The sequence below is a fragment of the Sapajus apella genome, unplaced genomic scaffold, assembly GCF_009761245.1.
Source record: "Sapajus apella isolate SASKATOON/1434 unplaced genomic scaffold, GSC_monkey_1.0 scaffold172, whole genome shotgun sequence".
NCBI classification, from domain to species: Eukaryota; Metazoa; Chordata; class Mammalia; order Primates; family Cebidae; genus Sapajus; species Sapajus apella.
This window is the reverse complement of record NW_022437112.1, coordinates 693,266-765,354: the sequence shown is the minus strand read 5'-3', so window position 1 is coordinate 765,354 and position 72,089 is coordinate 693,266. Positions and strand designations below refer to the sequence as shown.

The following is a 72,089-nucleotide window of genomic DNA, read 5'->3' as shown; positions in this document are numbered from 1 at the left end:
CACATTTAAATGTAAAGACTTTTATAAAAAAATTATGAGGACTGGACGTCTTATTTGGATACGGTGCAAACTTCTGGTAGCTCCACATCCTCCTAATGTACACACAGGCCCTTAGCTTAAGTTGCTCCATATTGTTTTATTCTGCTTACTGCGTGTGTGTCAGGGCACAGAATTTGCCATTTCGGGCATGTCTGGGCAAGTCACCTGTGTAGCCTTTCTTATCTGAGCAGCTGTGGGCATGTCTTAGGCAACCACCCTGTGCAAGTTCCCGTATCTGTGCCTGTAGGTTGTTCTTTTGTTTGAAGGGATTCAACTGAGGATCCACCCTAACTGCCTACGTGACTGGTTTCTTCCTTCCTACTCTCTCACTTTGGCTAGAGGGAGTCCCATGAAGGGACAGGATGGACGGGGAGCAGGCTGTCATGCCATCCTGGCAATGCAATGGAATAAAATTAAACTTTAGTGGACATTGATATTGCGTCTGGCAAATCTTGGCCAGAAGGAGAAGAATGCCATCTGAATAAATTCATAAAAATAATAAAATTCAACCATCTGAATGGACCCTTTCCTCAGCCAAAGGCGTTCTGAAGTAACCCTGAAAAGCTAGTTTACACAATAATCAGAAGTGGGGGCTACACATGCATCATTAGGTTCTCCTTCTTTTGGAATTCAGGCACAGCTGACCAGCATTCACATTAAAACAGAGACCTCAGGCTGACCAAACAGACTCTTCGTAGCCATAACCAACATGATAGATAGCAGGTCCCGAAAGCAATCAAAGTTGTTTACCCCAAAATATATTTATGTGACATATTTTTGGAATGGTCCTGCAAAGCTGTCTTTTGTGGGAGAAAAGCTGCATCTGTAGAGAATCTCCTTCACTTTCCAGGCCTTTTCTCAGATTCACAAGATAATTAATTAAGAGTCTGGCACCTTTTAAAATCTGATTTACAAGGTTTTCTCTCTGAAGCTTTCTACCTGGAGGCTTCATCTGCATAACAGGAATTTTGGTCTCCACAACCCCATTTCTTAACCCACACACTCCTTTCTAGGGAGTCCAGATCTTTAGATAATAATTCCTTCAACCAACTGCCAATCAGAAAGTCTTTGACTCTACCTACAAACCTGGAAGCTCCCTACTTTGAGTTGTCCTGTCTTTCTGGGTCAAACCAATAGCCATAGGGAGCTCCAGTGGGGGACAGAATGGGCCTGGAGGTATTAGCTATGCAAACTTGTAGCTATACAAGCCAAGCTACATAGACTTGTAGCTATTAGCTATACAAAAAGTCAGTAAATCAACACTTTATTTTTATTTAATTAATTAATTTATTTATTTATTTATTTTGGAGTCAAGGGATTACTCTGTCACCCAGGCTGGAGTGCAGTGGCACCATCTTGGCTCATTGTAACCTCTACCCCCCGGGCTCAAGTGATCCTCCCACTTCAGCCTCCTGAGTAGCTGGGACCACAGGCAAATGCCACCATACCTGGCTAGTAAGTTTATATGAACTTAAAGCATTTGGACTTATGTATTTATTTTATGAGTACTCATTTATGTTCATTTGGTTGCATGTTAGTCACACACACACATATATATGTGTATATGTATATATATATTCATTTAAACATGTATACACACTGCACAAAGAAACATTTCATAGCTTTTACCTCAGAATTCTAGCCATGAGACAGTGTCACAAACTCACTATCTTATAAAAGACAGCTGGATTTAATTATATTTCTAAGTTTCTGACAAAATTGGGACCTTTTTACATGGGTAAACTTTGTTTGCCGTGATAGATAATCTAATAAAGGCTGTGACTAAACATTTTGGGTAAAGCATTTTGTATGGCAGTTGAATTTTTAAAAACCTTATTCTCCCCCTTTCTTTAGTTTAAAATAAGTTTTTAATATTTACATTTTAGCTGAAACTAGCTGAACTGTATAAGAAAATAAAATTTTCAAACGAACTTGAATTAGTTGCATCATAAACAGTGAGTTTTATTTTAATACTAGTAGCTTACTTACAGTAGATTTAAAGCAGACAGAAAAGAGAAAAATAGATAGAGAGCTGTAGAACAGGGGTCTCCAAACTGTGGGCCACAGACCAGTCTCTGACCTGTTAGGAACTGCGCTGCAGCACAGGAGGTGAGCAGCAGGCAGGAGAGCAAAGCTTCATCTGTACTGACAGCCACTCTCCATTGCTCACATGACTGTCGAGTGATTGCAGCAGCGCGAGAGTCTCAGAGGAGCATGACCCATACTGTGACCTGTGTATGTGAAGGATCTGGGTTGCCTGCTCCTCATAAGAATCTAATGCCTCGTGATCTGTCACTGTCTCCCCTCACTCCCAGATGGGACCATCTAGTTACAGAAAAACAAGCCGAGCTCCCACTGATTCTACACAATGGTGAATTAATTGTAGAATTATTTCATTCTATATTACAGCGTAGAAATAAAGTGCACAATCAATGTCATGCACTTGAATTATCCCAAAACAATCCCCTCTCCCAGTCTGTGGAAAAATTGTGTTCCATGAAACCAGTCCCTCTGGTCAAACACGTTGAGGATGGCGGTATTAGAAGACTATATTTAACTCTATAGTTGCAGGTTAATCACTTGAGGTCAGAAATTTTTTTGGTTTTTTGCTCTAATTTGTCATCAATTTTAAAATATGCAAAAAAGAACAAGCCATAATTTTAATTACCTGGAGTCTCAGAACTCCTGACCTGTTTTTGTAGTTTTTTATGTTTTTAAACATGTAAGCCCAGGCCCCATGAAAACAGACAGACAAATGCAAATGAACTGGTTTTTAGACTTGATAAAAGTCCAACAACAATTACCCCTCTCCAACAGGATACCTGCCCCAGTGAAATACAAAAATAATGTGGCTTATTCTGAGGAAAAGCCCAAATGGAGGAAAAGGGAATTCCTGGTTGTGTATGCTAGGGCAACTTAGTCTGCCTTTGAGCCTATTGACATCCACAGACACCAGACTTCCTCAAAACAATGAAGGGTTGCAGGCATCTGATACGACAAAGGGAGAAAGGGAGAATCCCCAAGACAAAGCCATTCTTGGCAGCTGCTGATGTCCTTGGAATCCAAGCTGTGGGGTGCTTGAGCCTTGGTGCTGCCACTGCCAATTGCTCCATGTGGTGGGAGCCAGGCAAGCTAGGCCTCCCAAGGCTCACAGACCCATGTGGGGTGCCAGAAATTGCAACTGAATCTAGGCTCCACTGCTCACTGCTGGAAAGCAAAACCTCAGAGACAAGAGTTAGTGGAAGGAAAAGGTTCATCTGTTCTAGCACCAGAAAGACAAGAGTAACTGACAACTGAATTTGGGTCACAGGAACAGTCAGAGAACAGGAGGGTAGTAAGCAGTGAGACATGCCCAGGTTTGCATGTAAGTGAGAGGTAGGAACTCTGATGGCACCAGCAGCTCAAACAGACCCCTAGTTGCTAGTAGACAAAATGAGCCAAACATTTGTAAAAATAATTTCTGGACAAACTTTGTTCATCCTACATTTTAGGGTTTAAATTTGAAAAACTAAAAATGCAAAGTGCTGAGTTTCCTCACGCGGGGCACCACTGTTGGGGTCACCACCTGCAGTGGTCTGTCCTGCAGACCGTGACTCAGTGATGGATGAATAAATTCACTCAGACACAGATGTTCAGCGTATCAGCAGGTTGGGGTGTCCAGGCCACTCACAGACACTCCTGAGAGAGATCGCAGCCACAGCCATGGCACACTGGCCTCAGTGGCCTTTATTCAGCACACATTAAATGACAAAGGCTTTGAGTCAACACCACTGGAATGTAGAGATTAAAGGACAGGTTCCAAGGCCTAAAGCAAACACCATTTATTAGTGGGCAATATCCCTGCTCAACACCCGCCCCCTTAGGAAAACCAACCAGAATGATCAAAGGTTAGTTTATAGGACCACATGAGTAAACTCGCCACATTCCTTTGTTTTGACTCTAATTTATTTAACTAAGGGGACAAGGCTGCCTTCAGCCAAGAGCGATAGGAAAAGCCCTCAGGCCTTCCAAAAGAGTTTGTGTATATTCTCTATAGCCAAATTCCTCCCACCAGTTTGACTGAATCCCCACGTTTTCCCCTTTTTTGTTTTTAACATCAGGTCCTGTTGACTGAAGAGATAGAGCAGCAACATGTCTGTCAGGTGAGGCGATCACTGCTTTTATTCTGGTTTTGCATCCTGGAATTAACAAATAACAAAACAAATATGAGTACAATTAGCAACGTTCTTTTCCAGTCAAAGAGTGACTCCCAGGAATGGGGCTCCAACCTGGAGAGAGGATCTTGCACACCCTTCCATACGGCTGTTTGTTGGGTGTGTAGATCTACAGCGTGAAGGGATTCTAAAATTTTAGTTTTAAGTTGCTTTACATCTGCTGTTAAATTGTCATGAAAGGATCCCCAGAGATGTTGTTTCACCTCATCCCAACTGTGTGTGGATTGATTTCACGGTAAAGAAGTGACACAGATATGTTTCCGTTCCCAGCAGCAGATTAATTGCTGCCAGAATGCCCGTGTATCTTGTCACTCCCCCACATACTCTAAAGCAGCCTTGAGGGCTTGCAGATGTGCAAGAAGTTTTTGATCTATGCCTTGCTATAAGAGAAGTTAATTAGACACATTTTTGGCCAGATTATCCAGAAAGGCAGCTGTTTGTACAACAGATGCCACAGCAACGCCGTCAGTTTTCAGGATGACCATGGCTGAGATTAAAAAGACCATAAGTCTAACTGTGAATCTTTTGTGTCTGACTCGGGACAGGGCACGTTCTAAGGTGGCAAGGGCAGAGGAACCTTGCCAATTACGTGTCAAATTGACTGGTAGGAATGCCTCAGATTGTCTCCTTAATACCATGACACTAGTGACTTTTAAATGAGCTACGTTGTGTTTAGTGATACGTGAGGTAAACCAAGCCTGTCCCTGCGCCTGGGTCACAGACATGGAGTTTGGGGGCATAATGGAAATGCTAGTTCTCATAAGGAAAACATATGGATGAGCAGTGAAAATCAGGCACTGATCGGTGTGATTATGAATAAAGGTGACAGTATAGTTGTTATTGGATTTATGATATGTCCCGTGCCAGGACTTAAGGGAGGTGCTAAGATGTCCCAGGCACCATAAGGTGCCTTGGGATGGCATGGACTTTACTCGTGTCTGGTATATCCCATCCACCCATCAGCCCAAATTATAGGGGAATGAGATGCACCTATGAAACCGTGAGTGATGCTGTGATGGATGAAGACATTAGTAAGGCTGCTCTGCAATCAGCCATGGGGGCTCCAGTTTAGGCTACAGGCTTGTTTCCTCTGACAGACCTCCAAGCTAAAGTGGAATCCATTACCTCCCTGGCTTAGTTCTTTAGCACAGGAAGGAATGTTTGGAAAAGAAACATTGATTGCATTGCCCAGTTTGAGGCTACCTGCAGCTAAGAATGTTAAGACATTTCCTTTGCCGTGATGTAGCCATACTTGTTTTGGGGCAGGTACACAGTAAGAGTTAGAACCTTTATAACTTGGAACACTGTGGGAAGATAGTGGAATGATATATAGTGTTATCTGGCACCTTAGTCCAATGTGTGCCATTATTGAGGGACCCCACTGGGAGTAAATCCATCCCTCCTAGCCAAGCAGTCACGTTATTATAGGCTGGGGAGGGGTGTCTGCTCAGGTGACAGGGTGAAAGAAAGGTGGGGCTGAGATATGAGCCCAATAGAGTATAGCAGGTACAGGTTGCAGACAAAGCGACAGCATAAAAAGGATTAATACCCTACATCAGTTGCAGTGTACACCAGAAGGCACAGCAAGAAACAAATTATTTGGAGTAAATGGTGTCTGTGTCCCGAGTAGGATTTGTTCAGCCTCCTGAGTTGTCCTTTTCAGCATACCCCACGTGACATCCAGGGCTTGTGTCATCCATAGAAGCTGCATTGTCCGGGGTTGTGGGTCCTGCAGAGTTATCTCCTGCCTCTCTGGTATTGGGTTGGGTCCTAGCCACGCCATGGTATGGTTTCATGCATCATGCTAGAATCCAAAGAGGACCTGCATGATGGGGTGTGGACACAAGCGTAACCTCTTCTCCATGTTAATAATTCACTTGGACCACACCATTCATTACTGTTCACATCTTTCCATAAAACTGCAGGTTTTATGTCTTCAGAGGTTTCAGCAAAGTGATTTTCTACAGCTGATTGAAATTTGTCATCTAAATTTATAAAATTAAGGGTAAATAAGGCTTGTGCCAATAATGTTGCCGGGTCTTTTCCCGTACTCCCTCTTTTTTGTTTTCTGATCATATTTTTAAGGGTGGAGTGGGCCTGACCTTGGGAGTTATATGCGATGCCTGTGGAATGTTGGATGTTCCATGTGTGACAAAATTATTGAAATCGTGAGCTGGCATAAGCTGGCCCATTATCAGTTTTACTTTTTGTGGGCCGTTCTATAAATGCAAAAGTTAAAAGAAGATGTTTAATGACATACTGAGTTGACTTTCCAGGCAGAGCATGTACACTAATTAGATGGGTGTTGGTATCAATGGCTACATGTACATATCTAAGTTTTCCAAATTCAGGGAGGTGTGTAACATCTATTTGCCATAACCGATTAGGTTCTAGTCTTCTAGGGTTAACACCTGTGGAAGGAGGGGATGTGCCTGTGAGCTGGCAATCTGGACATTGCAGAATAATTTGTTTAGCTAGTCTCTGGGTAAGTTGAAATTGTTTAGCTAAATTTCTCCAATTTTTGGTGGAAAAATTGATGTGATTGGGTGGCTTGGTCAAGCAGTGATGTCATCATGTGTAGGTCTGCTTATTCACTGCCAGAGGCTAATGGACCAGGCGTGAGCTGTGGACTCGAATATGTGTGATAAAGATAGGATGTGTGTGTTGATCCAGCAACTGCTGCAGTCAAAGAAAAAGAGCACACAGGGTGGGCTCGAGATTGGATTTAATTAAAGCTGTTTCAAGATTTTGTAGTAAATAAACTGAGCAAGCCTAGTCACTTACAATATTTATGGGCTGAGTGGAAAATGTTTCTAAAGCCAGGATTAGTGCTCTAATTTCAACCCTCTGAGTAATAGTAAATCCAGGCTGAGTGAGTGAATTATATGGTCTCCACCAGACTGCTGCTTTTCCATGCTAACCAGAACCATCAGTAAACAGTGTTAAAGCATTAGCTATGGGGAAGTAAACTATTTTTGTAGGTAAGGTCATCGGAGAACAATATAAGAACTGAAGGAGCTTGTCAGCAGGAGGTACATGCTCTATTTGTCCCGTGTCATCGCGAGAAAACTATTTGCAGATTGACATATAAGGGCAATACTGCTTCGAATTGCTTTTTACTTAAAGGTCACCACTTGCTGAGTTTCCTCCCATGGGGCGCCACTGTTGGGGGTACCACCTGTGGGGGTCTGTCCTGCAGACCCTGACTCAATGATGGATGAATAAATTCACTCAGACACAGATGTTCAGCGTATGAGCAGGTTAGGGTGTCCGGGCCACTCACAGAGCACGGTCATAACCTAGCAACTGATTGCATCGTTTGCAGCCTGAATAATTACTTTACTAATTAATTGAATATAGGGGGACAGAGTTTTAGTCCCAGTATGTGAGCAAAAAATCCATCCTAGAAAACCCTAGTAGCCCGGGGGACATCCTAGTAGCCCGGGGGACATCTGTCCTATTAACCCTGTAGGGGAGTGTTTGGTGGGAAAGATCTCTGCGATCTAGCTGCCTGTGAGAAATGGCTTGCTCTATTTCCTCAATATCTCTTTTTGCTGCAGGGATTAAACATCTGGGAGAATCCATGGCTGGATTGCCCTTTAAGACAGAAAACCGGTTTTGTAGTTTATCAGTAGGAATTCTCAAAGTGGGGCATAGACAATAAATGTCTCCCAATAATTTTTGATAATTATTTAAGGTGTGTAAGTTGCTAGTATTTAATTTAAACTTTTGTGGTCTCACTGACTAGGAAGTTAGTATGTGCCCAAGATATTTCCAAGGAGAAGACATCTGTACTTTTTGAGATGTTATGAGTAAACCTCTTAACTGTGTACTCTTTATGACAGAGTTCTACAAATTTAAAAGTACTGGCTTCGCTGGGGTTGCCAGTAAAATATCATCCATAAAATGAATAATCTTGGATTCGGGAAATTCTTTTCTACTAGGGAGCAAAACTTGATCTACATAATGCTGACAGGTAGTAGAATTCTTTTCTACTAGGGAGCAAAACTTGATCTACATAATGCTGACAGGTAGTAGGACTGTTCAGCATTCCTTGAGGCAAGCACTTTCCAATGAAATCAACAAGCTGGTTTTCATTATTAATAGCTGGTAATATAAATGCAAATTTTTCTCCGCCCCGTTCTGCTAGAGGAATAGTATAAAAAGTCTTTTAAATCAATAACAATTATAGGCCAATCTTGAGGAATTGCCATGGGGCAGGGGAGTCTCTGCTGAAGAGGTCCTATAGGCTGCAAATTAGCCTCAACTAGTTCCTGGGCTGTCTGTAATTTCTCTCCTTTTAAAAGTTACTGTTTTACTTAAATAGAATTTTGAAAAAGCTACATCAGGAGTAGGGTTGGAATAACAACAATGGCCATTATTAAAAGAAGGTCTTACAAATTCTTAAATTTTACTTAAATCTTAGCAGAGAACTATATAATCTAGTCAATTGCTTGGGTTGCCCGCGGAGCTACAAGGCAGTGGCTCAGGTTTTGGACAGTGGCCACTTTTTGCTTGTGTTGCTCCCTTTTTGCTCGTGCTGCCGACTGGGCAGACCTTCGTGTGCACACCTCCTGCCCCTCCCTAGCAGGCTAGCTCTGGTGCACTGGGCCTGGCTGCCTGTCGCCTTTCCTTCTGCTCACTGCTCACTTAGCGATGCAGTTTCGGCCTCTAATGCTTTTTCTTATCTTTTTATGTACCTGATTGCCTTGTTGATCTTGTATGACTGGGCAGGCTAAGAGCTCCCCTTCTAATGCCTCTTGCCTAACTATTGGAGGAGGAGGCTCATGCAAAACCTTCATTTCCTCTTTGTTATTTTGGCCTGGTGATAGCAGGGCTGAGGGAAAAGGAGGCAATAAGGCAGGTGGCGTTCCCGCCTCTTTCCCCTTTTTAGGCTCTTCTGTGTATAATGGGAATAAAACTGTCCTTACAAAGCCCATAGTGTTAAAGATGATGTTGGGACCCATTGCCCTGAGCATAATGCTGTTTAAGATTTCTCCTTACTTGTTCCCAGAGTTTTACATCTAGTGTTTCTTCTTCTGGGAACCATGGATTAAATGAAGCAGCAATTTGCATTAAGTTTTTTAATTCAGCCACCCCAAGTGAATCCCAACATCTCCTCCTTCTCTATTATGAATATCAGGCTCTGTTGTGTGCCGGCCATGGATGCATTCAGCCATGAGTCTGTCCTTGACCTTATTCCGTTTGAAGATTTTTTAGTAGATACACTGAGAAAGCCAGGCGACTTACTGTGTTTACTGGCTGAACGGAAAATGGCTTTTAAGGCTAGTATCACGACTTTAATCTCAGCTCTCTGACTGCCAGTAAACTTAGATCAGGTGATTGAATTATGTGATCTGTACTAGACTGCCACTTTTCCTTGTTTACCTGATCTATCAGTAAACAGTGTTAAAGCATTAGGTATGGAGGAGTATACTATGGCTTCAAATTGCTCTTTTCTTAAGGGAATTTTGATGATATCAGGATTGTAACCTAGCAACTGACTGTATAATTCATTAAGATGGGAAGCCAAAATTGATAACATGAGGGGACGATCCAAGATGGCCGTTTAGGAACAGCTCAGGATTGCAGCTCCCAGTGAAAGCGCAGAGGGTGAGTGGACTCCGCGTTTTTATTGCCCACAGACTAGGAAATTCCCGGGCAGAGGAGCTCCACGGTCGCCAGCGCGGCTGTTTCGGCCGGGGCCGCTGCTTTGCCCCGCGCGGCTGCTTTGTCGGCGCCCCGGAGCCGTGGTTCTCCGTACAAAATACACCGGTCCGGGGGCCCTTTTGGCTGGGGATTGGAGCCACGGGAAGTCGCCCATATGCTGGTTCAAAAAGGGGACTGAGCAGAGAACCAGGACAGTAGATTCCAGGGCAAAAAAATCACCATGAATCTCAGTGCCGCTGTTTAAGCCAGCGCAGTGAGTGGCCGCAGGGGAAAACAAACAGACCCCGGCGCCTCTTCAACAGGCGACCGGAACACCAACTTAAAAAAGGCCCTGAGGCAGGGAGCCAGGCGATCAGGCTCGGCTGGCCCCACCCCCATAAAAGAACAGCAACCAGAAACTCTGGATTGAGACTTTCACAGCGAGCGCAGCTGAACCCGGGACAGTCCAGCTCTGTGGGGGAGGGGCGGCAGCCCGCCGTTGCCAAGGCAACCCGCCATTGCCGAGGCAGCCCGCCGTTGCCAAGGCAACCCGCCATTGCCGAGGCAGCCCGCCGTTGCCAAGGCAACCCGCCATTGCTGAGGCAGCCCGCCGTTGCCGAGGCAACCCGCCACAGCAGAGACTCCGCCCCAACAGAGGCGGGCCACCATCGCCAAAGCAGCTCTAACTACACCCATATAAACAGGACTGCAGGGAAGTTCACTCGTCGGGGCGCAGCCCACAGCAGCTCAGCAAAGCTGCTACAGGCCGACAGTGACTAGGCTGCCTCCTTGCTGGGCTGGGCAGGTCTGAAGGAAAAACAAACAAAAAGAAGGCGGCAGCATAACAGAAACTCATAAATAAAGCCCTAAATCCCTGGGACAGAGCACCTGGGAACAAAAAGCAGTTTATGAGTTCTGCTGCAACAGACCTAAACGTACCTGCCCAGCAGCTCTGAATGAACAACAACAGAGCTCGCAGCTCACCATTTGAGCTCCTATAAAGAAGAGACCGTCTCCTCAAGCAGCTCCCTGACCCCTATATATCCAAAGAGCCACATCATAAAGGAGAGAGCAGATTGACACTAGGCGGGTATCCTTCTGGGACAAAGATAGCAGAAGAAGAAAACTGGTAACAACCCTTACTGTTCAGCAGCTGCTGCAGGTGAACCCCAGGCAAGCAGGGCCTGGAGTGGACCTCAGCAGACCTACAGCAGAGGGGCCAGACTGTCAGAAGGAAAACCAAGAAACAGAAATAATAAAGCAAGTTGAGAAGAGTGTCATGATATAATCACATTTGAAATATCTAAGTGACAGAAACCAAATACCATATGTTCTCGCTTATTAATGGCAGCTAAATGATGAGAACTTAAGAACACAAAGATGGAAACAACAGACATTACTGTCTATTTAAGGGAGGGGGTGGGAGGACGGAGAGGAGCAGCAAAGATCACTATTGAGTACTGGACTGGGCTTAATTCCTGGGTGATAATCGTATAACAAGCCTCTGTGACATGAATTTACCTATGTAAAAACCTTCATATGTACCTGCCAAACCAAATATAAAATTTAAAAAAACAAAGAAAAATTACAGGTGGTTTTAAGATTGACAAGCTTAGAAGAAGACAGAAACAAGAACTGTAATGAATGTGACAATCAGTACAATAAAATCAGAGGAAGGAAGGAAGGAAGGGAAGGAGGGAGGGAGGGAAGGGAGGGAGGGAGGCGAGAGAGAAGGAGGGAAGGAAGAAAGGAAGGAAGGACTGCTGGATGGAGGGACCGGCAGACAGACGGACGGGAGGGAGGGAGGGAGGGACGGAGGGCGGGCAGGCGGGCAAGCAAGTGACCAAAAGAGTTGTGGCAATTTGCATTCCAAGTGTCTGTCATACAATCCAAATAAAGGTTTTTGAGGTAGGTTAAAAAAAAAAAAAAAAAAAGCAGAATAATGTCCGCTCAGAGACCCAATCTGAAAGCCAGCAACTACAAAGTCGACAGGTGGATAAATTCATAAAGATGGGAAGAAACCAGCGCAAAAAGGATGAAAACACCCGAAACCAGAACACCTCTCCTCCTGCAAGGGATCACAACTCCTCACCAGCCAGGGAACAAGGTTGGATGGAGAACGAGTGTGATGAATTGACAGAAATTGATAACATGAAATTTTAAGAGGAAACCTGAAAGCATCTCTGGAAGCAGGGACTCAAAGAATATACTTTAACCATGTGCCTAAAGTCACAGGCAGAACAGCTTAAATCTTGCAATTGGTTTTCAGGCTGAGCAAATTTATGGACTTTAAACTGCCAAACAGCTCTGAAAACAGTGACTTACTACCTAAGCAAAGGCTACTTCTAATCAGTCTTTCACGCATATGTTTACATACAAATTTTCTTCACTTTCTGAGAAGAGCACAACATTTTTACTTCTTAATTCAACAAATACTATTTAATTTGATTTAAAATTCTCCTTTAAAGAGTAATGTGTGGTTTTACATGCCTAGCTGTTAGTTGTTTTTTAACTAATTCCTGGGCCTTCTGTAATTTCTCTCCTTTTAGAGGTTACTGTTTCCCTTAAGTTGGATTTGGATAGAGTTACGTGGTTATATTAGAGATAACAAGAGTAGCTATTATCATAATTTAAATTTTACTTAAATCTCAGCAGAGAATTATAATCTAGGACATTGTAAACAAGGAATACATGAAGTTTCACTGTGGGACACCTGCGGAGCCAGAGGCAGTGGTGCGGTCCTGAGATGGCAGCCATGCTGCGCCCCCGCCAGCTGCTGCTCTTCACCTGCACCTCATTCTCTGTGCCTCGCTCCCTCCTCCTGCCCTCGGTCAGCTGCGGGCTGCACCTTGCTGCGCATGCCTCCTGCCCTCCCGGGCAGGCTAACGCTGGTGTGCGGGGCCTGGCTCCCGCTCACTGCACAGGCCAAGTTCTTGGGAGCATTTGCTGGCTCCAGGTTTGTGAGCTATTTTACTACTGCCTGCTCCTCTGCTGTCCAGTCTTTCCTCTTGCTCACTGTTCGCTTCCCCCACCCAAGCAGTAGCTGCTGGCTTGGGCAGAGCTTTCCTCCTGAAGCCTCTAATTCCTTTTTTCTGATCCTTTTATAAACATACACCTGATTGCCTTGCCGATCATTAATTAGCCTGAGCAGGCTAAGAGTTCCTTCTGTAATGCTGCTTGCTTAAGACAAGGACCTATAGCTGTCGCATGTCCTTTGTCCTTTTTCCTGTTCATTGGTTGCTTGGTGCATGATACTGTGTAAGATTTCTCCCCAGTTGTTCCCAGAGCTTTACATCTAGTGTGCTGTCTGCCGGAAACCATGGGCTTTGGGAAGCAACAATCTGTATTAATTCTTTCAATTAGGCCTGATACTCTTTCTATTGCACTGATAACTGCTGTCCCATGATGAATCCCTACGCTGAAACAATGCCTCCTTGAACTTGGCAATCCCCAGTGGGGGATTACTTGACTTACTGACTACTTGACCTGATTGCACGGTCTCTGCAGCTTCTGCTTTGCGGGGTCCACCGCTTTCCTTCCTTGCAGTGATGATCATGTTGGTTCACTCCACATTTGGGCACCTGCTGTGATGATGACTCGGTCGGGTCTCCTCACACCAGGGCACCTGCTGTGGCATTGTGTCGATGTTCCTGTTCGGGTGCCAGCTGTGACGAGCATCACGTCGGGATCACCACCTGAGATGTTGATCACCACCTGTGGAGGTCTGTCCTGTAGACCCTGACTCAGCGATGGATGAATAAGTGCACTCACACACACAGTACAGTGATTTGAGTGGGCTAGGGATGCTTGTCAGCTGCTTTCAGAGGGCGATTGCAGCTAATCAACCCTACTTCCTGTCCTTCCTCACATTTATTCTGTATAGATTTAATATCAGAGGTTCTAAGTCAACATACTTGTGGATAATTAATATGGCTAAAGAATGGTTTTATGAATGATAAAAGGTCTTGGTTCCGGGGCCCACAATAAATACCATTAACGGGTAATTCCCATTTGACCTCCCCGCAAGAGGGCTATCCAGCACAAAGTTTACATGAGTAAACAAATTAGAGTAGAGACAAAGGAATGTGGGGTAAACAGACTTAACAGGGGAAGCTTTTATTACCCTAATCTTCACTCTATGACTTAATGCTCTAATGTTAAGAACTGGCTGCCTTCAGCCCATCTCATTAAAACCGTTGAGCCTTCCAAAAGATTTCAGACTATAATCTAAAATTTCCCTAATATTTCCCTTAATACTTTGCCAGCCACCCCAAGTGAATCCCAACATTATATGGCTTTCTCAGCATCTAGTTCTATTTTTATCTTTTCTGAACTCTCTACTTTCTCTCCACAAGTATTTGTTCCAATGAATACATCTCAATCAATCTGCCTGTCTCAACCTCCCACGTGTTGGGATTACAGGCATGAGCCACTGTGCCAGGTTGCACCATTCTTCTTCTTCTTCTTTTTTTTTTTTTTTGAAATGAAGTCTCCCTCTGTCACCCAGGCTGCAGTGCAGTGGTGCGATCTCGGCTCATTGCAACCTCCACCTCCCGAGTTCAAGTGATTCTCCTGTCTCAGTCTCATGAATAGTTGGGATTATAGTCATGTGCCACCACACCTAGCTAATTTTTGTATTTTTAGTAGAGAAGGGGTTTTGCCCTGTTGGCCAGGCTTGTCTCGAACTCCCGAGCACCAGCCATCTGCCTGCCTCAACCTCCCAAAGTGTTGGGATTACAGGCGTGAACCACCACTCCTGGCTACAACATCATTCTTAATTTCAATGTCTAGTCTAGACATTTGAAACAATTGAACATATTGGATTGTACCAAAACAATATCTTGTTAAAGAGAATGACCCTCTCCACCCAACCTGAAATAGATGGAGGCAGTGCTGACTTTAACCTAAATCTTAAATGAAATGTGCTTCACTCAATTTTCTTGTAGAGAGGCTGACTGCTTTATTAGAAAACGGGAGAAATTGACCTTTTTCTATGATTCTCCTCTGATCACCCTGGATAGAATTCCTTTCACTTTCTAACCTGTGTCTATTTCAGCCCAGGATACATTCAGCTTGTTGTCTATAACACTTTATTTCACTTTTTAGTAGCCACGACTGACACTGATCCTCTCTGCTGAGAGAGGAGCTATTCTGACTCCATTCCTTGTGACTACAAAATCTACCCTGGAAGTCAGATGCTCAGCTGGCATTTTGTAAATATTCCATGAACAAATGAACTCTGGCTTTGGGATAAAAGAGTCAGTTGCCCATCATTTGACAGATCCCTGGATATTTTTTCATAAAAATCACCCTAGCAGGTTGCTTATTGCAAAATGACATGTGTCGTATCTTCTCCAGATCTGCATATTGTTAAGCAAAATTTGTATTAACGAGAAACAAACAAAAAAAAGTGTCTGTTAGTTTGTTTTGCTTTGCTTCAGCAAGAATTATCTCCTGCATCAGAAATTCAGGGAGCACTTTTGCTCTCATACATTTTATTGGCATTTTTCCCAGAGACAGACATTACTAGGACACTTAATCATCTGTGAGTTACTTAAATGCTCCCTTCAGCTCCTGGAAGAGTGAGAGGTTCTGATTCTACATCACTGAGATGGTTTATGGAGCCCTCTTCATCCCATAACGCCAAAGAGTAACAGTCAGAACGTTTTATTAGGGGGCAGCTGAAATTGTCCAGGGAATGTGGCTAGGGAGTGTTGTTACCTTTACATCAAAGGCTATGCAAAGATAACACACCAGTCTGGATTTCACCCATGATATAAGTGAACTCCAAGGGTTTCAGTAAATTAGCCATGTCGATGATAAGCATTGCATTTGTTACAATCTCACTCTGTTTCCTGGTCAGATGCTACACTTCAAAAGAAATGCAAAGTTTGATAAAACAGACATGATATCAATTTAATTAGGGGAGCTTTATTTTGAGTGGGTCACCATATCCAGCATGACAATAAAGTCTTCCATGTATTTCTTGTCCTACTGGAGGACTATATTAAGATTCATCTATGTCTTTCAGAGATAGCAGGCAAGTGCTGTTTCTGAACAGTTTGGGTCAAGTCAGACACATGCCCTCTCCCCCCACAACTATTCAACGGACACCAGAACATTGCAAATCATGGCCTTTAAGAGGACTGCCTTTGACTTACACAACTCAAGAAACACTACCTGGTTTGGTCAAAGGTTTGTTCCTTTTCACAGTGCATTTTAGTGTTTTACTTTCCTGCCCTTAAGACAGTTTTGTGCCATGGCATTATTGCATTAAACAAGCATGACTACTTAGGTAGCGTGAACCGTAGTTTAGAATTGAGCTAAATGCGGCTATGTTACTGTTTCTCTTTTTTTTTCTTTAAGAGATGGGGTCTTGCTGTGTTGCTGTGTTGCCCAGGCTGGACTACAGTGGCTATTTACACACATGATTCCACTACTGATCAGCATGGAAGTTTTGACCTGCCGCATCTGTGACTTAGCCTGTGTTCACCTGGCCTTAGGCAGCCTGGTGGTCTTCTGCTCCTGGGAGGTCACCATGTTGGTGCTGAATTTAGTGTGGACACTCGATCAGCATAGCGCACCATAGCCCAGAACTTCTGGCCCCAAGCCACCCCCCGCCTCAGTCTCCTGAGTAGCTGGTACCACAGGCATGCTACTTGCTGTTTTTGTCAACATAAAAGGGAATCAGAAAAGGCAGAACATATCAAGATCAGTAAATCTAGGCTGAGCATGATGGCTCACACTTATAATCCCAGCACTTTGTGAGGTCAGCGCAGGAGGATTCCTTGAGGACAGGAGTTCAAGACCAACCTGGGCAACATAGAGAGACCTCATCTCTACAAAAAAAATAATAGAAAATTTAAAAATTACCCAGGCGCAGTGGTGCATGCCTATAGTTCCAGCTATTCCAGAAGCTAAGACTAGAGGATCTTTTGAGCTTAGGAGGCTGAGGCTACAACGAGCTACTACCATACCACTGCACTCCAGCTTGGGTGACAGAATGAGACCCTGTCTCTAAAAGAAAAAGAAAAAAAAAAAAAAGATTAGTAAATTCTTTAGAAACCAAGATTTTGCCATGAGCAGGTGCACGAAGGTGGAAAACATTTCTGGGAATTATAAGTAGGAATTCTGAAAGAAGTTCTCAAAGTGAACACTCATTCCATGGAGAAACAGAATGAATCAAGAGAGTCCTGGAAGCTGGGGTAAGAGGAATCCGTAGAAAGCAGAGAAACTAATTCACCAATGAGACTGCACACCGACTGTCATGAGCTGCCATGGGAATCTGTATTCCAGACACTTTTATTCTTTGTATTTTATTGTTGGGGTTGAAAATGCACCTGGGCACAGTGACTCATGCTTATAACCCCAGCACTTTGAGAGGCCAAGATGGGAGGATTGCTTGAGCCCAGGTGTTTGGGACTAGCCTGGGAAACATGGTGAGATTACATAAAAATACAAACATTATCTATGGACTGGTGGGTGCCTGTAGTCCCAGCTATTTGGGAGTCTGAGGCAGGAGGGTCGCTTGAGCCTGGAAAGTCAAGGCTGCAGTGAGTTGTGATCACCACCATTATACTCCAGCCTGGGTAACAGAGAGTGACCGAGTCTCAAAAAAAAATATCTGGTTCCTAGAGTTTATGAAATCATACAATAGCATGTTTAATAGAGTGTTCCATCTCAAAAAAATGATGTTTTGTTAAGAGAGAGTTACACATGCCCTCTGATACTCTCAAATTTTATTTAAAATGCTGGGAGTGTTGTTTAATATAATAGCCATCCATTTGGGGCAGGATGTTGATGAACAGTACACCTACGATTTTCCAAATTATTCCCCACACTTTGTCTTGTTGAATTTTTTTTGAGATGCTATTTCTTTCTTGTCACCCAGGCTGGAGTGCAATGGTGCAATCTTGGCTCACTGCAACCTCCGCCTCCCGGGTTTAAGCAATTCTTCTGCCTCAGCTTCCTGAGTAGCTGAGATTATAGACACGTACAACCATGCCTGGCTAATCTTTGTATTTTTAGTAGAGATGGGGTTTCACCACGTTGTTCAAGCTATTCTCAAACTTCTGACCTCAGATAATCAGCCCTTCTCGGCCCAGCAAAGTGCTGGGATTACAGGTGTGAGTCACTGTGCCAGTCTTGTTAAATATTAAGGTATAATGACAGGGAAGACCTTCCATCCCCCACTCCCCCGCCACCTTTAATTGAGAGCACAGATGTCCCTGAACCACTGCTATAGACCATGAGGTCACTGTAATGCAAGGGACATGATTACTCTGGCTCAAAAGAGCCAGTCTGAATCCTGGTGTGATGAATGGGTTTGGTGCTTGTCACAGGTAAGAACATTCAGCATCAGCAAGACAGGCTGTAGGTGTTTTGCTGAATGTAATGTTTTGTTGTTGGTGTGCTGCTGTTTTTTGCTTTTCTCTTCCTGGATGTGTAGTAAGAGTTGCAAATGCAGGTGCAGGTTGCCTCATTTGTACATTATCAACGTGCATCATCTGGGTGAGCCGAGCAGGGACCAGCCCTTCTGTGGCAGAGGGAGGTGGGACGGAGAGAGGCTAACGCTTTTGTATGATTTGAGGCAGCTGCCAGAAGAGGCAAAGTCTTTGCCGAACGGCCTGTCTATGAACAGCTTGTCTGTTCTCTTCTAAGGTATTAGAGAGACACTATGACTAATAGGTAAGTTGGGAAAGGCTTGTTCCTATACATTTTTTCAGTCTTATTTTTTAACCTCTTGTTGAAATGGGCAGAGTTGAAAGATCCTTTGACCTTGTATTCTGAAACTTAATGGAGTAGCTAAGGCATTGATCTTGATTCCAAACCAATTTTAGTGTGGGTAAGTTTCTCTTTCTGTCACGCTCATACCTTCTCTTCTTTCTTCCCTCACTCCCTCTCTACTTTTTCTTTCTTAACCAAGAACGTGTGTGTGTGTGTGTGTGTAGCCTGTGGCCAAAGTAGCCACACTTTGGAGGAATTAGTTTGTATTTTGTTCTTAGTGTTATTTTAAGGTACAACTATGGGTAGTTTTGCAGACTGAAGATGGGCTTTTCTTTCATTGTAACGCATTTTGCTGTCATATCCGTTAGTCCTAACCCCTTGCCACTGCCAATTAAATGCCATCATTAGTCATTCAGTGGTTTTGAACTTGGATTAATGCAGTCAAAAAAGAGGCAGCTCAATTTGAGTAACTACCTCTTTTATTATTCAGGACGCAGAGGCTTTCTGAGTTTCAACTTTGGACTTGGCAGGACATTGAGACAATTCCCCAGTGCCAGCATGTTTCAGGGCAGGTTTTGCCACTGAGACAATTCATGCAAGAGCCCCAGGACTTGGGGTAGCAGGACTTTTTTTTTTGTTTGCTTGGTTTGTTGTTTTGTTTTGAAACAAAGTCTCACTCTGTTGCCCAGGCTGGAGTGCAGTGGCATAATCTCAGCTCACTGCAACCTCTGCCTCCCAGGCTCAAGCAATACTCCTGGCTCAGCCTCCCAAGTAGCTGGGATTACAGGCATAAGCCACCACGGCCAGCCACAAGGAGTTCTTTTAAAAATGGACCAAAAGACGGGAGGAGCACTTGAGGTAGGGAGTTCGAGACCAGCCTGGCCAACATGGTGAAACCCTGTATCTACTAAAAATACAAAAATTAGCCAGGCGTGGTGGTGCATGCTTGTAATCTCAGCTATTCAGGAGGCTGAGGCATGAGAATCGCCTGAACCCAGGAGGAGGAGGTTGCAGTGAGCCGAGATCGCACCACTGCACTCCAGCCTGGGTGCCAGGGCAAGACTCCCTGTCAAAAAAAAAAATGGGTCAAAAGAATGAACTCATTGAGAGTTCAGGACTCATGCAGTAGTGGCCTCGGAAAATCAGTTTTAAAACGTTGGAATTAGAGATATGGCTCCCAAGTCTAGTGGGAATTTTATGCTGGGAACTAATTTAATCAACACATGAATGACACATTTTTTTTTTTTTTTTTGTCTTTTTAATCCTACGTCTTTTGCCAAAGACAACAGGAAGGTCCTCGGAGCTGCACAATGAGGGTCATGTAGGTAAAGTCATACACTATATTGTGAGCACATTGAATCTACTGTATAATTTTGTGTATTTGTGAATTCAGCCTTACAGATAGTGGTATTTGATATCATCTGTCTTTTTTTCTTTTTTCTTTTTATTTTCTTGTAACCTACTATAAGTCAACATGCTGTTTTTACATGGCTGGCTATAAGATGTCTAAGTTCATTCTTTGGACTTAGTAAGTGTGTGATTTTTTAAAAAAAGATAGGAGAGAGTTAGGCAGTTGATATAAATATAAACTGTAAATTTCCAACAGATACCTATGAGTTTATTTTTATTTTTACTTATTTTGGAGACAGAGTTTCACAAGGTTTTGCTCTGTCACCCAGTGTAGACTACAATGCTGCAATCATAGCTCACTGCAACCTCCAACTCCTGGGCTTAAGAGTTCCTCCAGCCTCAGCCTCCAGAGTAGCTGGGACCTCAGGTGCTCACCACCACACCCAGCTAATTTTTTATTTTTATTTTTTTGGAGAGACACGTTCTCATTATGTTGCCCAGGCTGGTGTTGAACTCCTAGGCTCAAGCAGTCCTCCCACCTCAACCTCCCAAAGTGCTGGGATTACCGGTGAGAGCCACCACTGTGCCCGGCCGTGTATATGATTTTAAAGTACTGTAAAAACAGGGGGTGATAAAACAATTCAACTAACTTCTCACAAAAGAAAAGCATTTCTGTGACTTGGGATTTGGCCCACAGTCCTGAGCATGTAGCTTTTGCCTGCAGGATGTTCTCAGTCTTTGAGGAGATGTTTGCATAAAGCAAAAAAAATTGTCGTCTTCTGTGGCTACCATGGTTTCAGAGTGTTTATAATGGACTCTGAGAGCCAGTAGGGATGAACTGCTGTTTGTACTTTTCCTCTCAGAGGAGATATTTGAAGTGGGTTTTGAAACATGTGTAGAGATGAGATAGAGATTGAATCAGGAATCCACAGGTCCAATGTTCATTACCTAATAACTGAGTAGGGATATGCTGAGAAGAGGGTTACATGCTTCCTTAAAAAAATCTGACCTCAGCCGGGACTCGGCAGAATTGTGAAGTGGACTCACGTGGTCCTCAGATTCCATGTTCTTTTCTTTCCTCAGTTCAGGTCTTTCCCCAACTTCCACTTTTCCATTACTTGGTAATTCCTTATTGGGTTTTTTTTTCTGCTTGTTTTTCTTTTTGCTCTCTCTCTTCTGAGACAGGGTCTCGTTCTGTAGCCCAGGCTGGAGTGCAGCGGTGTGATCTCAGCTCACTGCAGCCTTGAATTCCTGAGCTCAAGCGATTCTCCTACCTCAGCCTCCAGAGAAGCTGGGACCACAGGCATGCACCACCACTCCCAGCTCATTTTTACATTTTTTGTAGGGATGGGGTCTCACTATGTTGCCCAGGCTGGTGATGAACTGATTCTCCTGTCTCAGCCTCCCAAAGAGCTGGGATTACAGGTGTGAGCCACTGCAACCTGACTTTTTAAAAATTGTGAGTAACAATAAATTGCATGTATTCATCCTTTTTGTATTATTATTTTTATTTTTATTTTTTCTTTCTTTTATTCTTTTAAATTCATTTTTCTTTTTAATTTTTTTCCTTTTAAACTTTCTTTTTCTTTTTTTATTGTCCCTTGAGTCAGAAAAGCTGACATGTAGACATTGTATAGATTTATGCTCTACAACTTGGCATTTCGAAATATGCCTGGATTTTGGAATGGCTCAATCATGCTAATGCACATTACCTCATCCACTTACCTATTTGTGATGAGAACTTTGAATAGATATTATCAATAATTTTGAATTCTAAAATACATTCTTATTAACTGTAGTCACCACAAGTGCAATACAGTCTTTGAACTTATTTCTCCTGTCAAATTGAAATTTTGTATCCTTCAACCAGCATCTTCTCAATCCCTTCCACACTGGCCAGCCCCTAGCAGGCATCATTCTACCCTTTGTTTCTATGAGAGCAACTTTTTGAGATTCCACATAGAAGTGAGATCATGTGTCATTGGTCTTTCTGTGCCAGGCTTATTTTCCTTAGCATAATGACAGGTTCCCCCATGTTGTCATAAATGACAGAGTTTCATTCTTTTTTTAAGGCTGAATAGTATTCCACAGTGTTATATGTACCACATTTTCTTTATCCATTCATCCAGTGATGGACACTGAGGTTGATTTCACAGGTTGGCCATTGTGAATAGTGCTGTAAGGAACACACGCACCCACACACCCTTAAATTAGAATAAAAATTCTAATTTTAGAATTAAGTTAAGGTTAAGTCCCTTAACCTTACAGGCTCATTTAAGTCGCTCAAATGAGGTTAGGTCCCTAGAAGAGGGAGTTAGCCTCAGTCGTCTTATCATCTCCGTCCTCTGCAATGATTTTGCCTCTGAGTACATGTTTTTGGACTTCCTTCCTGGAAGGGCATCTACTTTAGCCTTTAAAAAAAATTCAATAGTTTTTGGGGAACAGGTGGTGTTTGATTACATGGATAAGTTCTTTAGTGGTGACTTCTGAGATTTTGATGCACCTGTCAACAGGAGCAGTGTACACTGTACACAACGTGTAGTCTTTTATGCCTCACTCCCCTCACACCCTTTCCCCAAGTCCCCAAAGTCCATTGTGTCATTCTTATGCCTTTGCATCCTCATAGCTTAGCTCCCACTTATGAGTGAGAACATACGATATTTGGTTTTCCATTCCTGAGTTACTGCACTTAGAAGAGAAGTCGAGACAGGGTTTAGTCCAGAAAGGGTTTCTCCATGTTGACCAGGCTGGTCTGGAACTCCTGGCCTCAGGTCATCCACACGCCTCAGCCTTCCAAAGTGCTAGAATTACAGGTGTGAGCCACCACACCCGCCTGCAAGTGTCTTTTATATATAGCGACTTCTTTTCCTCTGGGTAGATAGCCAGGAGTGGGATTACTGGATTAAATGGTAGATCTACTTTTAGTTCTTTAAGGAATGTCCATACTGCTTTCTATACTGGTTGTACTAGTTTACATTCCCACTAATAGTATACAAGGGTTCCCTTTTCACTACATCCACATCAACATCTGTTGTTTTACCTTTATTTTATGCAAAGAGAAAAGTCAAGAGAGCACCATGTTGGGCACTTCCGCTGCTATTCAGCAGCAGTGCTTGGTGCTTGGAGAGAGACACTTGAGTTTGGGTAGACGTCTGGGAGATTCACCTGATCTCCAAAGACCCCGGTTATGTCGTGTTAGGCGGTGGATCCTGAATCCACCCAGAGAAGCCTGATACCAATAACATCCCCTCTTGTGTTCCAGGAGCCCCTTGGTCTTCACGTCTTTGGTGTGTGCACTCTTGAACATGTGCCAGGCACACAGGGTGCATGACGACAAGCCTAATATTGTCTTGATTATGGCCGATGACCTGGGTATTGGAGATCTGGGCTGCTACGGCAATAACACCATCAGGTATGGCGGGTTCATGGCAAGTCATACGCTCATCAGTTGTTCAGGGTTGGCAGGCTGACAAATTGTACGACTGCATCTACGTACAAAACCAAATGGATTTGTTGGGATTTTTTTGTTGTTGTTACTTTAAAGTTACTGATAGTTTAAAATTATTTAGATTATTTGTCTTACAATTACATTTTCAATAATTTTAATTTGAATCTTCTTCAGTTTTTAAACTTAAGAAGTAATAATTGTCCATCTTCACAGGGCACACGGTGAAGTTTGGATACATACAATGTATAGTGATCAGATCAGGGTAATCAACATATCCAGTGTCTCTAGCATGAACTAGGATGGTCATAGTAAAAGCATGGCTGTCTGGACCCCAGTCCTGACTCTGCACTTACTAGCTCTAAAGTCTTGGAGAAGTCACTGAACTTCTCTGTGCCTTAGTTTCCTTATTTGTCGAATGCAGAGAAGAGTTTATACCCCTGAGTTTATATACGTAAAGAACTTAGAATAGTACCTAACACACAACTACCCTTGATCTTACAGTCTATTATGAAGCATGATGATTTGTGTATACATGTATATATACAGATATGAACATATAAATGTAATTATAGAAATATATGTGATATATTTCATATATGAATATAAAATCACATGAATATAATTGTACAAAATAAAATCATATAAAATATAAATATCATCATATAAAATATAATGATATAAATGTAATTATATTTATGTATATTTACATTTTTGTATTTATATAGACATTTATATATGTATCTGTGGGTATATAATGAATATATATGAATATATTCTATGATATATAAAATATATATTATACATTTATTGTATTATATATCCATATATTATGAATATATGTTCAATATATAAACATGAATATATTTATAATATATAAATATATAGTATATATTACAAATATATATTAATGTTATTCATATATACATGAATATATACATATATATGTCTGTGAGTATATATTCATTTTATATATAAATATAAATTTATATACCTTTATATGTATTTAAATAAATATATAAATATATTTATATATTCTATACAAATATATGTAAATAAATATTTGTAAATATATTTATATATTTTACACAAATACATATTTATATAAAATGAATATTCATACCTATTCATAATATATAAAAGTATATATTATAAATATATATTCATTATGTATATATATTCATATTCATAATCTATAAATGTTTATACATAAACATATATTCATAAATGTGTATAAATTTAGAAAAATATAAATGTGAATATGTATATTCAGTAGAATTCATCATTCTGTTTCCTAATTTTGGGAGGCAACAGATCCTCTAAGGTGATAAGCTTATATTTTTAACAATGGGCATTCTGAAAGAAGAAAAACAGATATGAAACAAAAACTCAGAGCTTTGTGGTGGATGGAAGCCATCTATATTAGCCGTGCTTAAGCTGAGCTTAGGAGTACGTCATCACAAGGCGTACGTCATACACTTTGAAGATCATTATGTTGTCTGACTAATAGATGCTGAAGGTAGTCATCGCAGTTTTCGACAACAGAGCTAGGAGTCAAAAGTCGTCACCAAAAATTAACCATTGCTTATGGAAAAAGAAGGGAGGAGTCACCCAAAAGCATAGAAACGGTGTCCATAAATAGCAGATACTTATAGAGAGGATGTTGGCGTGGGGTACCGGTGTTTTCTGAAAACATTAGCAATTAGAGAAGTGAGATTATAATGTAAAATCTAAAACCAGGCACATGTGCCCCAGGAATGCAGTTTACAATTTTTTTTTCTTTGCAAAATAAATAATGGTTTAAAAGTCGGTAGGTGATTTCCATATCTGGAAAAAAAAATAGATAAACGCCTTGGTAGAGCTGGAAATTCTTCTTGCACCGCTTACCTGTTCAAGAAGAATTTCTAGCTCTACCAACGCGTTTATCTATTTTTTTCTCTCATGAATAAATAATGATTTATTCATTTATTCTCTCATGAATGAATAAATAATATCTCTCATGAATACATGTAGAATTCATCACATTTTATTTTCATCCAAGAGGTGACTGATTCTTTTTCCAGAAGTCTCTGTAGCCTCCAGAAATCTCCTGTTAAATTATTTTTAAATGGACGAATTATAGTTGCGTGTATTTATGGTGTACATCATGATGTTTTGATTCCTGTATCCATTGTGGAACAGCTAAATCAAGCTAATGGACATGCACAGCCTCACATACTTATTTATATGTAGTGAGAGTGGTTAGAATTATGGCAACTTGAAGAATAGAATACATTGTTGTATCTGCAACAGATCTCTTAAATGTATTCCTCTATGTGGGGAATAGATCAAGTGGAGGATTCATTCACATTTGGCTATACGAACCGTGGTATCCTTTAACCTACCTGTTCTCAACCCTCACCCTCGCCCCTGATGCCCACCATTCTACTGTCTACTTCTGAGTTTGATATTTTTCCACTCCACACATAAGTGAGATCATGCAGTATTTGTCTCTCTGTGCTTGGCCCATTTCATTTAATCTAATACCCTTCCAGTTCATCTGGGTTTTTGAAAATGATGGGATTTCCTTCTTTTGAATATTTAATCATATGACACTTCTGCAGCCTGTGTAGACTGCAGGGGAATGTATCTATCAAACAGCGGGGTGGGTAGACCGCATCCCTAGGTCTGTAAGTAGTTAGGCATAAGTAAGGTCTGTAAGCAATTAGCCTCGATGAATCAGACCCCAATCCCTTAAGCATTTTATTTTGTAAGGCTGCAGTACAGTGAATAGACACCGTATAGCAGCACCCAAGTATACCAAGCCTGCAAGACAACAGCTGCCTGCAATCCCGGTCCCATTTCACCTTGACACGGGCAACAAAGAAAAAGGAGCTCTGTGTGCAGTTACCTGCTCTGGGCACCTGGAAATCACGATGAACAGAGATGTTGTTTATCTTCAGGTCTCTCTCTCTCCTCTCTCTGTCTTGCCATCTCTCTCTCTGTCTCTCTCTGTCTCCCCACCCCCGCCTGCTTGTCTCTCTTTCTATCTCTGTCTCTGATTCTCTCCTTCTGTCTCCCTATCTCTCTTTGTCTATCTCACTCTATCCATTTCTTTCTGTCTCCCTCTCTTTTTCCATCTCTCTCTGTTTGTCTCTCTCTTTCTATCTTCTTCTCTCTCTCCATCTCTCTCTTTCTGTGTCTCTCAGTCTGTCTTACTCTGTCTGTTTCTCTCTTTTCATCCCTCTCTTTCTGTTTGTCTGTCTCTCCTCATCTGTCTGTCTCTTTTTCCATCTCTTTCTGTTTCTCCCTCCCTCCCTCCCTCTCTTTATCTTTCTTTCCATTTCTTTCTGTCTCTGTCCGTCTCTTTCTCAATCTCTGTCTCTTTCCATCTCTCTCTTTGTTTCTGTCTCTTCCTCTCTCTCTTTCTGTTTGTCCCTCTCTGTCTTCCTCTGTCTCCCTCTTTCTCTGTCTCTCTTTAATCTCATTCTGTCTATCTCTCTGCCTCCCTTTCTGTCTTTCTCTCACCCTCTCCCTCTTTCTGTCTCTCTCTCCTCTCTCTCTTTCCATCTCTCTCTGTTTCTCTCTGTGTCTTACTGTCTGTCTCTTTCTGCCTCTTTTCATCTGTCTCTTTCTGTCTGTCTCTCTCTCTTTCATCCTTTTTTTCTGTCCATGTCTCTCTCTGCCTCACTTTCTGTCCCTGTCCCTGTCTCTGTTTGTCTCTCCTCTCTTTCCACCTCTGACTTTCTGTGTGTCCCTCTGTCTTTCTCTTGCTCTTCTCTGCTTTCCCGCCTCTTCTCTACCTTTTCCTTCTCTCCAATACACCTTCTCTCTCCCCCTTCAGGACACCTCACATCGACCGCCTTGCCAGGGAAGGAGCGCAGCTGACTCAGCACCTTTCGGCTGCCTCCCTCTGCAGCCCAAGCCGGTCCGCGTTTCTGACGGGAAGGTACCCCATCCGATCAGGTGCGCAAACTGGAGGCTCTGCTGGACTCTGCCCTCATGTTAGGATGTGAGGAAATAAAAATGTGCCTTGACTACCTTAACAAGTAAAAAAGAACTGGGCACGATGGCTCACACCTGTAATCCCAGAACTTCAGGAGGCCAAGGCAGGAGGATCGCTTGAGCCCAGGAGTTTAAGACCAGCCTGGGCAACAGAGCAACACCCCATCTCCACAAATCTTTTTTGTAATTAACTGAGCATAGTCACATATGCCTGTGGTCCTGGCTACTTGGGAGGCTGAAGTGGGAGGATCACTTGAGTCTAGGAGTTTGAGGCTGCAGTGAGCCATGATCACACCATTGCACTCTAGCCTCGTTGACAGAGTATGTCTTAGAAAGAAAAAAAAAGGTACAAAGGAAAGGAAAAAAGCACACATGAGCATAGATGCACTGACATACACAACTACCACCATCCACATCAAAATCACTGAGCTTCAAATAGATGCGATGCCACCCTGTGTGACTGAGTTGTCTTCTGACTCAATGACAGCCTTTTATCTGAATTCCAAGTCTCTGGGCATATGTTTGTGTTTCCCAGGTCAACAAAGAGACGCTCTCTTGGAATGAAGTAGTTACCACAACATGTGTTTACACATGCAGTCCCTCACCACAAAATATCTTTTTTCCTTTCTTTCAAACCACAAAGTCATAATCCAGGAAATAGCTATCAGATTTTGGACAACTTTTATCATAGCAGTTTACCCATGGAGAGAGTAGGATTATTGTCTTGCTCAATTTATATCAATTTCATTTCATTTATTTATTATTATTATTATTTGAGACAAAGTCTCGTTCTGTTCAGGCTGGAGTGCAGTGATGCCATCTTGGCTCACCGCAACCTCCACCTCCCAGGTTCAAGCAATTCTCCTGCCTCAGTCTCCCAAGTAGCTGGGATTACAGGCATGCGCCACCAAGCCTGGCTAATTTTGTAGTTTTAGTAGAGACAGGGTTTCACCATATTGGCCAGTCTGATCTCGAACTCCTGAGTTCAGGTGATCCACCCGCCTTGGCGTCCCACAGTGCTGGGATTACAGGTGTGAGTCACCACTTCCACCCATATGGTTCTATTTTTAAAGGTGAGGGAAGTGGGCTGGGGGCACAGTGGTTCCCACCTGTAATCCCAGCATTTTGGGAAGCCGAGGAGGGAAGATAACTTCAGGTCAGGAGTTCGAGACCAGCTTGGCCAACATGGTGAAACCCCGTACCTAATAAAAATGCAAAATTAGCCAGGCATGGTGGCTCACACCTGTAATCCCAGCTATTTGGGAGGCTGAGGCAGGAGAATCATTTGAACCTGGGAGGTGGAGGTTACAGTGAGCCAAGGTTGTGCCACTGCACTCCAGCCTGGGCAGCAATGTGAGACTCATCTCAACAACAACAAAAAAAAAAAAAAGAGAGAGAGAGAGAGAAGGAAAAAAAGTGAAGGAAGCGGTCTTGGCTTGTGGGCACAGATGCCGCACTTTAATGTCAGATTATATGGATTCCAGATAGTGGTTCTTGGAGGCAGAATAAAGTCTCATGTATCAACCTTACTGCCAGACTGCTGTCACTGACTTTGGGAAAGAAGAAAGAAAAGGTCTTTTCTGTCACGTGCCTGTAATCCTAGCTACTCGGGAGGTTGAGGCAGGAGAATTGCCTGAACCCGGGAGGCGAAGGTTGCAATAAGCCGAGATAGCACCACTGCACTTCAGCCTGGAGAGAGAGCAAGACTCTGTCTCAAAAAAAAAAAAAAAAAAAAGAAAGGTCTTTTCTTAGTTCATTTGGGCCGCTATAACAAAAACGCCATAGACAGGGTGGCTTATCAGCAACAGACGTTTATTGCTTAGTTCTGGCGGCTGAGAGTCCGAGATCAAGGCGTGGCAGATTCAGTGTCTGCTGAGGACCTGCTTCCCGCTTCATAGACGGCACCTTCTCTCGGTGTCCTCTCGTGGTGAAAGGGGTGAGGGAGCTCTCTGGGGTCCCTTTTATAAGGGCACTGATTCCATTCTTGAGGCTCCACGCTCCTGACTTCATCCCCTCCTAAAAGCCCTACCTCCTAAAGCCATTACCTGGCAGATAAGGCTTTCAACGTGCAAATTTCGAAGTGACAAAAATATTCCCTCCATAGCAACACCAACTCATTGTGCTTTTTTCCACACTACCTCTAGGTATGGTTTCTAGTGGTAATAATACACGTGTCGTCAAAAATCTTGCAGTCCCTGCAGGCCTCCCTCTAAATGAGACAACATTTGCAGCCTTGCTAAAGAAGCAAGGATACAGCACGGGGCTTATAGGTAAGACACAAGAATCGGTGTGAGTCATTGATCATAAGGTAATAATGTCCTTTGTTCTACCCTTGATTTATGACTTTCTTGGAAACACTATTTCACAATGTCTACGTCCTGGCACAGTGGCCCTGCCTATAATCCCAGCACTTTGGGAGGCCAAGGTGGGAGGATCGCTGGAGGCCAGGAGTTTCAGACCAGCCTGGGCAACATAGAAAGTTTCCATCTCTAAAAATGTAAAATTAGCTGGGCACAGTGGCACGCATCTATGGTCCCAGGCACTTGGGAGACTAAGGTGGGAGGATTGCTTGTGCCAGGAGTTCTTTTTTTTTTTTCTTTTAAGACAGAATCTCGTGTTTCTGTGTGTACGATCTCAGCTCACTGCAGCCTCCACCTCCCGGGTTCAAGGGATTCCCGTTCCTCAGCCTCCTGAGTAGCTGGGACTACAGGCATGTGACACCACAACTGACTAAATTTGGTATTTTTGGTAGAGATGGGGTTTCATCATGTTGGCCAGGCTGGTCTCAAACTCCTGGCCTCCAGTGATCTGCCCACCTTGGCCTCCCAGTGCTGGGATTATGGGAGTTAACCAGCACACTCAGTCTGATTCTTCATACAGCCCAGTGATAGGAGATGTTTTAAAATGAATGTATTACAAGAATATAAAATTTGTCTGGCTCTGCATGCCTGCATAGTCTCTCACCATGTATCCCATCACCTGCCTCTTCGTTTCGTTAAAACTGGAACACATAGATTTTTTTCTCACTGCCAAAGATGATAAGAGTCCTCAGCCACCCAGCAGTTGGAGCTTCAACTACTACTCCTGTTTGGGAAGCCTGGATTTCAGCTGGCATGAGAATAAGATGCTATTTTAAATCCCTTCAATTTTCGTGACACATCTGCTGTTGATAAGAGAAGGCGGTCTCCCTGGGCTGCAGTGGGAGCATTGCCTCTCCTCTACCTACCCCGCAGGGACTGAGTTTGGTGAAAGCACAGGCATTCTTGATGGGGTCCTTATCACATACAGGAAGCAGTTAATATTCCTAGTAGATATACATTATCGCAGCCTCGGAGGGTTTGCTGAGCATCCACATGCTAGCAGGACTCACACACACCCTTTGGTGATCATTCAATGTGGTACATTTTACTGAATAAACCCCTTACTTCAGTTTTTAACAAGCGCCCCTAGGAGTTTCAGCCAGCCAGCTATTCATCTATCCACGCCGGGTCCATCCTCCATGATTTATCTATAGCTATCATTGGTCATCTCTCTGCCTCTCTTTCTCCATCCATCCATCCACCCATATATCTCTATGCATCCATCTATCTACGTGTCTATTAATCGATCCATCTTCTATCATTTATCTATCATCTGTATATCTATCTACCCATCATCTATCTATTCATCATCTATAATTTATTTATTCATCCACCCATTTATCTATCATATATCTATCTATCCATCTATCATCTATCCATCCATCCATGTATCCATCATATCTATCTATGTATTCATCTATCCACCCATATATCTCCACCTACCTATCCATCTCTTCACCTACTGAGCCACCCACCCATGTGTCCATCCATTCACCTACACATACATACATGCCCCATGTATCCATCCATCATTTGTTTCTATCATATTTATCACATCTATCTCTCTATTGATATTACATACACATATGTATACATAGATGTATACTCCATAATTTATTTTTATCCATCATACCCTATCTGTCTGTTCATCTCCCACAACACAGGTCTATTCATGCATCTGTCTAATCACCCACCCATCTATCATTCCATCCATCCACATACATGTATACATGCTCCATCTAGCCTTCGTCATTTATTTGAATCTGTCCTCTCCTACCCTCTCCTCTATCCTATCTATCTATCTATTTACCTACCTGCCTATCTACCTACCTTTGTATCTATTATATATTGATCCATCCATGCAGACACTCACTCTATCTCTATCATCTGTCTGCCTACCTTTCTCTCTACATATTATCTATCTGTCTGTCTATGTATCATCCGTATATATCTATGTATGCACCTATCCTTTCATCATATGTAACCTGCCTTGTCTCTATGATGTATCTATCTTTGTGGATATGGCTTTGTCTTCTCAGTGAATGGGAAAATGTCTAGTTCACGTCCTTGAAAGAAGATCATGATTTTGTTTTTCTCCCTTATTTTTTATCCTGTCCTGTTGCTCACAACTGGGCCTAAATTAAAACTTCCTCTATGAACTAAAGAAGAACAAAAAAAACGTGGCTAAGTGGAACTTGGATATTTTACACCAAGGAAATATCTCTGCCACTTTATTTGTGTGCCTTAGCTGGTTGTTTTCCGTGAAGAATGGTCACACGTTCTTTGCAATGTGCTGGCGTATGTTGACATATTGATGTGCAGATGTGTTTGTGTGTTTGGTTTTAGGCAAATGGCACCAAGGCCTGAACTGTGACTCCCGAAGTGACCACTGCCACCATCCATATAATTATGGGTTTGACTACTACTATGGCATGCCATACACTCTCATTGACAGCTGCTGGCCGGCCCCCTCTCGTAGCATGGAAATAGCCTTTGAGAGTCGGCTCTGGCTCTGCATACAGCTGGTTGCCATTGCTGTACTCACACTAACCTTTGGGAAACTGAGCGGCTGGGTCTCCGTTCCCTGGCTCCTGATCTTCTCCATGATTCTGTTTATTTTCCTCTTGGGCTATGCTTGGCTCTCCAGCTACACGTCCCGTTTATACTGGGACTGCCTCCTCATGCGGGAGCACGAGATCACAGAGCAGCCCATGAAGGCCGAACGAGCTGGATCCATTATGGTGAAGGAGGCGATTTCCTTTTTAGAAAGGTAAATGTAATAATTAAAAATACATGTAATAATGATAACGATCTCTTTTTTAAAAGGACTTACATAGATCAGTAGAGTGATTGTAGTTGATAATAAACTATTTTACAATTATAAATAGCTAAAAAAGAATAATTCAAATGGCACTAGCGTAAAGAAAACACAAATATTTAAGGTGATGGACAACCCAATTACACTGATTTGAAATAATAAGTCATTTTTAATAATTCTTTACAAATTATATGAATGTATTAAATCACAACACGTACCCTAAAACTATGCACATCTTTAATGCATTAATAAAAATAATAGGGGATGATGGTATAAAAATATTGAGTTAGGAAATGGAATGTTGCTAAATGGTGTAAAAAGCGTATTGAATACCAGCTGGTACCTAAAGAGACCGTGCCTTGCTTGGGTTTCTGTAACTAAAATCATGGCCTCTCTGTTGGCTCTGAAATTTGTATGTGGTCAGACCATGGAGGCAGACCCTAGTAACTCAAACTCACAAAATTTTTATGTGAATTTACAATGCACCTTGTCATCGTGTTAATTTACAACAGGAAATATATACATATACAATGTATATCTATATATACATACAATATATATGCATATATACCTATACATATACTATATATGTGTATATATAATATATTTTATAATATTTTTTTGGTTCCCTGATGTCTATAGATAGATATAGATATAGATAAATTTATAGATATTAGGGAATCAGACAAAAAAAGTAAGTCGTCCATTGCATTATGTCCCTGTCGTTAAAAAATCAAAAAAACCTACCTGGGGAAATGAAAATCAGAAGGCTTCTCTTTGAGTATGTGATATGTAAGGGCTATTTCATGAATTGGACGAGGTTAATGGTCAAAGGTGATTGTTATAAAAACTTTATGCCTCCAGAACAGAATGGCTGGAAATTTTCAAGGGTATCTATCCTCTTGTTGTTGGACCTTCTTTCTTTAAAAAAAAGTCGGTGGACACATTTTTCATTTGTTTTTTCCATATTGATTGAGGCTTAATCTTTACCAATAGCCATTCTAGGATCTGGATTTTCAGGATGTAAGGTATCTTGCGCACTCTGGTACACAGCTTTGTCCTTACTCTGTAGTCCAAGTGAAGGTAATAAAAATGTAGTCTGGCGTTGGGCGCGGTTGCTCACACCTGTAATCCCAGCACTCTGGGAGACCGAGGCGAGTGAATCATCTGAGGCCAGCCTGACCAACATGGTGAAACCTTGTCTCTATTAAAAATACAAACATTAGCTGGGAGGCTGAGGCAGGAGAAACGCTTGAACCGGGGAGACGCAGGTTGCAGTGAGCTGAGATCACACCATTGCACTCCAGCCTGGGCAACAGAGGGAGACTCTGTCTTAAAAAAAAAAAAGCTGACTGGGAGTAATAAGTCCATATTTGCTCTGTAGATGAAACTGAATGCTTGGTGTCACTTAGGGAAAATCCTTTTTTCCCTGGTACATTTCCAAATGGGCAGAGTTCTATGAATTTTCACAGAAAGAACATCAATATGCTGCAAGTTAGCACCAACCACTCTGAAAGTGTAAGATAAGCAATCCTATTCTCTTTTGTCTGCCAGTTTGAATCTCCAAACATTATCACACATTTCACCTATGACTCTATGTTAGTGCTTGAAGAACAGATCCTATTGTTCACCAAAGCCTCTGTCGAGTTTCAGAAGTTTCATATGATCCACAGTAACATGATATTGAGTGGAAAAAACCATGGTGAACAGGAAATGCAAAGACTTGGACAATGTGACAATAAGCTCATGGCTTAGGCTCATGAACACTAGAAACTATTTTTATCTGGATTCTCAGTGTATGAATCTCCTACAGTTACTGTAACAAATCACTATAGGGCTGAGTACAGTGGCTCGCACCTGTCATTCCAGCACTTTGGAAGGCTGAGATAAGTGGATCACTTGAGTCCTGTTGAGCTTGAGACCAGTCAAGACAACACAGGGAGACCATATCTCTACAAAAAAAAATAATAAATAAAAATAGCTGGATATGGTGGCATGCATCTATAGTCACAGCTGCCCAGGAGGCTGAAGTGTGAGGATTAACTGAGCCGGGGATTTTGAGGCTGCAGTGAACCGTGATTGCACCACTGCACTCCAGTCTGGGCAACAGAGTGAGGTCCTGTCTCAAAAAAAAGTACCACAAAAGTAGTGGCCTAATGCAACGCGAATGTATTATCCTACTGTTCTTGATGCCAAAAATCCAAAATTAACCTCGTGAGCTAAAATCATGACGTTGGTGGGGCTAGTTACTTCTGGGGATTCTAGGGGAGAATCTGTTTTCTGTCTCCTCTAGTTTCCTGAAGCTGCCTGCATTCCTTAGTTTGTAAGGTTTTGTTTTCTGACTCAGACCCCTCTGTGTCTCTCTTATGAAAGGACCTTTCTGATTCCACTGGATCCACCCAGATAATCCAGATAATCACCTCATCTCACAATCATTAATTCATTCCCATCTGCAAAAACTTTTACCATGTAATATCACATATTCACAGGTTTTGGGAATTAGGGTGTAGCTGTCTTTCAAATGGGACATTATTCAGGTGATCACTTTGACTATGACTCTTTATTCTGGCAGCTTAGTTTGGGTTGCAAACTATTTAATTTTAAATCTTTAATGTTCAGAGTTGTGCTTCCTCTGTAGGCTCTGGGGAGGATTCTTCCTGCCCCTCCCCACTCCTGGTGGCTCCAGGCATCCCTGGGCTTGTGGCTCCATCACTCCAGTCTGTGCTTCATCTGCATATGGCCTTTCCCTCTGTGTCTGTGTCTCGTCTTAAGTCTCTTATAAGGACAATGGTCATTGGATTTAGTGCCCATCCTAATTCCAGGGTGACCTCATCTTCAATTCCTTAACTAATGGCCTCTGCAAAGGTCCTTATATCCAAATAAGGTCTCATTTCAAGTTCTGGGCTTTAAATATGTGGACCTATCTTTCTGGAGGCTACTATTCAATCTACTACAATTGTATCCAGTTTCTTCTGGAGGTTCTAGGGGAGGATCCTTTCTGCCTCCTCCAGCTCCTGGTGGCTCCAGACGTCCTTTGCCTGGTGGTCACATTACTCCATTTCCACATGACCTTTACTTCTGTGATTGTGTCTCCTCTTCTCTTCCAGGGACAACCTTACTGAATTTGGGATTCATCCTAATCTAAAATGATCGCCTCTTAACTAATTAAATCTCCAGAGGCCCCATTTCCAAATAAGGTCCCATTCTGAGGTTTCAAGTGAACATGAATTCTGAGGGGTCACTGTTCAAGACACCATGACACAAGTCTTGTTTTTTAAATTCATTTATTTTTCTTTTTTTATATTTTGATATCTCATCAGAGCAAAAATTTCCCAACAAATGGCATTTGTGGTGTGTACTTCCCTGGGTAGCTGGGGACTTACCATTCATGCAGATGGATTATCAAAATTAGAAGTGGGTCAGTCTAGTTCCCTGTATCCTTACGTGAGAACCTACAGTGTGCAAATGCCAAGACATTCGTGTTTGTACTGGCCTATGGCTCATGAAACTCTTGATCTTGCTAAGAAATGACTTCCATACCACTATCTCTTGATGTCTCTCAGGGTGTGACTATAGTTTGAGGCTTCATGAACAGTGAGAACATCAATCAAACAGAGCTATATTTGACTTTTTGCACTCTCATGATATGGGAGGTCTGTGTTGGCTTGCAGTATATTCTACAGCTGTCCTGGCATCTGAGAATCAAAAGAACTGTGATGGTGTCACAGGACTACCAGGTTCATATGCCTGCTGCACAGTAACATACCAATACACTGAGATAGCAGGGTTTACAGCAGAGAAAGAGTTTAATAATTTCAGGACAATTAGTGCAAACATGAGAGGAGACCTCAAATCCATCTTTTTTTGAGGCAGAGTCTCACTCTATTGCCCAGGCTGGAGTGCAGTGGTGCAATCTCAGCTCACTGCAACTTCTGCCTCCTGGGTTCAGCAATTCTCCCACCTCAGCCTCCCCAGTAGTTGGGATTATAGGAGCCCACCATCATGCCTGACTACTTTTTATACTTTTAGTAGAGACAGGATTTCACCATGTTGGCCAGGCTGGTCTCGAACTACTAACCTCGGGTGACCTGCCTGCTTCAGCCTCCCAAAGTTCTGTGATTACATGTGTGTGCCACTGTGCCTGGTCTCAAATCTATCTTTCCAAGGAGTTCTGGGCTGGGTTTTTTAGGGAAATCATGGAGAGTCTTGGGGTCACTGATAGGTTGGGGTAAGAGGGAATTAAATCATCAGAATATGGAAATGGCATGCTTTGTTATGTCAGCTTCTCATAGGGTCCCTTAGAGCACCTGACATCAGTGGTTTCCCTGGTATGCAGGACCTGAAAGGTTACCGCAAATGGAAAACTTAACATATCATAATGTTACGTTATCATACTGTAACAGGGTCTATGTGATTCTAGGACAAATAGGTACCAAACTAGTAGGAAGACATAGATTAGAGAGCAAACCGACCTCAGGGTCAAAGATGAGCATGCTGCAAACTTAGTTCATTTTGTTTCTCCCCCTCCCTTCCTCTCTGATTGACTTTATGAAGTTTATAGAGACTGTTTCAGTAGCATCACCAAAGGGATTGGGGAGCAGTTGAGGTGCTAGAGGATCTTGGAATCCATTTCATGCAGGATGGAGCCCTTGGGTGGACCCACTCTGTCTTCTGCAGCATGGAGAAGAAGGAAAGATGTCATGTTTGTGAGAAGCCAAAACACATTGTTTTTCACATTCATAGATGTTGAAAATTCACAAGTAGTGTCACTGATGTCTTCTCAGGTACCGTAAGGGACCATTCCTCCTCTTCTTCTCCTTTCTTCACGTACACGTACCTCTCCCCACCACGGACGATTTCATTGGCACCAGCAAGCATGGCTTATATGGGGACAATGTGGAAGAGATGGACTTCATGGTAGGTAAGTCACAGGACCTAAGTGGACAGAAACTTACGTGTTCTGATAGTACAGGACACCTGAAAACTGCTCTTGGTCAACCTGGAGAGTGAATCGAATTATGCCCATGGGACAGGGTTGATCTGAGACGTAAATGAGCTAATAGTTGCAATCAATTGAGAAAGTCAGCAAAATACCATATGCATTTCCTCTCCTTTCTTTGCATGCCATCGCTTATTAACTGGGGTCTTTGTCTACTTGACTGCATCTTCAGTGCTGGCCAGACCACAAATTAGACCTTCTTTTTAAAATTTTCAACTTTTATTTTAGATTCAGGGAGTACATGTGCAGATTTGTTATCTGGGTGTATTATGTGATGCTGAGGTTTAAGGTATGATCAAACCCTTCACCCAGTCACTAAGCATAGCACCCAATAGTTAGTTTTTCAACCCTTGCTCCCTCCGTCCTTCACCCCTCTAGAAGTCCACAGTATCTATTGTTCTGATCTGTGTGTTCATGTATACTTGATGCTACACTCCCACTTATTCTGTTTTGTTTTTAAAAATAAATTTTATTGTGTATATTTAAGATTCACAAGGTGATGTTAGAAGATACATGTAGATGGCAAAATGATTACTACAGTGAAGCAAATGCTTAGGTAATAGTAATACAGTAAGCAAACGTATCTATCATCTCACATAGTTACTTTTTTGTGACGGGATCAGCTAAAATCTATTTAACAAAAATCCAGCTGAACACAGCGGCTCAGGTCTGTAATCCCAGCACTTTGGGAGGCTGAGGCAGGAGGATCATTTGAGCCCAGGAGTTTGAGACCAGCCTGGACAACATAGTGAGACCCTGTCTCTATAAAAATGCAAAAATTAGCTGGGTGTGATGGCATGCACCTGTAGTCCCAGGTACTCAGGAGACTAAAGCAGGAGGATTGCTTGAGCCCATAAACTGAGGCTGCAGTGAGCCACGATCGCGCCACTGCACTCCAGTCTGGGTGACAGTAGCTCTCACTTATAAGTGAGAACGTGCAGTATTTGGTTTCCTATTGTCCACCACCTGCATCTATGTTACTGCAAAGGATATGATCTTGTTCCTTTTTATGGCCGTGTAGTATTCCATGGTGTATATGTGCCACATTTTCTTTATCCAGTCCACTGTTGATAGGTGCCTAGGTTGATTTACGTCTTTGCTGTTGTGAATACTGCTGTGATGAACATATGAATTCACATGTGTTTTTTTTTTTTTTTTTTTTTTTGAGACAGAGTCTTGCTCTGTCGCCAGGCTGGAGTGCAGGGGCACAATCTCGGCTCACTGCAAACTCTGCCTCCTGGGTTCAAGTGATTCTTCCGCCTCAGCCTCCCGAGTAGCTGGGACTACAGGTGTGTGCCAAACGCCCAGCTAATTTTTGTATTGTTTTTAAGTAGAGATGGGGTTTCACCATGTTGGCCAGGATGGTCTCGATCTCTTGACCTCGTGATCCACCCGCCTTGGCTTCCCAAAGTGCTGGGATTACAGGCATGAACCACCACTCCAGGCCCTTTTTTTTTTTTTTTTGAGGCAAGACCTTCCTCTGTCACTCAGGCCGAAGTGCAATGACGTGATCTCAGTTCACTGCAAACTCTGCTTTGTGGGGTCAAGCGATTCTTCTGCCTCAGCCTCTTGAGTACCTGGAACTATAGACACATGCTACTGCACCCGGCTAATTTTTGTGTTTTTTATAGAGGCAAGGTTTTTTCATGTTGCCAAGGCTGCTCTTGAACTCCTGGGCTCAGGTAAATGTACCTGCCTTGGCCTCTCAAAGCGCTGGGATTACAGGTGTGAGTCACTGCACCCAGCCCACATATCTTTTTGATAGAAAGAGAAATCATATCTTTAGACTCTTTAGTGACATAGCCAACCTTTATTGCAGGTCTGTTGAGCACCAAGATCTTAGTTGGGGTTGGGGACTAACTGGTAAGTCAGAATCCAGAACCCTCATAAACTCATCTTGTAGAGAGAACAATGTAAATGTGATTTCCTAGGATTTACATGGTAAATATATTGATTAGCAAAATGGCTTCAATTTTCCAACATTAATGAAAAAAAAATCGTGAGTGAGACTCACATATGTGCGGGACACAAATTTAAAGTACAATATTTTCCAGATATAGGTATTGTGAAATATATGTCACTAAATCGAAAGATACTTTGGAAAATTAAGCCTGGCAAAAGCAAAGCCAATTTGCATAGTCTTAAACACATAAAAATATAAAATATTTAAAAATATAAATAATATTCAAACCAAATGCATGCACACGAATAGATGTTCATGTAGGTATAAGTGTGTATGTCTGTCTGTAGTGTTTGTGTGCATATCTATAGAAACAGATAGATGACTGACAGAGATAGATGATGGATAGATAGATGATAGATAGATAGATAAATAGATAATGGATTGATAGATAGCCCAATAGTATAATTAGTTACATACATAGAAATATATTAGCTAAATATATAAATATATTAGCTATATATAAAAATATATTACTTATATATATATATATAAAGTCTACAGTGTTTCTCTGTTGGATATATGCACCAAAATTAAGACCTTTGCTTTGTGTTAAACGTATTGCATTTCAAGACACAATGGATCACCAGCTACTATTCATTATAGCTCCAATATCAATAACCAAATATTTAGAAATAATTTTTCAAGCAGTAAATGAGTATCTTGAAGCTGACTCATGAAAGAAAACTTGAATACATAGAAGGGAAGAGTGGATAGTATAAACGTATTTGTTATTTCAGAGTTAACACTGAAGGCTAAGCTAGCTCTGATTAGAGCATTAATTTCTATTCTCTGGGGAGTGGTCATTATAGAGGTAATGATGAAATACACACTGAATAAACTGATAGGAAATAAAGTTTCCAGAAACAGGTGATCAGAAAGTCTTTGGTAGAAAACATCAAGAAACTCTTCTGCGATCATAAGAAATGCTATCAAAAAGAAAAGTACAAAAATTAAAACACAGAAATATGAGATTTGACTTTTGGATCAATGAAGCAGAAAATAATAGCCTTAGAGTAGGTCCGGGAAAGAGAAGGACATTACATTAGGCACAATAAGGTTTTTAAGTCAAGGTGGCAGGGGTGAAACGTGTTGGGGAAAGTTTGTGTTATGAGTTGACTTATGTCTCCCCAAAAAGATATGTTCAAGTCATAACCCAAGGTACGTGAGCATGGGATCTTATTTGGAAATAGGGTCTTTGCATATGGAATCAACTTAAGATGAGGTCATTGGGGGTGGGTCCTAATCCAATATGGTGAATTAGGATGAGGCTGCTACAAGCCAAGGAAGGCTAAGGACTGATGCCAGCTGTCCAAAGCGAGGAAGAGGTAAGGAAAGAGCCTCCCCTAGGAACTTTAGAGAGAGAGTGACCCTGCCAGCACCTTGATTTTGAACATCTGGCCTCCAGAACTGTGAGAGAATAAATGTTCACTGTTTTAAGCCACCTCATTTGCACTAATGTGTTTCAGCAGCCCAAGGGAATTTGCAGAGTTGGTTTAGGAAAAACCATTACTAATTCAGCTAGCATGCTTTTCCATACACATCAAGGACATTGAATGAAACAAAACAAAATCTAGAAGAAGCTATAAGCAGTAAATTTACATCTGGTTGAGGTTTAGTGTTAGATAGAAAAAGGTTATGTGATAAATAGCATGACTAAAGGCCCTTTGCAAACTGAGGAGAAATTAGCAACAACATGGCATTGTTTTAACTCCTTAACAAATAAAGAGTTCTTATATATCAATAATGGAAACACATAATTCCTCCCAAAAATATCAGCAAAAGCTAAACATCTTTTACAGATTAAAAGTACAAATGTCAGAGTGGACACAGGAGGAAACCCATGATCATTCATAATTTACCATAATCACCTATCAAACATTAGACACTAATGAGGATTGAGAAAATAAACTACTTTAATGCCAAAAGTTGTTCATTATGGCATTTTAAATTATGGCGAAGTAGGGAAATTAACCAAAATAGTGAACAACAGTACAATGGTTAAACACTTATCATCATTTGATTAAGTGGTATCTTCCAGTTTTCTCCACTGTAAAGTTACTTATTTTCTCATTACTTATTAAATTGAAATTATTAACTATTTTATGGGAGATACTTTGAGAGGAAGCCAATGTCTTGGTTCTTATCAAACTTTCAGTGCCAGGTTTAGCATCCATTGATCATTTTCTCTTGGCTCAATTTTCCATGTGATTTTTGCTAAAAGTATGGTGGTAATTTTTTTGAGATATTTAAAAATATAAATTCTTTCTTAGTCTTGTCCTTACCTGTGTGTCTGGGCTCTAGAAAATTTCTAAGATATAGTACTTTAGGAATGTTAATGTAATGTTATCTGAGATAACCAACAGGGGAACACACAGAATTAGACACATTTGCGACTAATGAGTTTTTCCATAATTATGCATAATACAGACTGGGTTTGGGAACTGTAGGAATTTGGCTATTTTCTTATAAAAATGATTGGAAATGTGGTTTATTTTGAGTATGTTCCTCCTCTTTTAACTTGCCCATTGAATCTAATTCTCCCCATCCAGTCATCCTATTCTCTATTTAAAATATCAAATACGAAGGGAAGTGAAAATGGTTAAAGAATTACTTACCTAAATCATCTGCAAGGTTATACCAAATCAATTGTGTGAACCCAACAGTGGGAGTGTGTTATTCCTGCCTCTGTCTCCCCAAACTCTGTAACAATGTTTGCTTTCTGTGAGCAGAGACACATCAGTCAGAATGCCACCACGGTCCTCCTTTTCATATCCAGTGGGAAAAAAGGGATTTCTCTGTTTAATATTTTTATTCTGCATGAAGGAAATGATAAGGAGAATTTGCACTTTTAATTGATATTAGTAGCAACTGATGTTCATTTGTATTGCCATAATTTTTTCTTAAAGCAGTTCATCTTTTATTTCTCACAGATTTTGGACTCTGATTTTTTTTGTTGTTTTATTTTGTTTGTTTGTTTGTTTTTGAGATGGAGTCTTGCTCTGCCACCCAGGCTGCAGTGGTGCAGTCTCTGCTCACTGCAACCTCCATCTCCTGGGTTTAAGCAATTATTTGCCTCAGCTTCCCGAGTAGCTGGGATTACAGGCATGTGCCACCACGCCCAGCTAATTTTTGTGTTTTTAGTAGAGATGGGGTTTCACCATCTTGACCAGACTGGTCTTAAACTCCTGACCTCATGATTCACCCGCCTCAGCCTCCCAAGAGCTGCAATTACAGGTGTGAGTCATCGGCCCAGCCTCTCAGTTTTTTTCTCTTTCAATGGTTTGTCAATTTAAACTGTTAATACACATTCCTTTTCTTTTGTGGCTTTTGACATAGTAAGGGTCACACCATGCTTGTTTTCCTTTACATAGCTCATGCCCATTTGACTTAGGGGTGAAATATTTCATAGTGTCATTATTTTTACTTGTCTCTTTTATATTATTTTAGGCAAGATTCTTGATGCTATAGATGAGTTTGGCCTAAGGAATGACACCCTCGTCTACTTTACATCAGACCACGGAGGGCATTTGGAGGCTAGGCGAGGGCATGCCCAACTTGGTGGATGGAACGGAATATACAAAGGTGAGGAGAGCAACTCATGCATGTGATCTGGTGGTGAATAAGCTTTTTGATGGTTGTTATAATTAAAGCCCACGACACAAAGGAATGAGGCATGAAAAACTGAACGAGTTTGTTTAATTTGACTCTTAGTAAAATGAAGTATTGAACCAAGGTCAAGAAAATTGGTCTTCTATTTGTTAACGTTTCTGTGGAAAGAAGCCATGTATGTAGAGGGAGCATCTAGAAATATGCCTTTCTGACAACCCTACAAAATTATGAGGAGTTAGCACAAGCAGATGCCTTTACGAGGTTTTTAAAGGGATATCTACTTATTAATTCCATTTATGAGACTATTGAGAGATTAAATAAGGGAGCATGTGGTTCCCAGAGAACAGAGATCAGAAGCCAGGGATCCTTCACTGTTAAGAAGCCTTTGATGCTCTCTTCCAAGGATATAGTATAGCACAGAAAGTGGCCAAGCCCATCTTGGGTTTTACTATTAAATTCACATATACTGATTTTATGTCTGGGTGTAACATTTAGTCCACAAAATAGGTCCATAAGCTACTACATTGGCCAGCTCTATAACATGTAGCCTGATGTTATAAGAATATTATTTTCATCTGTGGAATAAGGATTAAAAAAAGGAAAAGAAAAAAAAGAAAATTATTTGGAAAATGTCAAGTATGTTTTATCATATGTCTTGGGAGAGATTTAATTTCTAGAGGAAAATATATTGTTATTCATGTAACTACAGATTCCACAGTCTTGGATTCAGTAGGAAATTATAATTTCCATATGAATGAGGTAAAGGCCCTGCCTCCATCTTGCAGAGGGTGTGAATGTGTGCTCTTAGAGCCTGTACCACTGAAATGTGCATTTAGGACCCAAAACAAATCCTTAGTGGAAATTGTTGTTATAGACATTCTATTTTTAAAAAAATAATTTAATAGCTTTGGGGATACATGTGTTTTTTTGTTACATGGGTAAGTTCTTTAGTGGTGATTTCTGAGATTTTAGTGCACCCATCACCCGAGTATGTACGCTGTACCCAATATGTAGCGTTGTTTTTTCTCAGCCCCCTCTCAATCATCCCCCAAAGTCCCCAGAGCCCATTATATCATTCTTATGGCTTTGCATTCTTGTAGCTTAGCTCCTACTTACAAGTGAGAACATAGGACATTTGGTTTTCCAATCCTGAGTTACTTCACTCAGAATAATGGCCTCCAGCTCCATCCAAGTTACTGCAATAGACATTATTTCATTTCTTTTTACAGTTGAGTAGAATTCCATGATGTACAAGCACCACATTTTCTTTATCCACCTGTTGGTTGATGGGTATTTAGTCTGGTTCCATATCTTTGGAACTGAGAATTATGGTGCTGTAAACATGTGTGTGCATGTTAAGACATTCTATGTTTGCTTATGAGAGCTATTTTTAAAAATTTTTAATTTTTCAGCACACCATGACATAATGTAAAGTCTACTCTGATTAATTTAATAAAATGAGTCCATTAACACAGGAAGGTGGTCTCTTCTAATTTGCCCCTGGAAATCCTGGTGTATGCCTGTCATCTTGGTATAATTAAGACAACTTTCTGCTTTTATTCTCAATAATACCTTGATGTGGACAACAAATTATCATATGCCCATAGTACTCCATTTATTTTCAGGGTGTTGGGATCAACAATGAGAAAAACAGGCAGAAACCCTTGTCTTCATAGAGTTTATACCCTATTGGAGGGAGGCACACCAGAAAATAAAATAAATAATGTGATATATTAGAAAGTGGCAGTAAATATGAAAAAACATGAGAATAAAGAATTCTGGGTTGGGGCTGCTGTATGAGATTAAATATTCAGGCATGCCTCATTGAGGTTACTGTGAGCTCCATAACCTTGGGGGCTGGATACAAGAAAAAATGTTAATTTAAAAAAATATAGGAAGTTACTTTGAGCAAAGGTATGAGGGAGATTGTAAATGAAGTAGATGTATATTTGATAAAAGAATATTTTAAGTAGAGAAAATTGCCATGCGAATAGAGTGTAAATGTCCAAGATTACGTATGTTTAGTTATTTAATCAAAAACCTATCAGCAGCACAGGAAAATATAATTCTGTGGATGTGCACTACTTACCCCACCAGTACTCTACAAACAGTAGACACTATACAAATGTGATCTCTTTTGATACTAGCTTACATTTTAAATACATTCCATGCAGTGACTAGTTTAACTAGCCACAATAATTGGATGTAATTGCATTGTCTTGTAGGTGGAAAAGGCATGGGGGGCTGGGAAGGTGGAATCCGCGTCCCAGGAATTGTTCGATGGCCTGGAAAGATACCAGCTGGACAGTTTATTAAGGAAGCTACAAGTTTGATGGATATTTTACCAACTCTCGCATCAGTGTCAGGAGGAAGTCCCCCTCAGGACAGGTGATGTCATATAAACTGTTAACAACAACTTTTCACTCTTCTTCCTTCTCAGAAGATTCAGAACAAGGAGACTGACTCTATCCTGGCAGACCCACTTTTTCCCTAAAGCGTACACAGCTTTACCTTCACATATGACTGTCTATTCAGCATCCTTCATAAGCCAGAGACCAGACTTTTCTTTTTTTCTATTGAGATAAAATATACATATATAATTTACCATCGTTACCATTTTTCAGGATACAGTTCAGTGGTAATAAACATATTTATGTTCTTTTTTCCCTTCATCGTCCCCTCATCTCTCCCCTTCCTGACCTCTGGTCACCACTAATCTGCTTTCTAGCTTCCTAAGATTTAGTGTTTTTTTTTAGCTCCCACATTGAGTGCGAAGATGTGATGTTTGCTTTTTTCTGGCCTTGGCTTATTTCACTTAACATAACAGCCATCAGTTCCATTCATATTGCTGCAAATGACAGGAATTCTTTCTTTTTTAGGAGTGAATAGTATTCCCTTGTGTATATATAGCACTTTCAAAAAAATGAATTTGTCTGCCAGTGGGCACTTAGGTTGATTCCATAGCTTGGCTATTGTGAAGAGTGCTGTGATAAACATGGAAATGCAGATATCCCTTTGATCTGTTGATTTCTTTTCTTTTGGGTACGTACCAAGTAGTTGGATTTCTGGATCACATGGTAGCTCCAGTTTTGGTTTTCCGAGGAACATCCATATTGTCAGAGACCAGTCTTAGATACGAATCTAATGTGGCCCGTCTTAGATACTTTAACATTTTCAGCTGGGAGAAAGATGGAGACAGGAAGCTTTGGAGATGAAGGCATGGTAGGTAAAACTCACTCATCTCCGTAAGAAAGGGGAAAATAATCCTAGTCTCTGGTGTGTAAGTTCTGGAAGACTGTGAAGAAGGTAAGATGTTTGAGAGTGCTTTGAACTCTATCATGAATACTTTGAATTTCATCAAGAGAAGATTCTTCATACTACATTGCACCATTCCCCGGCAGCAGCAAACCTAGATAGGTTTGCTGCCGATTTACTGACAGTTCATTGGGTACAGCTCTGCAAGGGAGGCCAGGCAGGTCAGACACAACTACGTCTCTCCTCCAAGCCCACAGAGTTCTTGTAATAGTTCTTTCTTCATGTAACAAAGCTAATCTATTTCTGAAGAAAAATAGGATAAATTTCAATGTTAATTAAAAACAAAAAGATCCCCCATATATATATGTGTGTGTGTGTGTGTGTGTGTGTATATAAAATAAGATGTATGGTACAGCTATCCTTTCCTGCCTGCTACCATGATTCCACTAGCCATAGGCTAATATATATGTGTGTGTGTATATATATACATATGTGTATAATGTATATATATGTGTGTATATGTATATATGTGTGTGTGTGTGTGTGTGTATATATATATATATATAATATATATGAGCAAGTTCTTGCTCTGTTGCCCAGACTGGAGTGCAGTGGTACAGTCATATCTCACTACAACCTCTATCTCTTAGGCTCAAGAGATCCTACCACCTCAGCCTTCTGAGCAGCTGGGACCATGGGCATGCACCACCACACCTGATCGGTTTTTTCATTTTTGTAGGAATGGGGTCTTGATATGTCTCCCAGGCTGGTCTCTAGCCCCTGGCCTCCAGCAATCCTCCTGCCTCAACCTCCCAAAGTGCTGGGTTTACAGACATGAACCACCATAATTGGCACCCCCCTTTTCTTACTTGCTTTAGCCAGTAAGGGAATTTATTGAGAATTTATGTAAAATAATAACAGAATAAAGATTCCTTCTACTTTGAAAAAAGAGTATTCATCAGTTTGAACTAAATAATACATTTCCAAATACTTATATAGTAGTTTAGCACTGATGCCAATTTTTTAAGTTACTAAGCCAATCATAATCATAAAAATAATTTTCCAAGATGTGAGTGAAATGCACTGAGTTCGGGATATTGGTAAGACTATATTTGGACTTACAAAGTGCTGAGGAGAATCTCAATCTCATGGAATATTGGTCTGTGGATGCCGATTAGGATTTGCCTTCATAGGAATTATTTGATTTTTAGGCCAGGCACAGTGGCTCACACCTGTAATGCCAGCACTTTGGGAGGCTGAGGCAGGTGGATTCCTTGAGCTCAGGAGTCTGAGAACAGCCTGAGCAACATGGTGAAACCCCTTTTCTACAAAAAAAATACAAAAACTATCCAGGTATAGTGGTGCATACCAGTAGTACCAGCTACTCAAGAGGCTGAAGTGGGAGGATTGCTTAAGTCTGGGAAGGTCAAGGCTTCAGTGAGCTATGTTCCTGCCACTGCACTCCACCCTGGGCAACAGAATGCGACCCTGTCTCCCAAAAAAAGGAAAGAATTTGATTTTGATTTTGATTTTGATTTTGTCAGAATAAGCTCTAAAAATATTACATCTTAATTCCCATTCCCTCTGCATTTGACTTCACACTTCAATGGGAAACAAAGGTGAATCACTGCAATGATTCTAGAAGATTCTAGAAGATGTGAATGCTTTGCTGAAACTGCAAGTCACTCCATTTTGCTGGAAGTCTCTAGAAGTTTTTATTATATCAAGAAAAAAGCAGATCTGTCAGATGTGTCAAAGCTCATAAGAAAAAGAAGGTTGCCCCTATCCAGCAAAGGAAGCTTAGACGGTTTTAGCCAGTGAAGGCAATTACTTTGGATTCGTAGAGAAAACCAGTGTATTTTATTACAGATAAAAACCTGTGTGTTTTTGCTGCTACTTAATTATTCATATAAAGACCAAAAAAATATTGACCAGGGTGAAAGACAGCTTTAAAATATAAGACAAAGAAACTAAGGCTATATTTTATATTTTTCAAAAATTTTTGTGATAAATTTTTATATTTTCTCCCCTCCGTCTCCAAAAGCAAAAGCTAGCTACAGATGGTACTAATACAGAAAGAAAAATATTTTAGAAGTCATGGTTACCTACTGAAAAACAAACTATGGAGAACTAATTAAGGCACCCCCCCAAATTTGCCTTTCTAATATTTAAAAAAAAATGTTTGATGCTAGTAGATATTTGTATCAATGCACTAAGGCTGGAATTTATTTTATAATTTTAAGGACTCAACATTAGATAAAGATGCTTTTATTTTCTGCCTGAAAAGAAGTTAGGCATTGATGATGCGAACACAGGAAAGAAATGTTTTATTTTTTATTTTTATTTATTTTATTTTTGAGATGGAGTCTCAGTCTGTTGCCCAGGCTGGAGTGCAGTGGCACAATCTCAGCTCACTGCAACCTCTGCCTCCCTGGTTCAAGTCATTCTCATGCCTCAGCCTCTCAAGTAGCTGGGACTACAGGCACCCACCACCACGCCTGGATAATTTTTGCGTTTCTTGTAGAGATGGGTTTTCACCATGTTGACCAGGCTTGTCTTGAACTCCTGACCTCAAGTGATCCTCCCTCCTTGGCCTCTCAAAGTATTGAGATTTACAGGCATGAGCTATCATGCCTAGCCTCCCCAAAAATATTTTAAAAATCACTGTGAGGTTATTGCAAAAAGAACCTATCAAAAAAAAAAAAAAACTATGGAGAAGCCCCAGCTTCCCTGTTCTACCATTTAGAAATAGTTGTTTGAAGAAGTCTGTCGCTCCACATGGCCCAACAGCCTGTTAGGGAGAAGGGAGATGTCCAGGCACAATCTTGTTACATTGTGTGAAGGTGGAGGGCAACTGCTGCCGAGCTCCAGCCATTGTGCTGACCTTAAAAAGAAGAATGAGTCGATCAGGGTTCACTCACCACTCCAGTGCATTCTGCTCCATGAGATTACACGCTTATTTGGTTCCCTAACCAAATGAGGGTTATGAGTTTGATGTCCTCCGTAAGATGTATAGTACAGCGGTCCTTTCCTGCCTGCAACCATGACTCCACTAGCCACAGGCTAAGTTCTCAGAGGATGCGCCATCTTTGTAGTTAAATAGGAAGTGGAAGAAAATCATGAAAATGACTAAGGCATTGTGGTGGGAGACCTAACCTCAGCTTCACACACAGGTTGGTGTGCCGGGTACTACTCATCAGGTTGATTTTTTGGTTATTTCTACACTCGGTTCTCCCAAGCCTCTTTATTTGAATTTATGACGTTGCTGGCATGTGCGCTGACCCGTTAAATACGTCCTTGCTAATAGAGAATAAAGAACAAACAGCAAATTTACAGCATCAGATTCACTGTCTATGACACCAGCAGAGTGAGGGCCTGTGGACACCTGTATCCTGTCTCCTTCAGTCTCTGACACAACGAAATCAACAAGAAGAACTCAAAAGCGGCTCTCACCTGTACAGAAATGAAGGATGCTAATACTATAAAAGCCAATGGAGTAGAAGAAAATAGTCATACCTCTGTATCCAAAGTTTCTGCATCTGCAAATTCAATCAACTGCGATCAAAAATATTTCATAGGGTTTTCTAGAATAAAGAACCTAAAATATCCTAAAATTTTTTGAAGAAGAAAATAGTTTGAAGACTCACTACATAATTCCAAAATGTACTATAAAGCCAGATATAAGGGTTTCAACAGGTCAATGGGATAGGGGAGTCCAGAAATTGATCAATATGTGTATACTGCTTTTCACCAAATGCCCAGAATAATTCCGTAGAGATAGAACTGTCTTTCAATACATGACACTAGAACAACTGGGCATCTAATGCAAGAAAAATAAATCTCAACCTATACCTGACACCACATTAGAAAATTAACTCGATTTGGACCATAAGCCTAAATGTAATCCTGAAGCTATACAACTTCTAGGTGAAAAAATAGGAGAAAATCCTATGAACTATTTTTGATCTGCAGTTGACTGAATTCACAGATGCAGAACCTTTGAACCTGGAGCAGTGGCTCACGCCTGTAATCCCAGCACTTTGGGAGGCCAAGGTGGACGGATCACTTGAGCTCAGGAGTTCCAGACCAGCCTGGCCAACATGGCGAAACCCCATCTCTACTGAAAATACAACAATTAGCCGGACATGGTGGCAGGCATATGTAATTCCAGCTACTTGGGAGGCCAAAGCATGAGAATGGCTTGAACTCAGGAGGCAGAGATTGCAGTGAGTCAAGATCACGCCACTTGCACTGCAGCCTGGGCGACAGAGTGAGACTCTCCCTCAAAAAAAAAAAAAAGAACCTCTGGATACAGAGGGATGATTATTTTCTTCCTTGGCTTGTCTTTTTCTTTTCTTTTAAACGTTTTCTTTTTTAATTTTACTTTAAGTTCTGGGATACATGTACTGAACTTGCAGGTTTGTTACATAGGTATACATGTGTGGTTTGCTGCACCTATCAACCCGTCATCTAGATATTAGGACTCACATACGTTAGGTATTTGTCCTAATGCTTTAAATGTTTTTATTAGTATTTAATATTTTGATTTCCTTTCTTCCTATTCCCCACTAATGGACTGAAGTCACATGTTTCTTGACATTGACATTTGGAAAGCAGAAGTTTTACATTTCGATAGTGGCTAATTTATCCTTTTTTCTTTTATAACTTCTGATTTTTGTGGTAAAACTTAAAAAATATTTTCTTATCAAAAGATCATCGTGATTTTCTCCAGTGTCTTCATTTAGAAGTTTTCTAGTTTTGGGTTTACATTTAGGTTTATGGTCCACATTGAGTTAATTTTTTCATGTGATTTCAGGTATAGGTTGGGATTTATTTTCCTTGCATTTGGATATCCAATTTTTCTACTGTCATTTATTGAAAGACTGAATTATTTTGAGCATTTGTCAAAAAACAATATACGTATTGGTCAATTCCTGGACTCTCCTATTGCACTGATTCATTGAAACCCTTATATGAATACTACACTGTCTCAATTACTCAATTACTTTATAGTAAATTTGGGAATTATGAAGTGAGTCTTCAAACTATTTTCTTCTTAAAAAAATTTTAAACCATTCTAGGATCTTTATTTTCCCATGTGTATTTTAGAATAAGTTTCTTCATTTCAACATAGACCTTTCTGGAATTGTGACTGAGATTGCATTAAATCTATAGATCAATTTGCAGAAAATATATGTCTTAAAAAAATTTGAATCTTCCAATCAGTAAATATATTGTTCATTTCTTCATTTATTCCTCTTATTAGGTGCTTTGTGGCTTTTCTCATACAAAATTTTCACATAAAAATGCTCTCCCTGGCCAGGCGTGGTGGTTCACACCTGTAATCCCAGCACTTTGGGAGGCCAAAGCGGGTGGATTGCCTGAGCTCAGGAGTTTGAGACTAGCCTGGGCAACACAGTGAAACCCTGTCTCTACTAACATACAAAAAATTAGCCAGGCGTGGTGGCATGCACCTGTAGTTCCAGCTGCTCTGGAGGATGAGGCAGGAGAATTGCAAGAACCTAGGAGGCAGAGGTTGCAGTGAGCCGAGATCGTGCCACTGCTCTCCAGCCTGGCTGACAGAGTGAGACTCCATCTCAAAAAAAAAAAAAAAAAAAAAAGAAAAAAAAAATGCTATTCCTAAATACTTCATGCTTTCTCATGTTATGGTACATGATACTTTTTAAATAATGTCATTCCCAGCCATTAGTTGCAAATATATAGGCATTTTTAAAAGTTGGTGTTGTATTGTGTGATCTTGCTAATCTTATTATTTCTGGTAGGTTTTTGGTGGTAATTAATATAGGAAATCATTGTATCTGATAGTAAATATAATTTTATTTCTTTAAAAATCCTTTTTAGGCCAGGCGCAGTGGCTCATGCCTGTATTCACAGCACTTTGGGAAGTCGAGGTAGACAGATCACCTGAGGTCAGGAGTTCGAGACTGGCCTGATCAACCTGGTCTCCGCTAAAAATACAAAATTAGCCAGGCATGATGGCACACGCCTGTAATCGCAGCTACACAGGAGGCTGAGGCAGGAGAGTCACTTGAACCTGGGAGGCAGAGGTTGTGGTGAGCCAAGACTGTGCCACTGCACTCCAGCTTGGGTGACAAGAGCAAAACTTCGTCTCCAAAAAAAATTAATAATACTTATCTGGGATGTATTATTATGTGTTTCTTTACAAAGCAGGTTTTATTATTATTACTTTCTAATATAAGGCACAAGATATATTTTCTAATGCGAAATTTTAAAATTCATTTTAGTTTAGATTCAGGGGCCCATGTGCAGGTTTGTTACGTGGTTGTTTGTGTGATGCTGAGGTTTCTATGAAACTCGTTATTCAGATAGTGAACATAGTACCCAGCAGGTAGTTTTTCAACCCTTCCTTCTCCCTCCCTCCCCCTTCGTGGGGCCCCCAGAGTCTAATGCTCCCATCTTTCTGTTCATGTGTACCCGATATTTAGCTCCCACTTGTAAGTGAGAACATCGTGTTTGGTTTTCTGTTTCTCCGTCTGTTTACTCCATTTCTCATATAAAATTAGACGTATATGACTTTTTAGCGATTTCTTTTTCAAAGGGTAGCAATACAATTGCAAATGAAGTTCAGATTTATGAAACTGCCACCAACTGCTGAGCTGTGGAGAGCCTCTGTGTCACAACCAAGGAGATGTGATCTTTTCGCCTTTGAAGCATGCATTGTCACACTCCTGGGTCTCAACATTTCACGATCAAAGCTTAGCTTTCTTGTCTTGCCCACTTGAGTGTCATCTCCCAGAGAGCACGCATGAGTTCACCTGACGACTCAGCACGCTGTCCTCTGGGCCTGAGGCATGGCACCGTCTGCACCCAGTACCCTTCAGGCAGCCTGGGAGCCAGCGTCCCTTCTCCCACTTCTCCTTACCTGCACTGTCTGTGTCTCTGCAGGATCATTGACGGCAGAGACCTCATGCCCTTGCTGCAGGGCAACATCAGGCACTCGGAACATGAGTTTCTGTTCCACTACTGCAGCTCCTACCTGCATGCCGTGCGGTGGATCCCCAAGGACGACAGTGAGTGCTCAGCCCGTGCCTTCCTGTTCCCTGCCAGGAGCAGGGTCACGCAGGTGTATCCCGAGCGCGCTCTTCCTCTACTCCCTGGACCAGTCATTTCATTCCAGGGCTATCACTGAACACATGTTTTTGGAAAAGTTTCTCAGAATTGATCTTTTGCAGAAAGGCAGGCGGGGGTAATGGAGATACTAATTGGTTTCATCTAATATCTCAGCAGATGCACATACATGAAAACTTCACGTTGTGCATGGAAAATCTATACACTTTTTACTTCTCAATGGCACCTTAATAAAGAAAAGATATGTATAAAATAATTCCATGGACATAAAATTTACCCAAAAAGTCAGGGAGACACTTTTAAGAAACAGACATTTTTAGCCGGTTATGGTGGCTCACGCCTATAATCCCAGCACTTTGGGAGGCCAAGGCAGGCAGATCACTTGAGGCCAGGAGTTCGGGACCAGCCTGGCCAACATGGTGAAACCCCGTCTCTGCTAAAAATACAAAAATTAGCTGGATGTGCTGATGCACTCCTGTAGTCCCAGCTACTCGGGAGGCGGAGGCAGGAGAATTGCTTGAACACGGGAGGCAGAGGTTGCAGTGAGCTGAAATCACACTATTACTCTCCAGCCTGGAAGACAGAGCGAGACTCTGTCTCAAACAAAAACAAAACCAAAATATATATACGTACATTTTTAGAGACAGGAGTGATATCTGCTGGAAAGTGTGTGGATCATTTTCCCAGGGGACTCTAACCTTCTCATTTTGTTGTAAGGATTGCATAATATTTAACATTGACCTGTGGGCAGAAGGAAACACAAGAAACAGACTTGAGAAGACAGAAGAAGACAAGAGCAGTCAGCACTTTGGGTGCATGTCTCTGATGTGCTTTGCTTTTTTTTTTTTTTTTGGAGATAAAAAAAACACTTACTGAATATCTTCTAAAGGCAGGTTATTTTGTAGGCATAAGTGGTCATGGTTAAACTTTCATGTATAAAAATCAATTCTAGGCAGACTAAAGATAATATTTAAGATTAAAAGTGCTAGAAGAACATGAGTTTATGACCCAGAACTTATAAGTGTTTTTTTGTAATTTTTAATTTTTAAAAATTGACACATACATAATAATATGCACATATTGCACATGAAAATGAGGGTATGTAGTGATGTTTTGAGATACGCAATGCATAGCGATCAGATTCGAATAATTGGCACATCCGTCATCTCAAACATGCATCATCTCTTTGTGTTGGGAACATTGACTAGCCTCCTTTTAGCTGCTTGTACCTATGTAACTTATTATTGTTAGCTATAGTCATTCTACAGCGTTAGAACAGGGGTCCCTAACTTTTTTGGCACCAGAGACCAGTTTTGTGGAAGACAATTTTTCTGCAGGCTGGGATGGGGGATGGCATCAGAATGATTCAAGTGCATGACATGTATTGTGCACTTTAGTTCTATTATTGTTTCGTTGTATTATATAATGAAATGATTCTGCAACTCATCATCATGTAGAATCCATGGGAGCCCTCAGCTTGCCTTCCTGCAGCTAAGCGGTCCCATCTGGGGTGATAGGAGACAGTGACAGATCATCAGGCATTAGATTCTCATAAGGAGTGTGCAGACTAGATCTCTTCCACGCACGTGCAGTTTACAACGGAGTTCGTGCTCTTATGAGAATCTAATGCCGCGACTGATCTGACAGAAGGCAGAGCTCAGCCAGTGATGCAAACCATGGCTGTCAATACAGATGACGCTTCACTCTCTCACCCCACCATTCACCTCTTGCTGCGTGACCCGGTTCTTAACAGGCCACGAACAGGTACCAGTCCGTGGCCTGGGGATTGGGGACCCCTGCTGTAAAGCACTAGAACTTCTTCCTTTGATTTGGCTGAAATGTGCATCATTTAACAAATCTTTCTTTTCTCCTCCAGGTGGCGCAGTTTGGAAGGCTCACTACGTGACCCCGATATTCCAACCACCATCTTCTGGTGGCTGCTATGTCACCTCATTATGCCAATGTTTCGGAGAACAGGTTACCTATCACAACCCCCCTCTGCTCTTCGATCTCTCCAGGGACCCCTCGGAGTCCACACCCCTGACACCTGACACAGAGCCCCTCTACGATGTTGTGATTAAAAAGGTGGCCACCGCCCTGAAGGAACACCAGGAAACCATCATGCCCGTGACCTACCAACTCGCAGAACTGAATCAGGCCAGGAAGTGGCTGACTCCTTGCTGTGGGGTGTTCCCATTTTGTCTGTGTGACAAGGAAGGGGAACTCTCAGCCCCAATGCTAAGGAGAAGACATAATTACAATCAGGTTACCAAAGGTCAGTAACTTTGGTGCCTTCAAGTTTGCAGGGAGTGCATTTAAGAGCCAATAAATTCATCTACCACTCCAGATTATGAAAGGCATACTGCTTATTCCACTTGCTGCTAACTTTTTTTCCTGTGGATAAATGTTGATCGAAATTTGTTTTATTTCCTGAAAGTTTGTAATTTATTAATTCTCTTGTAAAAATCCACAGGATGGCTGCTGATCACGTCACTGCAGAATTGCTACTTCTTCTGTTCTTCACCTAATCCCCACCTTGCCCGTCACCAGCATCACCAATGGCCTTTGCAGTCTCCTGACTTTCTTTATTCTGTTCTTTCCTTGAGGTCTTTTTCTTCTCATATGGGCTGTGTCTTGCAAGTCCATGTTTGGGCTCATTGTTCCTTGCATAATCCAACATTTTTAATCATGCCAAAACCAGTTGTCTTGCCACCACTAAAATGAGTTCTGAACATGAATACAAAGAGGACATCCTGGCTGGGTGCAGGGGCTCATTCCTGTAATCCCAGCACTTTGGGAGGCTGAGGTGGGTTTATCACTTGAGGCCAGGAGTTCGAGACCAGCCTGGCCAACATCATGAAACCCCATCTCTGCTAAAAATACAAAAATTAGCCAGGTGTGGTGACACATGGCCATAATCCCAGCTACTTGGGAGGCTGAGACAGAATCACTTGAATTTGGGAGGTGGATGTTGTAGTGAGCCGAGATCGTGCCACTGCACTCCAGCCTTGGTGACAGAGCAAGACTCCATTTCTCAAACAAACAAATAAAACACGAAAAACAAAACAAAACAAACCAACCAGGACATCCTCTGTGGTCTTGTCCATTTGGGCGAGTTTTTCCTGAATTTCTGTCTTAGGTCCTGTTGCCTTCCTGTGGTGATGAACATCGATGACCATTTGTTGCCTCTGAAGAAGTCAGTAGCTCATGATCTTCCTGTGTAGATAGTTACTGTGTCTTTCATGTTGGCAGCTGAGTGCACTGACGCAATCCTAGCTCACTGCATCCTTGAACTCCTGGACTCCACAGCAGTCCTCCTAGTTCAGCCTCCTGAATAGATGGCACTGCAGACACATACCACCACACCCAGCTATTTTTATTCTTTTGTGGAGAATGGGTCTTGCTATGTTGCCCAGGCTGATCTCAAACTCCTGTCCCCAAGTGATTCTCCTGTCTCAGCCTCCCAAAGTGCTGGAATTACAGGCATCAGCCACTGCACCAAGCTTAATTTCCATTTTCTAAACATGTCTTTCTGTGCCAGAAAACAAGCACCTACAGACACTTGTGCCATCTACTCCATTGCTTTGCTCTAAATATAAGGCCCTGTGTGATGAGGAGGCAGCTAACCCACCAAAAGGGTTTGTGTTTGTCAACAATAGATAGAAACGGAGTCAAGAGTGGTGCAGCCATTCAGCAAAACTTGTGTGAACCCAGAAAATCTGAGACAGGTCTCAGCTAATTTAGAAAGTTTATTTTGCCAAAGTTGAGGGCGTGCCCATGACACAGCCTCAGGAGGTCCTAAAGAGAAGTGCCCAAGGTGGCCAGGGCCCGGTGGGTTTTATACATTTGGGGAGACATAAGAAATCAATCAATATATGTAAGAAGTACATTGGTTTGGTCTGGAAAGGCGGGACACCTTGAAGCAAAGGCAGGAAGCCTCGAAGTGGGAGGGCGCTTTCAGGTCACAGGTGGGTGACTCACAAGGGTTGCATTCCTTGAGTTTCTGATTAGCCTCTCCAAAAGAGGCAATCAGACATGCATCTGTCTCAGTGAGCAGAGGGATGACTTTGAATAGAATGGGAGGCAGGTTTGCCCTAAGCAGTTTCCAGATTGAGTTTTCCTTAGTGGTTTTGGGGGGCCCAAAATATGTTCCTTTCACACATGCTAGCACTGAGTAACACAGCAAGTGGTCCCCTGGCAGTCTGGAAATGTCAGCAACAGCTAAGACATCAAGTCTTATGAGCAGTCAAGTTCTAGAAAGCAAAGTAGACATCAACTGCTTTGACCTGCACCCCTGCCCCCCGCCTCGAGAATGTGCCAGAGCGTTGATGAAGTCTCTTATTTCCTTCTTAGCTCAGCCTCATGATTTAGGTATAAACACTTGTGTGAGATTGCCCAGAGAGACTCGAACTTCAAAAACCAAGGTGCTTCCCGGGGGACCCTGGGCAGAATCTGTCCTTGGCAATCCCTGAAATTTCTTGGCTTGTGGACACATCACTCCAATCTCTGCTTTTGTCATTACATGAATGTCTACCCTCTGTGTCTTTAATTCGCTCTTTCCTTATAGAGAGAGATTATAGTCATACAGATTTTAGAAGCCACCTATTAAATAAATAAAGTCTCATGCACAGATACCAGGATTTAGGACCTTAATGTAACCCATTGCAGCCCTATACACCAAGCAGAGTATCTGGAACTCAGAAATGTTCTGTAACTTGCTCAGGAGAACACAGCTTAGGTGTTACTGGGCTGGGACTGGGGCCATAGCCATACCAACCCCAAATCTCCATGCACACCAACCCTATGGTGTTGAAGTAGGAGGGGAAATTGACTCCGGAGGTGGGGATTGGACACCAGACCAGACTGAGGACAGGAGCTGCTTTCAGTCAGACATGCCCACCAGTACGCCATGTCAATTTACCATTGCCATGGCAACACTCAGAAGTTACCACCCCTTTCCAATGACCCAATAACTCAGTGATAACTACCGCTTCCCTAGAAATTTCTGCATGATCTGCCCCTTAGCCTTCATGCAATTAAAAATGGGTATACACTTTGGGAGGCTAAGGCGGGCGGATCATTTGAGGTCAGGAGTTTGAGACCAGCCTGACCAACATAGTGAAACCCTGTCTCTATTAAAAATACAAAAATATTAGACGGGTGTGGTGGTGGGCACCTGTAGTCTCAGCTACTCAGGAGGCTAAAGCAGGAGAATTGCTTAAACCGGGAGGCGGAGGTTGCAGTGAGCTGAGATGGTACCATTGCACCCCAGCCTGGGTGACAGAGTGAGGCACTGCCTCAAACAAGAAAAAAAATACAAATAAAAATAAATGGATATAAATATGACTCCAAAGCTGCCCTGAGCTGCTACTCTCCATCTACAGAGTACCCTGTTCTGTGGGAGCAGTCACGGAGCTATAACACTGTCGATTCAATAAAGCCATTTTCTTCTACCTCTGCTTTGCCCTTGAATTCTTTCCTGGGTCAAGCCAAGAACCCTTGTGGGCTAAGCCCCACTTTGAGACGCATCTGCCCTCCATCAGCGTCTTTCAAAGGTGCAACCCCAGGAGTAACATAATCACGTGTATTTGTCAATTCGTAATTGCAAAAATGTGGAACCAGCCCAAATGCCCATCATTCAATGAGAGGGTAAAGAGACTGTGGTATATGTATGTAAAATGGAATACTGCTCAGCCATGAAAAGGAATGAATTAATAGCATTCACAGCAACGTGAATGGGTTTAGAGACTAAGTGAAGTCACTCAGGAATGGAAAGCCAAACGTCGTATGTTCTCACTCATAAGTGGGAGGTAACCTATGAGGATGCAAAGGCAGAAGAATGACACAATGGATTCTGGGGACTCTGGGGGAAAGGGTGGGAAGGGGGTGAAGGATAAAAGGCCACAAACTGAGTGCAGTCGACATTGCTCAGGTGATGGAGGCACCAGAATCTCACAAATCACCACGGAAGAACTTTCTCATGTAACCAAACACCACCTGTTCCTTCAAAGCCTATGGAACTAAAAAAAAAAAATCAAAAATGATGCATGTTTGACTTATTTCAATGGACCTATACTGTTGCATTGTCTTTACTAAGGAGCAATCTGAAAGTGCTAAGTGAAATAGAAATAGCTGTCTTAATATTAGCTGTTAAACAAGGGTATCTTTTTCCTAAGTGATTAGGGGCAACCAGATTAGACTTAAACTTGTCCACAAAAGAGTTCCTTACAAAGGCTGAGCAATTCCTCTGCCACTCCTTGTTTTAAGATCTCTAAAACATCCTTATTTTCTCATGACTCTTAGGAGGAGGTCCATTTTGAATTTAGAATGCCCTAGAACAGAATCTTAGGATTTTCACCCAAGAAATAACTTCTGAAATCATCTTCTCAAATGCTCTTATTTTTGCAGATGAAGAACACAGAGTGTGGAGACATGAAGAGGCTTTGGTGAGTCTCCACGGTAAAGGGAGCAGGACCATGAGGTCCGGACCCCAGGTTGTCAACCCCAAATGCAAGGTTCTTCTCCCTCCCCAGCTCCTGTCCTTCCATTTTCTGTAAGCACACACCAGGGAGAAGGTAGCAGATAAAAGCAAGCTATGTGCAACCAAGGGGATACATTCTTTTCCACACAGTGGTGTTCACAGATGTGGAGAAAATGTTATCTAGGGTTTGACACAGTGGGGCAAATGGGAATTATTCTTCTTGCCAACTACGTGTCTTTGGACACATTCCCTAACCTATCTCTACTTCAGCTGTTCCATCTGTGACATGCAACTAAAAAGTATGTTATGAGGCTTACAAAGATTAACGGAGATAATATTTGTAAAAGACTTAGCACACAGCCCACAGACCCAAATAAATATTATATTTCCTTTTCTAGTGGTTATTTTGAAAATACCTTAAAATTAAAATAGAAAGGATGCCATCTTTCAAAATGATACAATCCTTTCCCATTGGTCTAAACACTCCAAACTCAACGCTTCATTAACCTATCATGACCCACTGCATTGAGAGAATTACCTTCACCAGCCTTGTCTATCTGAGGTGGTCAATATTTTCCACATGCCCCCTAAGCCTTTAATTAACCATTTTCCCTAAATAGAAAGATAAATTATAAAATTAAGTCTACAAATGTAGTTACTTAAGTAATTTCTATTCTTTCCTTATTCTGAATTATTCTTTAAATAATTGATGTTCTTTCCTTTGCATGGAGGAACACAAGTCTGAGCAATGCGTGTTTTTAATCATTAGATGAATTTAAACACTAGGTGGCGTGCTGACATAGCTGTCTGCACTGCTAGCTCAAAATTCCTAATACAATAAATGTGTACATTTATTTCATTTTTGTAAAGATAACATACATTTAAACTTCATTCTTAGAAGATGAATTTGCAAAGGAAAAACACCTTTTTCAACCCATACTGTTTGATTGCTTCCAGAAATTCAAATTCACCTCCACCTACTTTATCCATCTGAGGTGGTCAGTGTTTTACGTAAGCTCCTCAAACCCTCATAGCATTGAAGGAATGGAATGCATTGCCTAAAGTTTCAGATAGGAATAGCAGAAAGTAAAAATTAGGGAAAGAAAGACAGACAGAAGGGTAGCGGGGGAGAGACAGAGACAGATGTATCGAAGTGCATCATTTGCCATCTGGATTTTTCTAAGCACATATATTTTAATTACAACTAGTATTTGTGATCCATGCTATTCATTCACCCCTCAGAGGGTAAACATAAATGGAGAACCTAGAACAATCCAGGCACTGGTCTAAAGTTGTAGAAAAGATACGTGATTTCTTCTGTCTCAAGATCATGTTCGGAGGATGAGAAAGGCAATGTAAATTACAGTTGAGATGGGCCAACACTAAATCATCTCAAAAGGCTTGGCTGAAGCCAGCACTCACACCTCAGATCTTGGATATAATTTAGGTAAGGAAGTAGTGTATTTAGGAGCCTACTTGGAATGATTTTTAAAAATCCGAATCTTCTATGAAATTTGACTTGGGTAGTACGGGGGTTCGAGAGCAAATCCCGAATTAGATGGACCCACAAATGGTAAAGACTCCTAGGGTTAGGGTTATTCAGTTTTCCTTACTCAGATCTGCACATGGCCTCAGCAGCCCTGCCTGTGGCTACAGCAGGTTTCCTTGCACTGTTGTAAAAAACAGCGGGAGATACAGGAAGTACACATTGCGTGGAAGCACAGTTTGTGTGGGTGGATACCTTGGGGTGACGATATGGGTGATGGTTAGTTGTCCGGCCACCTCTTGGTGATGGTAATTGACCAATGGACATTTTCCAACAGCAGATGGCAGTCAGATTCTGCAGAATAGAAAGCTTGGATTCTGATTCAGAAAAATCCTGACTCTTCCAGTATGCCTTATTTGATTTTTCATTACATTTAGATGACATTCAAGTGAAACTCCCGCTTGGAAATGCCAAATATCCACCCACATCTCCTCCCTGTATCCATTTTTTAAACAGTAAAGACTCCTTCCTCCCTCCCTCCTTTCCTCCCTCCCTCCCTCCATTCCTTCCTTCCTTCTTTCTTTTCTGAGACAAGGTCTTGCTCTGTCACCCAGGCTGCAGTGCAGTGCTGCAATCATAATACACTGCAGCCTCGACCTCCCAAGCTCAAGTGTCCTCCTGCCTCAGCCTCCAAGTACTTGGGACCACAAGTACGAGCCACCACTCCTGCCTAATTTTTGTATACTTTGTAGAGATGAGATCTCACTATGTTGCCCAGGGTGGTCTCAAATTCCTGGGCTCAAGCCATCCACCCACCTTGGCCTCCTAAAGTGCTGGAATTACAGCCATGAGGCACCATGCCTAGCCTATTCGTGTTTCTTCTAAGCAGAATTTTGACCAGCAATCCAGATTTCCTAATTTTAACCCCAAGAGCCAAATTTAGGTCCCTGCCAAAGAAATGCTGTCAATAGTGTAGACTCAGGAAATAGGCACATTTAAGAGCAAACATTTGCAGAAACTCATTCTTGCTATCAATATGAGTAATAACGACTTAAGCAACCTCAATTCTTGGCATCTTTCCTTTGTGGATAGAAGCAGGCATATACTTTGCAAAGCCGAGTGCAAAATGAAAATGCTCAGCTCTTGGGGAAACAGGTAAAAATAAAAATAAAATGTTTAGTTCTGTTAAAGCAAACTAAATATGGCCTGAGAAGGACTTCATACTTCTATATTTGCGTCCTTGTGGACAAAGGGTATCCTAGCTTAATAGGCAGACAAAATCGAAAACCTAACTTAATCGTATGCATCTGTAACAATACTCAGTGTTGGCCAATCCCAGCAGCCGTACTTCAACCAAACCATGTTCAAATCAGGCAAACGCCAAAGCCAAGCTGGAAGCAAACTCACTGTTTCTGTACCGCACTTCCGGTTCTTGTCCGTCACTTTACTTTTTTTGGTTATGGATTTGCTGTGACCACGAGGCACCCCTGGAGTCTCTCTGAATCTGCTGTCATTCTGGAGGCTGCCCAATTCAATCATTTCTCTTCTTTGCTCAATTAAACGCCATCAAATTTCATTTGTCTGAAGTTTTCTTTTAACAGCTCCCTGTTCCAAAATGCTTAAGAATTTCCACAGGGTGCCAGCAGAGCAGAAGGAAAAACAACAACAATGACAACTTTTTCCTCTGTCCTTCATAGATCTCCAGCTGCCGCCCTGGAAATTAAACTGACAAAAGAACAAAAGAAAAACCGAGTTTATTCAGACATGCCGTGCACATCCACATGGGGTGAAACTCAGTGACGAGTAACTCAAAAACGTGGTTAAAACTTGGAGCACATAGAACAAATCACCCAAGAATACCTTTGTCAGGAAGGAAAAAGACCTTTTAAGCTCCTAGGAGCTGCAAATTTTGGGAAGATAAATACAGGAGGGAAATGAATGGAAGATAAAGGGAAATTGAGTAAGCTTTCTTATATGTAGATTCCTCTAGGCCTGTGTCTCTGGTAATTGACAGTCTAAGCCTGCTTTTAGGCAAATAGAAGAGTGCAGAGAGTTTGGGACTTTTTTTCCGCTCCCTTAGCTGACTTGCTTATATTGTTTGAGTAAAAAAAGCATGAGATCGTGTCCTTTGCAGGAACACAGATGGCGCTGGAGGCCACTATCCTCAGCAAACTAGCACAAGAACAGAAAACCAAATACTGCATGTTCTCACTTACAAGTGGGAGCTGAATGATGAGAACGCGTGGACTCAAAGAGGGGAACATCACACACCGGGGCCATTGGGAAGGTGGAGGGTGAAAGGAGGGAGAGCATCAGGGAAAACAGCTAATGGGTGTGTGAACCCAGAAAGTCTGAGGCAGGTCTCAGTGAACTTAGAAAGCTTATGTTGCCAAGGTTGAGGACGTGCCTGTGACACAGCCTCAGAAAGTCCTGACCACATGTGCTCAAGGTGGTCACAGCACAGCTTCGTCTTATACATTTAGGGAGACATGAGACATCAATCAAAATATGTAAGAAGTACGTTGGTTTGGTCTAGAAAGGCTGGGCAACTCCAAGCAAAAGCAGGAAGATTCGAAGCCGGGAGAGGGTTTCCAGGTCACAGAGGAGCAGTTGCATTCTAATGAGTTTCTGATGAGCCTTTCCAAAGGAGGCAATCAGATATGCGTCTATCTCAGTGAGCAGAGGGGTGACTTTGAATAGAGTCATCAGGCAGGTTGGCCCTAAGCAGTTCCCAGGGCCCCCAAGATACATCATCCTTTCACAGGTTCTAAGCGTAACACCTGGGTGATGAAATAGTCTGTATAAGAAGCCCCCATGAGAGTTTTATTTTGTTTTCTTTTGGCAGATCTTGTTTCTCAATTGTCTTCAGCTCAAAATAACCCTCATGCCAAAGTGATATCTTTTGGGGTGACCTATCCTGCTCTCCTACAAGAGCCTTAAGCAAAGTTTAGAGCTGTCTTGCAGAAGACCACCAGGATGACCAGTGTAATAGAAAGGAGAGGTGAATTGGTGAGGTCAGGTTGCAAACTGGGAAGTTAGAGTCCCTGCATAAACAGAAGGTGCTCTCTCACTGAAGAGGGAAAAGAGAGGTTGAGGTCTCATGCCTCATAGGGATCATATTACACAATGGAGTCATGCATATTCAGTAGGTTTGGGGGGAACTATACATATTTATGAGGGGAGCCGACTGCATGCCTGATGGGTAAACATATACATAACATATGTCCCATGTTCACTTTGGGGCTATGTTTTTGCATTAAAATGAGGTAGGGTATGGTGGCTCATGCCTGTGTAATCCTAGCATTTTGGGAGGCCGAGGCAGGTGATCACTTGAGCTCAGGAGTTTGAGACCAGCCTGGGCAACAGGGCGAACCCTTATCTCTACAAAAAATAAAAATAAAAGAATTAGCTGGGCATGGTGGCACGTGCCCGTGGTCACAACTATTTGGGAGGCTGAGGCGGGCGAATCGGTTGAGCCAAGGAGGTCGAGGCTGCAATAAGCTATGACTGCACCATTGCACTCCAGCCTTGGTGACAAAGTGGGACTGCGTATCCAAAAAGAAAAAAAACTTTGCCTCTGTATGTGAAGAGGTGAACTATAGGACATGAAGACAGTTTGTGTGAAGCCTCTATGCGCCGCTGAACCTCAAGTAAGGTCTGCAGTTGCTTATCAGAAAAGAACGTGTGTAAGGCTGGTCCCCTGTGGGAATAGTGGTCTGGGTTGTCAAGCGTTTGAAGGGGCCGGGCACAGTAGATTATGCCTGTAATCCCAGCACTTTGGGAGTCTGAGGCGGGCAAATTGCTTGAATTCAGGAGTTTGAGAACAGCCTGGGCAACATGGTGAAACTCCATCTCTACAAACATACACACACAAAAATTAGTTGAGCATGGTGACTTGAACCTGTGGTCCCAGGTACTCAGGAGGCTGACCTGGGAGGATCACTTGAGCCCAGGAGGTCGAGGCTGCAGTGAGCCATGATCACACCACTGCACTCCAGCTTGGGCTATAGAGCGAGACCCTGTTTAAACAAGAGTTAGAAGGGTCTGATAATTTGCCTGGTAGCTCCACTTCTTAGGGAGTTTAGCGAGAGTGTGGTTTTTCTTATAGCCGTAGGAATTGAGGAAGTTGGCATGCTAGCCTTTCTGTGAACTCTCAGCTGTAGCTAACTTTTCTTTCCGTAACCTCAGGGTCTGTCTTAGTTGCTAAAGGGGCATTTATTTTGGACTCTCTGATGACAGGGCCTTGTGCAACAGTGCAGCTCCTGCATCATGAAGGTCACCCTGAACATGGATAGTATCACCCCAGACCACACCTGCAGCCTTCACGGTAACTCGGGGCAAGTGTCACTGGTTTTCCAAAACACTGCTGAAATTTCAGGTCTGACTACACGGGCACAGCCCTGTTCTTAGGCTGGTCATGTTTAAGGTACGAGCTATATTTAAGCTGAGCGCCAAAAGATGTGTTGAATTAAGCTTAGCAGCTGCCTCCTGACATATTTTAAGGTTTGCCTAAAGGTTTCTAACCTAACTGGATGTGTGAGCGGGAACCTCCTTTTGTGCCAATCACAAAGCTTTATCCGAAGGAAGTGAACTGTCCAAACCATGCTCAAACAAGGCCAGTGGTGAGCTGTAACAAATGCGGCTGTTTCTGTCACTCGCTTCTGTTTTCTGCACATCCCTTTCCTTTTCCTGTCCATAAATCTCCTCTCACCATAAGACAGTGCCGGAGTCTCTCTTAGCCTGCTCTGGTTCAGTGGATTATCCAATTTGTGAATCATTCTTTACTCAATTAAACTCTGTTAAATTTATTTTACTTATTTATCTTTATTGTTTATTTCCGTTAGAGACAGGGTCTCACTCTGTCACTCAAACTGGAGTGCACTGGCACCATCACAGCTCACTGCAGCCTTAACCTCCTGGGCTCAAGCGATCCACCCACCTCAGCCACCCAAATAGCTAAGACTATAGGTGTACCTCACCCGCCTCAGCCTCCAGAGTAGCTGGGGCCATAGGTGTGAGCCTCTTTTTTTTTTTTTTTTTTTTTGCTTTAGCTGCTAGAGGAATGCTGGTGCCACTGGCAGAAATCTGGTGGAGGAAGCTATGCGTTGTAAGCTGTGGGTTGGAGATGCCACTGAGCTATCTCAGGGGAAATGCTGAGGAGGCAGTGGAAGGTGAAGGCTGGATGACAGGAGGGGATCCTGGCTTCAACTACACTAGGTGGTTTTCTTTAACATGTAAATTTACGTCTCATACTAGTTCAAAGCATGTCTGACCTTCTGGGGACATAGTCCCAACACATTTCTTTTGTTGTCGTTGTTTTTTGTTTTACTCCTCTGACGCTAGGAAAGCTCCAGTGTATACTTCTTTGAAGAACAGAGTAAGTCAGGCACCCTGGCTCATGCCTGTGGGCCCAGCTACTCAGGAGGCTGAGGCAGGAAGATGGCTTGAGGCTCGGGGGTCAAGGCTGCAGTGAGCTATGGATGCACCACTGTACTCTAGCCTGGGGGACAGAGTGAGACCCTATCTCAAAAGAAAGGACAAAAAATAAGCAAGATAGTGCATTTCAACGAAAGAGCATTCTCTTAAAACGGAATAGAAAACACTTTCAATGAGTGGGCACATGGCTCATGGCTGTAATCCCAGAACTTTGGGAGGCCAAGGTGAGAGGATCATTTGAGCTTGAGTTGGAGACCAGCCTGGGCAACCTGGAACCAAAAACACCTGGACGTGACCGGAACCAGGATGCAGAAACCTATTCAGAAGCAAAAGGTCCACTCTTCTGGAAGAGCTTGTGCTGAAATCCACTATCCCATACCTTGCTATAAATAGCTGACTTTAAAGCCCTTTAATTAAAACTTACCCCACCAGCACTTCCACATACTTCTTTCCGTTTCGTTTCTTTCTTTTCGGGTTTTTTTTTTTTTTTTTTTTTTTTTTTTTTTTTTTTTGAGACAGGGTCTTGCTCTTTCATCCAGGCTGGATTACAGTGGCGTCATCATGGCGCACTGCAGCCTTGACCTCCTGGGCTTAATTGATCCTCCCACATCAGCCTCCTGAGTAGCTGGGACCACATGCATACATCCTCATACCTGGCTAACTTTTGTATTTTTTGTAGAATGTGGTTTTGCCATGTTGCCCAGGCTGGTCTTGAACTCCTGGCTTCAAGCAATCCTCCTGCCTCGGCCTCCCAAAGTGCTGTCATTACAGACATGAGTAACTGTGCCCAGTCACATACTTCTTAACCCATAAACATTTAAGCTAACTCCCAGATCAGGGAGACAGATTTCAGCCCTGCCTCCTTTCTCCCTGCCAGTTGACCTCACAATAAAGCGTTAAAAAGAAAAAAGAAAAAAAAAAAAAAAACAAAAACGGTACTGTATGGCACGGCATGGTGGCTCCCAGCTGTAATCCAAGTACTTTGGAGGCTAAGGCGGGCAGATTGCTTGTACTCAGAGTTGGAGACCAACGTGGAAACAGCAAAACCCTGTCTTTATAAAAAAATCTAAAAATTAACCAGGCATGGTGTGTTTGCCTGTGGTCGCAGCTACTCCGGAGGCTAAGATGGGAGGATTACTTGAGTCTGTAGCAGAAGCTGTGGTGAGCCAAGATGATGCCACTGCACTCCAGCCTGGGCAACAGAGTGAGACCCTGTCTTAACAACAGCAAAAACAAAAACCCCCAAAGCAGTGCCCTAGCATTGGCTTATATGCACGTCAAGGGGCAAGCCCATTGCTCAGCAGCAGCATGGGCGAAGCAACCCTGAAGAGTGCTAAGAACCCCTGTGTGGCTGAGACACAGAATAAGGTAAATGATGGCAGACGCTGAAGGTGGAGAGGTAGCAGACGATTCAGACCTCGTAGTCCAAGATCAGAAGCTTGTGCTTTCTTCCAGCAACAATGGAAAACCATGAAGTGGGTCTACTCAGAACACAGCACGGTCAGGTCTACAATCTCATCTTCCACAGTGTCAAGAGGATTTTGCACTCGAGGAGAATAAGGCTGGGAATTGAGGCAGTACGAGTTAGCAGGATGCTGCTATGAAGAAAGTACGAGATGGTGGAAGCTTCCACTTGGCTCCTGGCATTACGCAAGCGGAGCGACGCGGGCTGGTCCAGGAGCTGTTTAGGATGAAGGCACGAGACAGGAAGATGAAATCATGCGTGATTAAATGCTATCCACAGCCTCCAGGAAATCGACTTGACTATTATTCATCCTTGTTTTCTTGTTCCAGACCAACATCTCTGAGAAAGAAGTTGCATTACTGTGAAGGTCTTCTTTTGCTCTATCCTTTTTTTTTTTAATACAGAGTCTCAATCTGTCATGCAGGCTGGAGTGCAGTGACATGATGTTGGCTCACTGCAACCTTCAACTCCCAGGTTCAAGCAATTAACCTGTTTCAGCCTCCCAAGTAGCTGGGATTACAGGTGTGCACCACTACGTCCAGGTAATTTTTCTATCTTTTGTAGGGATGGGGTTTTGCCATGTTGACCAGTCTGGTCTCAAACTTCTGGCTTCAATTGATGCACCCACCTCAGCCTCCCAAAGTGTTGGGATTACAGGCATGAGCCACTGCCTGGCGGCTCTATCCTTGAAGGTCTATAATGGAACCTACCAAGGAAGGACCCGAGCAGCAAATGGTCACTCCTCACCCTGGTGTCGCTGGGAATTTTATGAGGCTACTGTAGAAAAACGGTTTGAAGGCTGTGGTGACCTAGTAAATTGCAGAGAAATGGCTTCCACATGTGCGTTGTCCTTTCCCACACACATAACCTTAAGGTGAAATGGATAAAACTCCTGGCTTGGAAAGGTAATTAGTATAATTAGGACCATATTTATTTTTCAAATACAGAGTTGAGGACCACTGTCGTTTTCTGTAATGCATGTCTAAGTGGGCTCGGAGGGACTGTGAACTCTGGTCCTGAAGCTGATTTCATAACCTGGGGCACGTCTGTGGAAATACACGGTTGGAAGGGAGCTTGGGCAGGGCTCTAGAGATCCCACTGCTGATTGGTTTTGATAGAAGAAATCGCTCATGTGCCTCTGTAGCTGCCTCCATTCTAGTAAGACAATGCAGCTTCCTCTCTCCTCAGCTTTCAACATCTGTGGAGACAGAGAATAAGGATTCCGATGCCGTCTTTTAATGATGCTCTTATAAAACCCTTGACTAGATCGCAGGCCTCGCCTCCACTTTTCCCAAGCTGCATTAAACATTCTTTCTTCCCATTTGCATTCACCAACCCCTTTTACCTTCCCCGTGTCCTCTCCAACCAAATATTTTCTGAAAATAGGCATCCACCCTTGACCAAAAGTTGAATACATGTCTACCAAAACCTGAGGATGCTAAAGGAGTTCGTCTTGATTTTCATACCTGTGACCTATCTGTCATTTTATCTTGTTAATAATTGTAACTTCCAGGCTGGGCGCAGTGGCTTATGCCTGTAATCCCAGCGCTTTGAGAAGTCAAGGAGGAGGATCACCTGAGGTAAGGAGTTCAAGAGCAGCCTGGCCAACATGAGGAAACCCTGTCTCTACTAAAGGTTGAAAAATTAGCCGGGGGTAGTGGTGCACACCTGCCATTCCAGCTACTCAGGAGGCTGAGGCACGAGAATAGCTTGAACCTGGGAGGCAGAGGTTGCAGTGAGCCGAGATTGCGCCATTGCACTCCAGCCTGGGCAACAGAGTGAGAAACTCCATCTCAAAAACAAAACAAAACAAACTATGTTGTAAAGATTTTCCGTGAATGGGGTTATACTGTTAGTCAATGTTTGAATCAGCATCTGTAGTCCTTTTAGGAAGTAATAACAAGGTGTAAGAAGAGAGGAAAGAGATGTTTCATTGCAATCTATGTGAGGCTTTGGGTGTGAGCTAGGCTTCTAGGGTCTCCTCATAGAGAAACAGCAAGAGAGAGGGGGCATGCTTATATTCCATGCGGCCGAGAGTGCCAAAGATCTGAGAGGGAGATGGTGGTAGCAAGTGAAAGAGGAGAATTTTCCCAGTGGAGCTGTTTTTAAAAAACAGAGATGGGTCTTGCTGTGCTGTCCAGTCTGGTCTTGAACTTCTGGCCTCAAGTAATCCTCCCACATTGACCTTTCAAAGTGGTGGGATTACAGTTATGAGCCACCATGCTTGACCCCCATCGGGGCACTTTGATGCTTGGCTATAAAAGTTATACTCCCAAGAAGAAGCCCAAAGATGGAGAAAAAAGCAAGTGTGTTGTGTTCAGCAAGAACAGGGTGTCTGCTTTGCATGTGACCCCAAGAGGATACCTCTTAGAAGGACAGTGGTCACTGGAGTTAGGACCCACCCAGATAATCCAAGATGATCCCATCTTGACATCCTTAACTTGATTACATCTGCAAATACCCAGATAAGGGCCTATTCCCAGGTTCTGTGGTTAAGATGTGAACTTATATTTTAAATGTCGCCCTTCAACCTACTACAGCTTCCATGGGACATATTTGTCCAGCATCCAGTGATGTAAACAGGATTTCTGTGTGTTTTTAAGAGCTGAAAAGGGAGGAATAATTATCATTCCTGAAATACCCTGAGTATTTTAGCAAAATAAAAGTTCCCCAGATTTGCTTAATGAATCTTTAAAATGAGTAGTAGGGAATTAACTATCATGGGTGTGATTTGAGACTTGGATGAATTAAGGGAAAAAGTAAAAAGCTGTTAAAATCTTATTACCTTCTGCCAGCTCACCAGGCACCTTTAATGCTTCAGGAGCAGCACATGAAATATAATTTTTGAAGGAGAATTCCATGTGCACATCTACGTCAATGGAAAAAATAGCTGGGTGGAAAAGCCTAGGAAAATGAACAGAGTGTAATTTTCAAGATTTCCTTTCATTGAAAAACAAAACTTACTGGTTCAGAGATAAAAGAAAGTGAAGCACTTTTTTTTTTTGTAAAGGAAAGAATTCTAAGATTTGGAGTGAAACATTGACATGAGAAGTAAACGAATAAGTGAAAATATAAGGTAACCTTAGTGGAAAGGGATTTTAAAATTATTCTTTGAAACTCCCTGTTTCATATGGTATATTAATCTGATTTATTTACATGCTTTTAATGTTAGCATAGAGATTCATGCTTTTACTCATGCTATGCAGAATTTGGTGTACAAAGAAATATATCTACCTATACTTATTTTGGTTATTGGTAAAATTAAATTAAGACTCGGTTATCATGTCTTCCTGGGTTTGCAAATACTTACTGGACACCCAGCTTCAATTTTGGGGAATATGTTATGGGGAAACTCATGAATCACGGCTTATTTTTTCAAAGCATGTGGAGATTCCACTCACATGAAAAAATAAACTTCCACTTAAAATAGCGTAAGTCCAATGGGGGCTTTTAAAACAATGGAATCAACTCAGAATCAAAATTCTCTAGCTTTCTGATCATCAGTTGTAGAGTTAAAATGTTAAGGGAAATTGTTTAATTGTTGAAAAATTTTTAACAGATGGCTATCACATAATCATATGGAATCAATAACCGTCCCCAAATGCATGATAGAGTCATTTAAAAAATTGATGATGCAACTATAGTTGGAATACACACACACAAACACACAATGACCCATGGCAAGTTTTATTTATACCA

The 72,089-nt window shown here is 42.0% G+C and overlaps 1 protein-coding gene across 5 annotated transcripts; it reads left to right on the top strand.

Annotated features, from left to right (window-relative positions):
• Positions 1-18,182: 18,182 nt before the first annotated feature.
• Positions 18,183-55,948, top strand: ARSF (arylsulfatase F). Of its 5 annotated transcripts, none has more exons than XM_032267767.1 (11): positions 18,183-18,590; positions 19,912-19,950; positions 23,242-23,391; positions 27,248-27,369; positions 29,553-29,678; positions 32,115-32,538; positions 37,371-37,507; positions 42,996-43,130; positions 45,383-45,545; positions 53,340-53,464; positions 55,399-55,948. In XM_032267767.1, exons 1-11 carry the CDS (start codon positions 18,580-18,582, stop codon positions 55,803-55,805), a joined length of 1,839 nt encoding a protein of 612 aa, XP_032123658.1. In that variant the 5' UTR covers positions 18,183-18,579; the 3' UTR covers positions 55,806-55,948. The 5 variants fall into 5 exon arrangements, with proteins under 5 accessions (XP_032123658.1, XP_032123660.1, XP_032123661.1 ...); XM_032267769.1 differs by having other exon boundaries at positions 18,183-18,747; XM_032267770.1 differs by lacking the exon at positions 19,912-19,950.
• Positions 55,949-72,089: the final 16,141 nt, after the last annotated feature.

What these genes read in the sequence shown, in the direction of transcription:
- ARSF (XM_032267767.1), top strand. An exon ending in ATGGAACGGAATATACAAAG is followed by an intron (nt 43,131 to 45,382) that starts GTGAGGAGAGCA and finishes ATTGTCTTGTAG; the next exon opens with GTGGAAAAGGCATGGGGGGC. An exon ending in GGAAGTCCCCCTCAGGACAG is followed by an intron (nt 45,546 to 53,339) that starts GTGATGTCATAT and finishes GTGTCTCTGCAG; the next exon opens with GATCATTGACGGCAGAGACC.